The sequence below is a fragment of the Diaphorina citri genome, unplaced genomic scaffold, assembly GCF_000475195.1.
Source record: "Diaphorina citri unplaced genomic scaffold, Diaci psyllid genome assembly version 1.1 scaffold634, whole genome shotgun sequence".
Classification (NCBI taxonomy): Eukaryota; Metazoa; Arthropoda; class Insecta; order Hemiptera; family Psyllidae; genus Diaphorina; species Diaphorina citri.
The window spans coordinates 85,884-155,891 of record NW_007378067.1 but is presented as its reverse complement, the minus strand read 5'-3'; the positions used below and the strand labels follow the sequence as shown (position 1 = coordinate 155,891).

The following is a 70,008-nucleotide window of genomic DNA, read 5'->3' as shown; positions in this document are numbered from 1 at the left end:
AACACGCGTCCCGTCTTGCCTACCAGTTCAGCAAATACACACGACATGAATCCTGAACCAGACCCGATATCCAGGACTTTGGCTCCTTCCTGTATCTTCGGCTCTAGGAGCTCAATTATCCTTGCTTGCTGCATAGGAAAGAAAAAAAGAGAATTAAAACACGGGGACGGGACGTTAAATTTACCTAGTGTTGTTCAACTTTGAAAAGTTGCCGAAGTGAATAGTAAATAGTACAAAAAACTTGCTTGGATTGATAAAAAGCTGATGTTGATTCATATTGAGCGACGGTCGTCGATCGACGTGAATTTATTGTTAATCGACGTCGATCGACGGCCGGTCGACTATGTGTGGACACACCTTAACTTTTTTTCCTCCAGTTTCTCCGCATGGTAAAGCCAGGCGGACGTCTGATCATCAGTATCAAGAATTTAGATGTGGACGTCTTGGATAATCTGTACTGTGTGGACAGAAATATGGACAACACTACCAAAGTTAAGTTCCTCAAACAGCATGATGAGGATCATGCCTATATTTGGGACTTCGACTTACACAAGCTGCTTATTGAGGACTTGTAAGTAGCTCTTTAAATTAATCAAAACTCCGAGAAAGCCAGCCGTTCCGAGAACTTGTTGTTGTTGTTAACGTCTGCGACAGCGCTCACTCTTCCTCAAGACCAAGGAACTTTGCCACCTCAGCAGGATGCGTCCAGAGTAAATATTTCAGTAGAGCCACAAAAAAGTGGAGAAATAAAATTTAAAGCCAACTGAGCCTTAAGCTGTGTCCACACATAGTCTACCGGCCATTGATCGACGAGGTGAATCTTTGTTGTCGAGGCAGGGCCCGTTCCGAGAACGAATATTATCCCATCGGGAAAAATCCGCCCCGGGCGGAAATCGAACCCGCGGGCTAGCGCTTACAAGGCAGACGCACTACCAACCAAGCTAACTAGGTTGGCGATAAAACTAATTACCTAATTAAACCATGATGCATTCTTTGTGGTAAAGCAGAGAGCTTCTTGGCCAGCCTAGTTAACCAGAGAAGGTTCGATCTCAGAACGGCGGGCTTTTTTTCTATCCTGTCTTCCTTCTCTGTTCTACAGTTTCCTCTATCAAACCTTTTGAAAACGACGGTCGTCGATCGACGTGAATTTATTGTTAATCGACGTCGATCGACGGCCGGTCGACTATGTGTGGACACACCTTAACTTTTTTTCCTCCAGTTTCTCCGCATGGTAAAGCCAGGCGGACGTCTGATCATCAGTATCAAGAATTTAGATGTGGACGTCTTGGATAATCTGTACTGTGTGGACAGAAATATGGACAACACTACCAAAGTTAAGTTTCTCAAACAGCATGATGAGGATCATGCCTATATTTGGGACTTTGACTTACACAAGCTGCTTATTGAGGACTTGTAAGTAGCTCTTTAAATTAATCAATACGAGAAAGCCAGCCAGTTTCAGTCGACGTCGATCAATGGCGTCGACTATGTTTGGACAGACCTTCAGAGAGTAAAAATGAAACCCTGATGATTTTTACAAGCTCACCAGATGAGGTTTCTCCATGTAAATTCCACGGCCCAGTTTGCGAGCCATAAAGCCGTAAGGTTCATCCTCCAAGTGATGCACAAAGTGTCCGCGGTCTACTTTGCTGAAGGCTTCAATTACACGCGGAGTTTTCAGAGCACCATCACCTGCAAATAGGAAGTAATGTAGCTCAGAAGTAATAGAAAGTCGTGTAGCTCCTGTTTTTACTACACGATTGATATAGTGCCTCCTTTATATCAGTAGTACAGTGCTTCTTTCATCTGAGTAGTAATGAAGTAGAGTTTTTGTAGTAGCAGTCTCCTCTACTTCCTCACATCATCCCGGTAATGAAGTAGAGGATCAGGAGCAGTGGCAATGTGATCATTGGTGTAGTTTCCAACGGGGCTTTTCTGTTTCAGCCGTTCACATTCTATCTTCACAATATGCGTATTGAAATAATTAAGTAAGTTGATGTGCAAGGTCGGTCGGTGCACGTGGCAATAATGAAATAGGTACGTCACACTAGTCAAAAGCATGGCAAATTTCCAAGAATGACATAAGGTATTCAATTATATGGGAGCAAGGACTTAACGAGTAGGTACACGAGCAATTGCGAGAGCTGCTGAAACTTACTGATGACTGCATCCAGCAGCTGTTGGTAAGTTCTCCTATTGATCTTGATCGTTTTCTCGGTGGTGGTAATGCTATAGTAGTAGGGAGGTAGGGTGAACGTGTCATTCTGTGCGACATACGTGGTCCTGCGAGGAAAGGTAGATCTTTCTTGGTATCTCCCTTGGTTTAGGGGGTCTCGGGGCTGATGGTGTTCCCTGGCTCCCTCGTCCTGGTGATGGGCATCATACTGTGGGGGAGCCTCATTCTCATAGTAAGCATTTCCCGCAGCCCCATGGTCCTCTGCTGGGGGTTCGTCATATTGGGCGTTTGCAAGCCCTAGGACACCCACGCTCACCAGTAGACCAAAGAAACACGTCCTCATCCCAGCAACAGAACTTGACTGACTTCCAAAAGAACAATGTTATCAGGGTCCACAGGCCAGTTATCAGGATATGTGATCAAGTTGACTAAACTCACATCAAAGTCGTGTTCAAACAATGATGGTCAGCATGGTCATTGTATTACAATTCTAATTATAGTAGGTACCTAGTAGTCATAGGTATACATGTGTACCTATACCGGTGGTATACGAAACATATAGGTATGCAACGTGTGATTTCCAAAAGAAAAAAAAAATCGTGTTGGATTTCGAGATTTACTCAGACTCAAGCCAGCATGTTGAATGTACCAGTTTTCCGAATGGATCACTGAAGTTAAGCAACGTTGCTCGTAGTTAGTGTCCTAATGGGTAATTATTGTGAGTAGGTGGGTAGCTTGTCACCGAATGGTGAGTAAAACCAACCGTCACTAAAGATCTTAGCAGTTATACTACAGTGTCGTAAAAAAAAAAAAAAAAAAAAAAAAAAATGGGGTTTTTTTTTTGGACCCGGGGGTTTTGTTTCCCGGGGGGACAAGTTGGAGTAGGCGGGGAGCTTGTCACCGAATGGTGAGTAAAACTACAACCATCACTAGAGATCTTAGCAGTTATACTACAGTGACGTAAAAAAAAAAAAAAAAAAAAAAAAAAAAAATGTGATGTTTCTTTTAGACACGAGGGATTTGATTCCCAGGGTGACAAGTTTGACATTACAATCCATTTTGAGACTGAATGTGCTACGGGAGAGAAGTGAATTCACACAATATGATATACGTATGTGTAGACCAACAATGTTCCTGTAAGCGCTAAACTATTGGCATAGTAATAATATAAGATACAACATTAAAGTTTTATTTATTAGTTTATTTTATTTAAAATACCTACTTAGTCACATGTAAGTGTAAATCTACGAAATGGGAAGGTAGAAAAACATAGTGTTGGCCATTGCAGATTTAAATATGTGTAGACCAACAATGTTCCTGTAAGCGCTAAACTATTGGCATAGTAATAATATAAGGTACAACATTAAAGTTTTATTTATTAGTTTATTTTATTTAAAATAGTCACATGTAAGTGTAAATCTACGAAATGGGAAGGTAGAAAAACACAGTGTTGGCCATTGCAGATTTAAGACGCGGATTGTAATGATTTTCAGGATTTTACTCCGCCAATAGGTACTCATCAAACCCAGTCATGGAAGAGGAGACACAACAGTGACATCCACGCCCTATCCAAACAACCAAATGTAGTAGCCACCATGAACGCTAACAGACTATGGTGGCTTGGTCACCTGATGAGAATAGACAAGAACAGAGCCGTGTGGAAGATCTTCACCAACACACCATATCAAGGCAAACGTTTTACCAGCTTGGTCACCTGATGAGAATAGACAAGAACAGAGCCGTGTGGAAGATCTTCACCAACACACCACATCAAGGCAAACGTTTTACCAGGGAGACCACGTAGCTGCTGGATCAACGAGTTAAAGAGACTATGCAATAGATGGGGGCTGAACGACTGGGAGGAGTTGACACAACATAGAGTTCTTTGGAGGCAAGCAGTCTGGTCGGCACGGGATTCACATATCCCTAATACGCCATCGGAGTGGGGGCTGAACGACTGGGAGGAGTTGACACAACATAGAGTTCTTTGGAGGCAAGCAGTCTGGTCGGCACGGGATTCACATCTCCCTAAAACGCCATCGGAGTGAGTGAGTGTGTGTGTAATAGGTACTCATAATAAAATATGCGTGGTGACACTCGGTTCCAACCAAATCACAATGCGAGAGTTATTTGTAGGCCACCATCAGAATTTCCGACTTCTACCATCATATTACAGGAAAAACTCTCGATTCTGTTCCAAATACCGCTGCCATTTTTCTGTAAATTAACAAACAGAAAATAAAGAAACAATGAGATTACAGGTAATTGCTTAAAGCTGCTGAATGTACATGATACATAGGCAGACACTATCCAAGGACTTTTTTCCTAAAATTCCTCGTACAGGTAATTGCTTAAAGCTGCTGAATGTACATGATACATAGGCAGACACTATCCAAGGACTTTTTTCCTAAAATTCCTCGTACGCGCTACCAACCAAGCTGACAAGTTTACCTTCCCTCAAGTTATACGAGCTTTACGTACAAGTTCCTTTACGTTACACAATTTCCTTTACCTTCTTTCTCAAAGATTCATCACTGAGTACTTTCAAAGTCACCGTGAATACCGGCTTTAGAATCATGTTCATATCCATGAAGTACCATGATACCACTCCTTCAGGACGTGATTTCTGCAACATTAATAAGAAAACAATAAATGCACCACCAAAAACTACTTGTCTTAAGAGGTGTGTCCAAAAACATGGTCGACATCGAACGATGGCCGGTCGACTATGAGTGGATACCCTTTAGGCTAAAAACAGAGTGCAGAGGAGAACGAAGAACATAGCTTTCTGTCCTGTTTTATGCGGTTTGAAGTCGCCACTTCCCTCTACCTGCTCGATGCTCTATGTGGTATACTCTCCGCTCCAATCTGTTTTCAGCCTGAGGGCCCTAAGGCATCCACTTGATGCTGCTAAAACTAGTTGTCGTTAAAGCCATCTTATTGTTTCACGGAATTCAATAATAATTGATTTGTTTCCTGTTCAAAAGCAGTTTAGTCGCTGCGTGGAGTAGTCTCCAGATTATCACTTACCGCAATGATTTCAAATAAGCTTTTGACCAAGCTAACCGTCCAATGGGATGCATGCCAAAGTCCCACTGATTTCCCTGACAGAATATACACATAGCCTCGACAGCAATGGTCTTTGCTCAGCAGCAGATCCATCTGGGCAAAGATTCTCTTGTAGCTGTCCACTATGTTGTATGCTTTCGAACCTGGGTCCGCTATCTGTGAGTAGACTATCCTGTACCCGTCCTTGGTAGGTCGGGGGAGAATACACATGTTCCTGAAAATATGAAAATGCCGTTTCTTTATGTTATTATATCACAACTTTGGTGCTCGCTGTAGTATTGTAGGATTTTACTCGCCTTGCACGCGGAAGACCCGACAGCAAGGCGAGCGCTGTGACCACTACGTCATGGGAGCTGATCTGTTTCTGACATGCGCGGAAGACCCGACAGCAAGGCGAGCGCTGTGACCACTACGTCATGGGAGCTGATCTGTTTCTGACATTAAGGGAGTAAAGATTGGCGAGTTAAAGGCTGAAACGGCCCTTCATATGTTTGTATTCTAGCAGTCAAAGTTTCCAAGCAGATATCTGTGAGTAGACTATCCTGTACCCGTCCTTGGTAGGTCGGGGGAGAATACACATGTTCCTGAAAATATGAAAATGCCGTTTCTTTGTATTATTATATCACAACTTTGGTGTTCCTGTAGTATTGTAGGATTTTACTCGCCTTACACGCGGAAGACCCGACAGCAAGGCGAGCGCTGTGACCACTACGTCATGGGAGCTGATCTGTTTCTGACATTAAGGGAGTAAAGATTGGCAAGTTAAAGGCTGAAACGGCCCTTCATATGTTTGTCTTCTAGCAGTCAAAGTTTCCAAGCAGATCTCCTAAGAGCGAATGAGAAAGCGATCTACGTCTCCAACTTTTGGAGGAGAAAGATTTGATGATCCAAGCAGATCTCCTAAGAGCGAATGAGAAAGCGATCTACTTCTCCAACTTCTGGAGGAGAAAGATCTGATGCGAGAGAAGAGGACATGGAAAGTAAGGAAGTTCCACACAATTCCGAAAGAGTCCTAGATATACCGCAACAGGGGTACCACAGCATTTCTATGTCAGATTGTCAGAGAATTTACTCTTCAAGTATTCTCAACAACTCCAAGCAGATCTCCTAAGAGCGAATGAGAAAGCGATCTACTTCTCCAACTTCTGGAGGAGAAAGATCTGATGCGAGAGAAGAGGACACGGAAAGTAAGGAAGTTCCACACAATTCCGAAAGAGTCCTAGATTACCTAGATATACCGCAACAGGGGTACCACAGCATTTCTATGTCAGATTGTCAGAGAATTTACTTTTCAAGTATTCTCAACAACTACTAGAAACAATTCTTATAGTTACAGGCGATAATCTGTTAAAGATATAGGCGATATTTTGTTAAAGATATAGGCGATTGTACGTATAATATATGTGTTCTACAGTATATATCCGATTGCGGATTCTCAACAACTACTAGAAACAATTCTTATAGATACAGGCGATAATCTGTTAAAGATATAGGCGATACTTTGTTAAAGATATAGGCGATACTTTGTTAAAGATATAGGCGATTGTACGTATAATATATGTGTTCTACAGTATATATCCGATTGCGGACGTCTGTAAAGAAAAAGTACACTTTTTTTAGCACCCTTCTAGGTATAACGAGACAGACCAACTTCTTCTTCTAATGTTCTAAAATAAAGCAGACATTCGATTGAGAATATTTTGCCATCATGAATTCCTTGGTATTTGTCTATTTCTAGATTCAAGTTTCTCACCAACCTCATTCGAAAACATTCATTAGGAACTTCTAGGAGTCTAGGAATGTATGAGCCCAACATGACTGAATTTTCAACATTCAGCATACTTTAAAAAATGGAATCCAAGCCTCTTAGATGCATTCGAAAACATTCATTAGGAACTTCTAGGAGTCTAGGAATGTATGAGCCCAACATGACTGAATTTTCAACATTCAGCACACTTTAAAAAATGGAATCCAAGCCTCTTAGATGCCTCACACATACAACATTACAACTACTTAGTTTACAAACCGTGACGGATTTTTACCTACTCTTGACCGCTCTGATGTCTTGCTCGTGTTGGGAGTGTCCTAGTCCTGAAGACGGGGTCCACATGACTAGAAGCACCATGCCAAGGAGGCAGCAACGTTCTATCATACTCATCACACAGGCTCACTCATTGGGAATTCTATAGAGAACCAAATCACGGACACGCGTGACAATCATAGTCGCAACGAAAGCAAAGATGGTATGCTGGAAAACATGTTGCACGAAATATGGCCTGATTTGGCCAAACCGATGAAAATCGAGTGACTGGACTAGACCTTCTAATAACTGAGCGTATGACATTCTAAATCAAGTCTAGGAGGCGGGGTTTTCAACCTCTAACCCAGTGGTTGCCAAGTTATGGTCTGTTGAGGCCTTAATTAATTCATTAGTGGATCTAGAGTCTCTCTTGTTCATGATAAAAGATGAAGAGCATATGATACCGCCAAGTCCCGGGAGCGCGCAGCGCGTATACGCAACCCCACGTAGCGAACATGCGAAGCCCTCAGGTGGGTGAAGGGGGGCGCAGTCCGCCTACCGAGCATGAAGTGCGAGTTTCTATAATATACCCCAAGTATCTAAGCCGTATGAGATCATTTCTAAAAAATGTGTGAAATATTGAAACATTCTCATTTTCTCCTTCACCGTTTTCAAGTGAAATCTGTTTCCCACCAGGAATGTGTAGATCAGGTTGTCGTCTAAAACGACAAGCAATATATTAGGTAACTGAAACGTTTTCTGTTGCATCCTTGTCACATTTGTGAACTACATACCAAATTTCAAGTCTCTATAGCTCATACCGTTCCCGAGATATTGTTGAACTAGACCGAAAACCGCCAAAAAGCGGTAAAATGCCACCAACCAATGCACCGATCTTAACCATAAGTTTTGTGTCGCATCCTTGTCACATTTGACAGCTACATCCCAAATTTCAAGTCGCTAGCTCTTACCGTTCTCGAGATATTTTGTTTACAGACGGACAACAGACAGACACACAGATACACACACGGACCAATGGCTGAAACTTTGGATTTAGGCTCTAGGGACCTCAAAAAGTGTTTTGGCACACATTCTCATAAGAGTAAAACCAAATCTGTGAGAGCCCTGTGCAAAGTACCTACTCGTATACCTGGGTTATTAAATTTCAGATTTTGGGACATTCTCATAAGAGTAAAAACAAATCTGTGAGAGCCCTGTGCAAAGTACCTACTCGTATACCTGGGTTATTAAATTTCAGATTTTGGAAACCACTAGGAAGACCTCGTCAGATGTGGTGTTCGTGTTGATGTCATGGACCAGGTACACGTCTAGTCGTAATAATATGCGGACAAGGCCGTATTTAAGGGGGAAACTGGCGAGGGGACGCCCCAGCTCATCGGGCTTCATTTTTGCTCTTTTACTGTCGGGCAGCCTCTGGAAATTTGGAGCATATACCCCTGTAAAACGAATCTACTTAATGAGTACGTAAATAGTGCATCAATCAACTCTTCCCTACCACTAAGCAGCATTACCTAGGTCAGCCACTCACTTTCAGGTAGACCTGACAGGCGGACTTTTTCAGCCGTATCTGTCAGGTCTACCTGGTAGCTGGTATTGTGTGTGCTCATCAGGTATCAGGTAGATCTGACAGGCGGACCTGATAGTGAGGGGCTGACCCTACATTACTGGTCGAAACCGTCTTCTGACCGGGTAACAAGTGATCCACTGAAAACTAGTGTAGTCAACGTCATAACGGTAAAAATGCTGACCCACTAAGCAGCATTACCTAGGTCAGCCACTCACTGTCAGGTAGACCTGACAGGCGGACCTTTTCAGCCGTACCTGTCAGGTCTACCTGGTAGCTGGTATTGTGTGTGCTCATCAGGTATCAGGTAGATCTGACAGGCGGATCTGATAGTGAGGGGCTGGCCCTACATTACTGGTCGAAACCGTCTTCTGACCGGGTAACAAGTGATCCACTGGAAACTAGTGTAGTCAACGTCATAACGGTAAAATTGCTGACCCAAGCGGTCCCCAATTACGGCTGGTCAAAATTTTCAACCCACATATATCTTTAGGAACATTGTTTGTTCCTGGATAGATGGACAGTGTGTGCCGTTCTTGTATTAATGGGAAACAATGACTCCACCTTTCGCCAGCGCGCCACATGGTAAGCTAGGCTTGACAGGAACCCTGCATGGAAACGATCAAGCATGTATGTAGCACTGAAATGCTTGATTTCTCTTTATAAATATTTTGTCATTGAGCTAAAGAGTCTAGTCACAAGTCTTACCTATTCGATTTGAATATTTCGTCTCCGTTAAAAGCCAGGTACGGATTTGCTGACAATATTGTATGATTGTATCGTCAGCAGGAGCTTCCATGTCCTTCAGCATTTTGCTGATCTGCTGATGGGTGAAAGGAACAAAAGGGAGTCTGGGGTCTTCCATTGTGCTGGGCGAAACTTTGAACTTTTGCAAGTAAATATCTACTTTACGAGTAGGTGAAAACCTATTTATTATTGATTATAAATTATAACAAATTGGATGCCTCTAATTTTTGGAAAAAGACTTGAAAAACTGAGAAAGAAAACTTCTGAATAATGGACACAAGAGTAGATACTATTGCTGTTCCAGCAGTTTACGAACTAAATAGATAAATCTATGAGTAATTATGAAAAGCAGGAGCTTCCATGTCCTTCAGCATTTTGCTGATCTGCTGATGGGTGAAAGGAACAAAAGGGAGTCTGGGGTCTTCCATTGTGCTGAGCGAAACTTTGAACTTTTGCAAGTAAATATCTACTTTAAGAGTAGGTGAAAACCTATTTATTATTGATTATAAATTATAACAAATTGGATGCCTCTAATTTTTGGAAAAAGACTTGTAGAACTGACAAAGAAAACTTCAAAACTTCTGAATAATGGACACAAGAGTAGATACTATTGCTCTTCCAACAGTTTACGAACTAAATAGATAAATCTATGAGTAATTATGAAGATTCATGGTGCTCAAGAATATATTACAAGGAAAACCGAAGGATCTGAAGAAGATGAAATGCTAACAGGTTCTATACTGGATTGGCCTTATCTTGAAGAGGAAGTTGTTACTCAAAATGATCAGATCGGAAGAAATTCACCTCGAGACTTGAAGTGTAAACTGCCATGGAGTAAAATATTTGACTTTGAGAGGGAAAGTAATGATAGTGATAGTGCAGATAGTCAGCAGAGAAGTCTAGAGCTAGGACCCGTGGAAATTAAACTGCAGCTCAACTCGTTTCAAACAAGCTGTCTCAAAGTGAAGCGACTGATTCTACAAAAAGCTCATAGTGAAAGCTCGGATCGAGATAACTTTGAATACATTAGGGTGAACCAGCCGAGTATAGTCATGAGAAGTGAAGACTTGATAGAGGAGATGATAAAAAACCAAGTGTTTTGTATCAAGCTGGGAGATATAGTAGGCTGTGACTTCTGTGGAAAACAACTTTTATCGAAGGTAAGATTTTTTTTGTGATTGATTATAAAATTTTTCTTTTCTTTGGTAAAGTATTAATAATCTCTACCTATTGGGTTAAAAAAAAGAAGAATTCCTCCCTATTATTAGAACTGTTGTTAAAAAAACCAAGTGTTTTGTATCAAGCTGGGAGATATAGTAGGCTGTGACTTCTGTGGAAAACAACTTTTGTCGAAGGTAAGATTTTTTTTTGTGATTGATTATAAAATTTCTTTTCTTTGGTAAAGTATTAATAATCTCTACCTATTGGGTTAAAAAAAAGAAGAATTCCTCCCTATTATTAGAACTGTTGTTAAACTAAAAGACAGCTTGGGAAAAGCACAAAGAAACACCATACTGAATGGAATATTTAGCTTTTTGTATCTATTTATTTATTTTAAATCCTATATATTCACAAGTTGATATGTTGTCGCGTTTAAACATACTAATGAGTTAATTTTCTGATTGCAGTGAGAAAAATAGTCCCAACTCAAAATTATCTAGGTACAAAGATTTTATAGCTGATCGGAAACAAAGTCGTAAATGCCCGAAAAAAGGTATTTCAAAAGCGGATGCCGAAATAATATCTAGTCTAAAAGATTGTAGCTATGGTCTCAGGGATAGAAGAGTAAAAACAATTCCTTATGAAAACAATCGGCGTTCTTCTTTGAGAATCAATTCAAATTTAAAGAGAAAACAAATCGAAGATTTGCCTGGTGGTAATGAAAAGAAGAGTAAGTCTACCTCTTGCAAAGTAATCAATCATCAAGCAAAAGATGAATGTCTTCCTCAGAAAGGGGATCTTGTTCGAAGTGACTCATCTAACGAATCATCTCAAGAAATGGTGGAGGAAAATCAAAGGCCAAATTCAGAAGTAAAACATTCAATTGGTAACTCAAATTTATGTACGGTCATAACTAATGGAGATACAATTTTCATTCAGTTAAAATCGCAAAATGAAAACATCGCCATCGTAGATTCAGGCAGGGATTGTACCTCGCTGGAACCTCTCTCAGTGCAGGAGGTATCCCATCTGAAGTGGCATCCTAGTGATTCAGGTGATGATGCTATCCACTATTATCATCCAACACCTTTGCATCAAGTGTTACAGGTAAGAATGTCATATATTTTTACTTTCTATTGCCATAAGTATAGCGAAGCTATGAAAAAGTAGTACTGTATTGAGAAAGTATTGCAATCGGTCCAAATTTTCAAAATCGGGAACTGAGTGGAAATATGTTTTAGGTTCCCTGATTCCAAAAAGTGGTTTTTAGCCGATGGTCTGTACGTATGTAGGGATCTTTCTTCAGGAGGTACGCCTCCACCATTGGAGGAGTAATCTTACAATACGACGGGACTTACAACTTATGTCAATCAAATCAACACTGTGATTTTACTCTTCGTAATACTATATCATTTTCTTCACATTTCATATTTTCCAGGAAAATGAAAGAGGAGTAATCTTACAATACGACGGGACTTACAACTTATGTCAATCAAATCAACACTGTGATTTTACTCTTCGTAATACTATATCATTCTCTTCACATTTCATATTTTCCAGGAAAATGAAGAACACAGCAGTTCAACCTCTCCTTGCTCTTGTGGGGATGCTGGTTGCTCTGGTAATTGTCAGCCATGCTGATTGTTGGTAGATGACGAAGGATCTTATTAGAACGGCGCTGGTTGCTCTGGTAATTGTCAGCCATGCTGATTGTTGGTAGATGACGAAGGATCTTATTAGAACGGCGTGTTTCAGAATTCGATATGTACAAAACCAAAGAATTGCGAGATCTAATGATCAAAGTAGACCGGAAAGATTTTTGTCCTCCAAACCGGAATCCCTACCACGACTACTCTGTAATGCTTGAGAATTGTAGCTATCTAAACTCTCCGTCTTTCGTAAGTATTATAAGGTCACACATTGGGATTTTTACCTTTTTTCGCTTGTATTTTAACAAGGCCCTCACAAAATTGTTTTAGTTTTTAAACCCTTTAGTGTGTTTCAGAATTCGATATGTACAAAACCAAAGAATTGCGAGATCTAATGATCAAAGTAGACCGGAAAGATTTTTGTCCTCCAAACCGAAATCCCTACCACGACTACTCTGTAATGCTTGAGAACTGTAGCTATCTAAACTCTCCGTCTTTCGTAAGTATTATAAGGTCACACATTGGGATTTTCACCTTTTTTCGCTTGTATTTTAACAAGGCCCTCACAAAATTGTTTTATTTATTTATTTACTCGTATTTAATCAACCCTTTAGTTTTTTTTTTTTTAACCATAAATCCTATAAAGGGTTAACATCTTAGCTATCTAAACTCTCCGTCTTTCGTAAGTATTATAAGGTCACACATTGGGATTTTTACCTTTTTTCGCTTGTATTTTAACAAGGCCATCACAAAATTGTTTATTTATTTATTTACTTGTATTTAATCAACCCTTTAGTTTTTTTTGTACCATAAATCCTTTAAAGGGTTAACATCAGTGCTAAATCGGGAACTGGTGTATTCAACATACAATCGCCGCTGGTGCTGCTTCTAACAAAGACTTTCTTGTTTCTAGATAGCAAGTTCCCTGGAGCCAGCCTTGTTAAAGTTGAAGCCTGGAGATACAGTACTAGATGTCGGTACGGGTTCAGGATATACGGCTGCTTGTCTAGGATACATGGTTCGACCTCATGGAAAAGTCTACTCCTTAGATCACATGGAGTACTTGGTGAATTTCAGTAAAGAAAATATTAGGAAGAATCATGCTCATTTGTTGGACGAAGGCGTAGTCAATATAATGCGTAAGTGAAACAGATCATGGCCTGCCTAGTTAGCTTAAGAGGGTAGCTTGCCTGTCTGTGATGATGGTCAATGCTGCTCGTGACTTTTTTGGGTCGTTCGAACGCTTTCATCTTTGAATATTGAACGTGAGAATTTTTCTTCCAAACAACGTCGTTGTATAAGTTATTTTCACTGCTTAAGTTATCTGTACATACCTATAGGTGAAAAACGCCGACCCCGTCTGAACACGGAAAAAGGCCCTTTCCTCCCGCAGTCTAATGACGTCATAGTAGTGTGGCTGTCTTGAACGAGATTACCTACAATATTATAGGAAAACTTTGACCCACATCTTTCTAGTTTTACTTACTTATTTAATTCGTCCCCATCCATCCCACCATGAGTGCCCTTGGCAGAGAGCTCGCCACTTGGGTCTATTAGCATATTACCTTAATGCCAAGGAACTTTGCCACCTCAGCAGGATGCGTCCAGAGTAAATATTTCAGTAGAGCCACAAAAAAGTGGAGAAATAAAATTTAAAGCCGACTGAGCCTTAAGCTGTGTCCACACAGTCTACCGGCCATTGATCGACGAGGTGAATCTTTGTTGTCGAGGCAGGGTACGGTTTCAGTCAGAATAACGAAAGGGTGTCTACTAAATAATGATCCTGATTGGTTCAATGGTTTTCGTAGGGACCGCCTTTAGTCTTTAGTTTTTCTTTGAGAATAACGAAAGGGTGTCTACTAAATAATGATCCTGATTGGTTCAATGGTTTTCGTAGGGACCGCCTTTAGTCTTTAGTTTTTCTTTGGGATAAGACATACTTTAGGTACTCACATCGAAGATGAAGACGACCATCATTCAGCAGATCTGGTCTGATTCTCATGACGGTCTCCCAAGCATCTTCACACTGTTCCCGCATGTGTTCAACCCCAAACACGCGTCCCGTCTTGCCTACCAGTTCAGCAAATACACACGACATGAATCCTGAACCAGACCCGATATCCAGGACTTTGGCTCCTTCCTGTATCTTCGGCTCTAGGAGCTCAATTATCCTTGCTTGCTGCATAGGAAAGAAAAAAAAGAGAATTAAAACACGGGGACGGGACGTTAAATTTACCTAGTGTTGTTGTTCAACTTTGAAAATTTGCCGAAGTGAATAGTAAATAATACAAAAAAACTTGCTTCGATTGATAAAAAGCTGATGTTGATTCATATTGAAAAACGAATCTACTTAATGAGTACGTAAATAGTGCATCAATCAACTCTTCCCTACCACTAAGCAGCATTACCTAGGTCAGCCACTCACTGTCAGGTAGACCTGACAGGCGGACCTTTTCAGCCGTACCTGTCAGGTCTACCTGCTAGCTGGTATTGTGTGTGCTCATCAGGTATCAGGTAGATCTGACAGGCGGACCTGATAGTGAGGGGCTGGCCCTACATTACTGGTCGAAACCGTCTTCTGACCGGATAACAAGCGATCCACTGGAAACTAGTGTAGTCAACGTCATAACGGTAAATTGCTGACCGAAGCGGTTCCCAATTACGGCTGGTCAAAATTTTCAACCCACATATCTTTAGGAACATTGTTTGTTCCTGGATAGATGGGCAGTGTGTGCCGTTCTTGTATTAATGGGAAACAATGACTCCACCTTTCGCCAGCGCGCCTCATGGTAAGCTAGGCTTGACAGGAATATAATTAAAAATAACGTGTAGAAACCTCAAGGCGTGAATCCTTAAGAAAAACGGTTAGATTTTAGCAAAAATCGATTAATTTTTTTTTTAGGAAGGAACTTTGATTTTTCTAATTTTTGTTTTTATGACTACAATTTTGGAATAGCATTCTATTCCAAAATTGTCTGTCTTCCTTCTCTCTTCGATTTCGGGACGATAAGACCATAGCAGTTACAGTTCCCTCTGTCAAACCTCTTAAAAAAAAAAAACCTTTTGAAAAAAACTGTGTAAATTTGTATGAACGCCGTGTAATTATTTAGCTATGCAATGTGCAAGTAATATTGTTCCTATGATTTCAGCAATCAGAATGTGAAGCCGATGTGGGATAAGACCACGTTTATCCCCTATCTACCGCCCATAGGTACTCACATACCTCTGGCTATTCAGAGTGCCCTAAACGAGCGTAGAGAACATGAAAACAAGATGAGATATAGTCACAAACATGGACACAAAACGTATAGTTGGACTCCGATTGACTTTACCTTTCTGGACACCAACAAGTGGTCATTCTTCAGGACAGGATCTTTTGATGATGACGTTTATCCGTATCCACCTTCCAAGGTGTTCCAACTGTAAGAGGGTAGCCATAATTATTCCAATTGTACGGGGGTGGCCATATTTCCAACTGTAGGGCGGCGGTCATATTTCCAACTATAGGGGGAGGCCTAGCCATACTTTAGTTACAAACAGGATTTTATCAAAAATTCTTTAGTTTGTAGTTAGTTGCATGTTTTATTTAATTTGATTTTACAGCCTAACTGATGTCCAGAGTGAGAGAGAGAGAGAGAGAGAGAGAGAGAGAGACTCAAAGGACATTCTCATGGGTTTAGGCCAATATAAAATGTTTGAATAAATATTGAACCTGCGCTAATTACTAGATGCTCATTAATTTGATTTTTTTTCCCTCGTAATTGCCAGCCTAGTTAGCTTGTTTGGTAGCGCGTTTGCCTTGTAAGGGCTAGGCCGCGGGTTCGATTCCCTGAGTAAGAGGAACCCTTTTGAATACAGTCGAACCTGGATAAACGAGAACCCAAGGGACTAGGTCATTTTTCTCGTTTAAAGAGGTTTCTCGTTTAAGGAGTTTCTCGTTTAAAGAGGTTTCATATAACTTTTTCTCGTTTATAGAGGTTATTAGTAGAGTCGAATAGTGAAGTAGACACGTTCATGAAATGTACCGACAGATTTAAACAAGTTAGAACAATTTCTCGTTTAGAGAGGTTCGAAAATTCAAAATTCTCCTTTATATGAGAGATGGGGGCTGAACGACTGGGAGGAGTTGACACAACATAGAGTTCTTTGGAGGCAAGCAGTCTGGTCGGCACGGGATTCACATCTCCCTAAAACGCCATCGGAGTGAGTGAGTGTGTGTGTAATAGGTACTCATAATAAAATATGCGTGGTGACACTCGGTTCCAACCAAATCACAATGCGAGAGTTATTTGTAGGCCACCTTCAGAAATTCCGACTTCTACCATCATATTACAGGAAAAACTCTCGATTCTGTTCCAAATACCGCTGCCATTTTTCTGTAAATTAACAAACAGAAAATAAAGAAACAATGAGATTACAGGTAATTGCTTAAAGCTGCTGAATGTACATGATACATAGGCAGACACTATCCAAGGACTTTTTTCCTAAAATTCCTCGTAAAAAAATAAAAATAAAATAAAATGAGCCAAATCCCACAGTACATAGCTTCCTGTGAGGTTTTTGCTCTAAGTTTGCTGCATCTGGTAAGTCTCGACTCAAAGAAAATAAATAGGTAACTCACCATTGAGTTGGTTGAAATCATAGTCAGCATGTCCACCATATTGTTTGGGTAGGACGTCTTTGGACAAGATGGCCTCCAAGTTTTTCTTGTCATTGAAATGAACCTGAAAGATGGATCACAAATGTCAAAATTGAAGAAGTTAGAAGTTAGATAGAGATAACGGCCAAGGTCTTATCGTCCCGAAATCGAAGAGAGAAGGAAGACAGGATAGGAGAAAGCCAGCCGTTCCGAGAAGTCGAGAACGAACATTATCCGTTCAGGATAAAATCCGACCCGGGCGGAAATCGAATCCGCGGCCTAGCGCTTACAAGGTAGACGCGCTACCAACCAAGCTGACAAGTTTACCTTCCCTCAAGTTATACGAGCTTTACGTACAAGTTCCTTTACGTTACACAATTTCCTTTACCTTCTTTCTCAAAGATTCATCACTGAGTACTTTCAAAGTCACCGTGAATACCGGCTTTAGAATCATGTTCATATCCATGAAGTACCATGATACCACTCCTTCAGGACGTGATTTCTGCAACATTAATAAGAAAACAATAAATGCACCACCAAAAACTACTTGTCTTAAGAGGTGTGTCCAAAAACATGGTCGACATCGAACGATGGCTTTGAGCTTCCTAGCCAAATGGATTCCCGCGAATCCTTGATTTTTCGCCTCAATGATTCTCCTCCTGAAATGAAAAGGATTCAGTCACATGTGCATTGTAAAGATCCTATTCTGCCAGCCTAGTTAGTCTGGATGGTAGCGCGCCTGCCTTGTAAGTGCTACGTCGCGGATTCGATTTCTGTAATGAGCGGATTTTATCCTAAACAGATAAGTTTCGTTCAAGGAACTGCTGGCTTTCTCCTATCCTGTCTTCCTTCCTCTTCGCTTTTGGTACGATAAGACCTTAGCCGTTTGCAGCGGGTAGCTTGTCACAGAATAGAGGGAGTCATGTTTGACTGAATTGAATTTCACATAACCGAATACAACTGATCTGGCGACAATGTAAATGGGTATTGAAATGTTATACAATGCAAATGGAAATTTACGTGATAGGTTTAGACACGTGTGCAGATGCAATATATGTACCTACGTACCTGGTTGATGTGCTGGTGCAATATATGTACCTACAAACTTACCTACGTACCTGGTTGAATTCCTCGTCGGAAACAAGACCGGAACAGTATATCACATCAAATGGACATTTGGTCTTATAACCACGCTTTCCATTCCACCCTGAAAGTCAAAATCAATCAAGGTGACAATGTTGTTGTAGACGTTTTATAATTTATATCATCATTTATCAATCAGTATGTTAGTGCAGCTGGACTAGGATATCATTTCATTTTTACAACCTTCTTTTCAGGAAGGCAAAATATACTTGGGGTTTTCTTGCTCTGATAGTGACTAATCATCAAAACGTCAATCTAAATTGTGAACGACAGGGTCTAGTATGAAACATTGAAACTGACACTCGTATTTATGAACAAGAATGATCGTTCTTAGATCAGTCTCAAGTCAAAATTGACCAATCAAATGCCTTGAGACTATGCTTAGCACGAACTTAAGAGCCAGCATTTTGTTCATAAATATGGGTGTAAAATATGTAATTTGGTAGAGCTTAACGCTAGCTTTCCAGTGTTACGTACTTACAACACCTTGTCTTTAGTTGTCTATGTTTCTGTCAGAGACTTACACAAGAAGCTGACTCGCTCTCTCTTCAATTTCTTTCCCATATCCTTGTAGTAGCTTTCAACTTTTTTGATGGTTCGATTCAGCAACTTCATGTTGATCTCTAGAGAGCAGATCGAGCTTTTCTCGTGAAGTAATTCATTCATGCAAACCGTGAGGTATCCTGAACCAGTACCAATCTCGAGAATAAGACTACCAGGGGTTTTTAGATAGGGTTCTGTGAGGGAAAGGATGTGTGATGCCTGCGAGAAGAACAAAGTTATTGTTAGAAAAATTTCTGCTCCGGTTGAGAACTTGCGTGTACAAAAGGATTGATATCGGTTTTAACTTCAATCTTTTATCAAGTTTGATGCTTTGATGACTTTCTCATAAAATGAAAATGCAATCATATACTCACGATGTGTGGGCATTCACAACTATAGCCATAGCCTACATTAACAGCTAGCGCGCTGGAGTTCTCACTCATATATTCCTGGTCGAGGAAGTAGGATCTGTTGACAGCTCTCAACACACGCCACACATCTGGGCTTTGTAGGGATTCCGGTTTGGAGGACAAAAATCTTTCCGGTCTACTTTGATCATTAGATCTCGCAATTCTTTGGTTTTGTACATATCGAATTCTGAAACACAAAGTTAGACGGTTAGATGAGTTTGGAACTGTGATAATGATAACGGAGGTCCCGTCCGAAATCGAAGAGAGGATGACAAGATAGGAGAAAGCCAGCCGTTCCGAGAACGAACTCGGCCTGTTCTAGGATGGCAGCCGGTTGTATTTAACAATGTTGTTCCAGCCTAGTTAGCCCTCCCGGGACGGATTTTATACTAAACAAATAAGGTTCGTTCTCGGAACGGCTGGCTTTCTTCTATCCTGTCTTCCTTTTCACGTGAAAGGATAAGATGGCTTTAACGACAACTAGTTTTAGCAGCATCAAGTGGATGCCTTAGGGCCCTCAGGCTGAAAACAGATTGGAGTGAAGGAAGACAGGATAGGAGAAAGCCAGCAGTTCCTTGAACGAAACTTATCTGTTTAGGATAAAATCCGCTCAATACAGCGCTTACAAGCCTTGTAATACAAGGCAGGCGCGCTACCATCCAGGTTAACTAGGCTGGCAGAATAGGATCTTTACAATGCACATGGTGACTGAATCCTTTTCATTTCAGGAGGAGAATCATTGAGGCGAAAAATCAAGGATTCGCGGGAATCCATTTGGCTAGGAAGCTCAAACTGTACACCAGAAGACAGGCTGACTTCAAAAAACTTGAAGATGACTCGTTCAAATTCATCGAAATTTAGGATCGCCTGGAGCTGCAATCCACTTAAAAAAGGTACCTATGATTTGGGTCTTTGAATAAATGACTTGGATCTTGGGTCTTTCCTCGTTTAAGTCTTAATGAGGATGACAAGATAGGAGAAAGCCAGCCGTTCCGAGAACGAACTCGGCCTGTTCTAGGATGGCAGCCGGTTGTATTTAACAATGTTGCTCCAGCCTAATTAGCTTTTAGGGTAGCGCGTCCTTGTTAGGTTGCGGGTTCAATTTCCTCCCGGGACAGATTTTATACTAAACAGATAAGGTTCGTTCTCGGAACGGCTGGCTTTCTTCTATCCTGTCTTCCTTTTCACTTCGATTTCTGGACGATAAGACCTTAGCAGTTACAGTTCTCTCTATCAAATCTCTAAAAATAATAATAATAATATTATACCTAGGTAATAATATTGTATAATTTGGTCATGATCAAGACTAACCTATGCGCTGATGTACTTACGTTTCAGGGCATCCATCAACGTGCTTGAGTTATCGTGAATATCATCAGGATCATATTGAATGTGAGGAACTGTCTTCAGGTTGGCCCAGTATCGCTTTTCTTCCGATGTAAAGATGGCGGTTACGTGATTTAGCCATGCCGATGCCAGCAAGCACGAAGAAAGTAGACCCATCATTACAGGGAAACTGAGGAAAAAGTTTTACGATTTATTGGTATATATCTATATTCCTATATACACATTGTATTACCTATTTGCATATTACTTTCTATGGAAAAAGTTTTACGATTTATTGGTATATATCTATATTCCTATATACACATTGTATTACCTATTTGCATATTACTTTCTATTTTTTTTCTCCCAGACATTACACAGGATTACTTTATGCTGGAGTCGTGTATTGAGAACATTGACAGATCCTTTTACACTCTTGATGACCCCTATCATATGAAACCATCAGACATTGGCTTCAACGCACATATGGACGCTCCTGACGTGGTAAGTTATAGGTGACATCTTCCAGTATTTGGCAGACTGTGCTAAAGCATTCATTTTCGATATCCCTAGTCTAGTAATCTAGTACAAAACGAAATATGGACTTCAGCTGAGGTAAAATTTATACTAAACAGATAAAGTTGGGAAACTGAACGCTGTGTAGGAATCTACTACCTACTTGAAATTGAGTAGGTAAGGCGTCGGCAGAGGTAGGTAAAAAGGGGGTGGCGACAGAGAAGCAAAAGTAACCAACACCGTTCAAGTCATAATTATCTATCTTAATAATCTCGGGAAACTGAACGCTGTGTAGGAATCTACTACCTACTTGAAATTGAGTAGGTAAGGCGTCGGCAGAGGTAGGTAAAAAGGGGGTGGCGGCAGAGATGCAAAAGTAACCAACACCGTTCAAGTCATAATTATCTATCTTAATAATCTTAAGACTAAAGGAATAATTGAGAGGCTGATCGGAAAAAGGGCGAAAGTCGAAGATTTGAGTTTTGAGAAAATCGCATTTGAAGTTTGAAAAGATAATTCCTTAGCACATGAGTTGAAACTCGTGTAACTCCGTGAAAAAAGGACCTATGAATATGATTCTTTTTAATTCGACGCAGAAGAATATTGTGGATCGAAAAATGCAATAATCGGAAAAAAGGCGAAAGTCTACCTTCCCCCGTTTTTCGATCAACCTCTCAATGTTTGAAGTTTGAAAAGATAATTCCTTAGCACATGAGTTGAAACTCGTGTAACTCCGTGAAAAAAGGACCTATGAATATGATTCTTTTTGTGTTCGACGCAGAAGAATATTGTGGATCAAAAAATGCAATAATCGGAAAAAAGGCGAAAGTCTACCTTCCCCCGTTTTTCGATCAACCTCTCAATTAAGCTACCTCATCAAAACTGTATTGATAACACTATGGTTGCGCACTCTTGAAACAAACTCATGGATTGAAAACTCTCCTAATTATTAAGACAGGGTGCATGAAATTGATTGACCATTCAACTGAGAGAATTCATTACCTATGTACGTATTAGACCTCTCAATTAAGCTACCTCATCAAAACTGTATTGATAACACTATGGTTGCGCACTCTTGAAACAAACTCATGGATTGAAAACTCTCATAATTATTAAGACAGGGTGCATGAAATTGATTGACCATTCAACTGAGAGAATTCATTACCTATGTACGTATTAAGTACATAAATTATTGTGATTAGCTATGTATTTATTAGTGACATTTGTAACACTCTACAGTCTACATAATATGAAGGTCTGGTGTGACATTAGGTCTGTAATGAAACCATCAATGTGGTGCAAAACAGGCATGCATTTTCTGGTATTTATGAGATGTAGACTTCAATTTATATTGGTTGTCTCGTGTAAACAACATAGTTTCCTACCTACCTATACTGTGCTTCCTCTAATTGCGGAATCTAGTTTTCCTCACAAAGATGAAATTGCGTGGAAATTGTTAAGAAATATGTAGATAGGTAATTAAAAACACGACAGAAGCTAATGAAGCCAGCCTACTTGGCTTGGAGGGTAGTGCGTCTGCCGCCCGGGGGCGAAAACAGATAAGGTTTGTTCTTGGAACGGCTAGATTTTTTCTATCCGATCCTAATCAAAGAGAGGCGAGTCTATTCGATTTCGGGACGATAAGACCTCCAAGCCAGCCTACTTGGCTTGGAGGGTAGTGCGTCTGCCGCCCGGGGGCGAAAACAGATAAGGTTTGTTCTTGGAACGGCCAGATTTTTCTATCCGATCCTAATCAAAGAGAGACGAGTCTATTCAATTTCGGGACGATAAGACCTCCGTTATATTCAAAAGGGTTCCTCTTACTCAGGGAATCTCGGAACGTTTAGCTTTCTCCTATCCTATCTTCCTTCCCTCTTCTATTTCGGGACGATAAGACCTCCTTTTTTCAAGTTCCCACTATACCTCGGAACGTTTAGCTTTCTCCTATCCTATCTTCCTTCCCTCTTCTATTTCGGGACGATAAGACCTCCTTTTTTCAAGTTCCCACTATATCGAAATCGCAACCTGGCTCTTTACTAGGCCGGGGCGCTACTCTCCAAGCGAACTCGTACATTTTTGGGGGCGATTTTTCTACCTTTATTTTCCAAGAGGGTGGAAATGTTTGTGATATTCTATTAGTAATTCAAAGATGACTGGTCTGATAACCCCTTTGAAAAATGTCAAACATTTTGAAAACATGGGAAGGCGGGAACTGTCTGTTATTATTGACATTGTTGACAACAAATAGGGTAAGTGTACCATTTGTTCGCCCACCTAAAAAACGTACAATTTATTGGCCCACCTGAGGGTCTACACCACGGGAAGGCGGGAACTGTCTGTTATTATTGACATTGTTGACAACAAATAGGGTAAGTGTACCATTTGTTCGCCCACCTAAAAAACGTACCATTTATTGGCCCACCTGAGGGTCTACACCACATATACCTAAGTCTGAACTGGACGAACTTTTTCAAGATCCAATTTTATCAAAAGAAAGGGCTTAAAGAATGCTATCGAAAACAATTTTGGAATAGAATGCTATTCCAAAATTGTAGTCATAAAAACAAAAATTAGAAAAATCAAAGTTCCTTCCTAAAAAAAAATTAATCGATTTTTGCTAAAATCTAACCGTTTTTCTTAAGGATTCACGCCTTGAGGTTTCTACACGTTATTTTTAATTATTATTTAATCTTGAGATATTTATGATAAAGTAGACAATATTCCACGTCTTTTGGTTAAAGTATCAAATTTGTATCTTTTATACAGACTTTGTATCTTTTAAGGCATGGGCCAAAAAATGGATCAAAAGTTTAGCCATGTCCCTAATGTTCGCCCCGTAGCCGAACAATTGGAACTCCCTAAAAAATTATGGTTCCAATTTTGTTGATTTCAAGTTTCTCAAGATTTTCTTTAAAACATTTTGATGTAATGCCTTCACTTGATATGACAATCGGAATGATGGTGATGTTGGTCAGTTTCCATGTTCTTTTCATGTCTTCTTTCAGCTCTTCATATTTCCTGATTTTTTCAACTTCCGTTTTCTGTATATTATGCGTTAAGGGTACCGCAACATCAATCATAATACCTTTGTTCTCCTTTTTATTGATGAAGACTATATCAGACTTGTTGTGGTCCACAGTTCTGTCCGTCAATATTGTTCTGTTCCAATATAGCAAATGATCCCTGGATTCCAGTACGGGCTCTGGGGTGTACTTATAAAAAGGGAAGAGGATCTTGTATATCAATTCGTAATTCTTTGCCAATTCGATATGGATAGGCTTGCCAAACGTCCCGAATTGGCCGGGACAGTTATTCCCACTATAACGTTTAAGTCACCCATCCATTTATTGGCCTTCCTCGGCGTAGCTTAACATAGGTGACGCTAAAACCGGTCTTAATAATGATCGACTGAAGTGTTATCTAAAACTTTCTCGCTTTGAGTTCATAGGTAGTCGCAACAAATTTCGAAATCAGAGCTCATTTGTGTGAGAAAATGTGAAAAAAATCCCCCCAAACCAGTGTTTTGGTTTTTTGGCTTTATGGTTTTTTGGATAAAATTTGCACCACCATTTTCGTGTTCCTGGTAAAAAGACCTTTAATTTGATATATAGGTCGACCAGGTTTGGATATGTCCTTCTATGGGGACAGACAGACTGACGACACCGAAGCGAATACAATAGCCCGTCCACTATACCTTTTTTCATTACTATCGTAATAACAAAGGAAGGACGGGCTAAAAATCTACATAATATTCCTTCGTTTCAAGTGTTGAAAACTCAATTTCAGGTTTCGGGGGATGCACATTTATTTTTAGGGTTTTGTTTTCTAAGGAGAGAAAACTTTGCTGCACTGAGAAAATTTTTCTCGGTGTAGGTACATGCAAAAACCAGTTCCCAATGGATCACTATTATAGTTAAGTAGCAACGTTGCTCGTGGTTGGTATTCGGATCTGTGACCATCTGAGCAATCCCCCTTCACTAATCAGCAGTTACGTATACTGGTACACGTAGGTACAGTGAGATTTCAGGCTGGTATCCACCCAGTTTAGAGTCTCCCAGCCAGACATGACTTTTTTTCAAGAGGTTTGACAGAGGGAACTGTAACGGCTAAGGTCTTATCGTCCCGACATCGAAGAGAGAAGGAAGACAGGATAGGAGAAAGCCAGCCATTGTCCGTAGAACTCACCACTTACCTATGAACCTTATTCGTTTGGATTCAAGGAAATGGTAGTGTTCATAGTCCACTGCCATATTTGCCAGTTTGACTAGTTCTGGTACATGCTCAATGCCAATGACCTCCCCCGAATGCCCAACCAGATGACCAAATATCGTGGACACATATCCTGTCCCTGAACCAATGTCCAAAACCTTCAGGTTCTGATAACTGCAAGGGTACTCTGTCTTGGACGTGTTAGGGTACATTAAATGGTCCATACAGAGCACAAATAAATGTGCTACCTGAAAGATAATCAAAAATACCTGGATATTTACTTAACTGCTTGGAAATCTAACTGTTCTAGGGGGACAGGATAGGAAAAAGGCAGATGTTCCAAGAACGAACCTCATCTGCCAGCCTAGTTAGATTGGTTGGTAAGCGTTTGCCTTGTAAGCGCTAGGCCTCGGGTTTAATCCCCGCCCTGAACCTGAACGGATATTGTTCGTTCTCGGAACGGCTGGCTTTCTCCTATCCTGTCTTCCTTCCTTCTCTCTTCGATTTCGGGACGATAAAACTTTGGCAGTTACAGTTCCCTTTATCAAACCTGTTTTTTTTTTTTAACTTTATCTGTTTAGTATAAAGTCGGAACTTCACAAATCAACGAAATAACAATAAAGTAACCTATGTGTTCAAATCTAATGCCGGTGACGAAACAATCGATCATTATTAAGACCGGTTTTAGCGTCACCTATGTTAAGCTACGCCGAGGAAGGCCAATAAATGGATGGGTGACTTAAACGTTATAGTGGGAATAAAGGGAGAACGGGCTCTAGTCTTGATTTTAAATCATTACATGAAAGTAAAATCAAAAAATCAAAATAATAAGAAACTGAATATTAAACAAAATAGGTAGGTACATACAGTGGGAATAAAGGGAGAACGGGCTCTAGTCTTGATTTTAAATCATTACATGAAAGTAAAATCAAAATAATAATAAACTGAATATTAAGAGTGGGAATAAAGGGAGAACGGGCTCTAGTCTTGATTTTAAATCATTACATGAAAGTAAAATCAAAATAATAATAAACTGAATATTAAACAAAATAGGTAGGTACATAAGTACTGATTTTCTCTGATCACGATCGAATAAACTACGGGCTAAAAAATTCCCGGAGGGACGGGCCCAGCTTGTTTAGGTAGGTACATAGGTACTGATTTTCTCTAATCACGATCGAATAAACTACGGGCTAAAAAATTCCCGGTGGGACGGGCCCAGCTTGTCTCCTTATTTTTAGTAATCTGGATAATCTTACAGAAAGTCCTTCAAAAATGTTTCAGTAAAGGATGGATCAAAGGGACATGCAGAAGAAGGACCCTATGATATCATTCATCTAGGGGCTGCGTGTATCGAGGTCCCAAAGGAGGTAAGAGAAAATTTTCTACATTAATTTATTTCAAAAGACAGGAAATGATTGCTAGACAGCATTTAATCAGCAGGAAAGAGGAGTGTACCTACGATTTAACTTTCTCAGGCCTTGTCTTCTCTTCGATTTCGGGACTGAATAGCCAGAGGTTTGTGAGTAGGTACCTATAGGACCTATAGGTAGGGAATAAACATGGTCTTACACCACATCGGCTTCACATTCTCATTGCTGAAATCATAAGGTAGAAGATACAATTTTATTTGCACATTGCATAGCTAAAACGAATTACACGGCGTTCATACAAATTTACATCTTTTTTTTTTTTAAAAAAATTTAAGAGAATCATAAGGTAGAAGATACAATTTTATTTGCACATTGCATAGCTAAAAATAATTACACGGCGTTCATACAAATTTACATCTTTTTCTCAAGAGGTTTGATAGAGGGAACTGGTTGGATTCTCGTTTATCCAGGTTCGACTGTATTTTGTTTATCTGTTTTTAATAATAGGTATTTTACCTATCACCTATCGTACCTATGTACATATATAAAATCCGCCCCGGGCGGGAATCGAACCCGCGGCCTAGCGCTTACGAGGCAGACGCACTACCAACTAAGCTAACTAGGCTGGCAAAATTTACATCTTTTTCTCAAGAGGTTTGATAGAGGGAACTGTAACTGCTAGGGTCTAATCGTCCCGGAAGCGAAGAGAGAAGAAAGACAGGATAGGAGAATGCCAGTCGTTCCGAGAATGAACCTTATCCGTTCGGGATAAAATCCGCACCGGGAATCGAACCCGCGACCTAGCGCTTACAAGGCAGACGCACCACCTTTCAAGCTAACTAGGCTCGTTATTTTTTATTTGCAGATTCTGGCCCAATTGAAGCCAGGAGGTCGCCTGGTTTTTCACAAAGGTTTACACAACGGACATTATCAGAGCTTGGCATATATCGATAGGTTACCCAACGGCACGTACCTGAGGGAGAAGTCTGGATACCCAATAGACAAACCTCTAGGGGGTCTCATATCCTTGAAAGAGCAGATGGATGAGTACAAAGTGCAACTTCAGGGAAAATACACAAAGTAAGTGCAAAGCTATATTATCTTAATCACTTGGACATAACAGAAATAATAATTTTATTGACACATCTTGGTGTTTTTTCATTTACCTAAATAAATTATTTCTTGAACTAGGTACCATCAGATCCCTATAGGTATGTACAGATAACTTAAGCAGTGAAAATAACTTATACAACGACGTTGATGAGGGAGAAGTCTGGATACCCAATAGACAAACCTCTAGGGGGTCTCATATCCTTGAAAGAGCAGATGGATGAGTACAAAGTGCAACTACAGGGAAAATACACAAAGTAAGTGCAAAGCTATTATCTTAATCACTTGGATATATTGGGCGGACAAAGAACAGATATATATGCTAAAGGTTGTGCTGAAAGAGCAGATGGATGAGTACAAAGTGCAACTACAGGGAAAATACACAAAGTAAGTGCAAAGCTATTATCTTAATCACTTGGATATGGTTGAGGATAAAGTCCCCAGTACCCTCGGGTGGCAATCAAACGACCCAGCGCTACTTTCCATTCTAACTGGGCTGGTGGGTGTCTTGAATGTCGTGTTTTTAAAAGGTTGTGTAATAACTAGAGCCCAAGGTATAGCGAAGTTCCATTTCGTGATGTTTTTGTTCTTTCTCTAATAGAGGTAGAATAAAAATTAAGACTTATGGTAGGTACCTATCGACGACCATAGTGATCTATGATACCATAGAAAGAGGGTTCTAAGTGGGTTAGGGGGGGGGACATTTATTCGGTTTCTACTGACTTAGAATCCGGGTTCAGGATCGGATTATCCGATCCTAACCTTTTTTCTACCCGGATTCTAAGTGGGTTCTAACTTCTACCCGGACAGAATCCTATTTTGGTTACTTGGGCAGTTACTGAAGAGCCACGGATCGAAGAGACGTTCAATATTCAAAGATGAAAGCGTTCGAACGACCCAAAAAAGTCACGAGCAGCATTGACCATCATCACCTCTCTAAAATTTCAATCATTCAATGAGTGCTCATTAGAAAGATTTTTTGACAATAGAGTTGAAGTTGTTGGAAATACATGATTTCTGAACGCATAGAAGCAATTTGTGTATAGCATCCCGGCAAACTGGTACCTTGGAATAATTCTGCCCAAGAAAACAACACTTTAGCAGAAACCCTTACGAAGGTATCACACAGGATCTTTCATTCAAGACCTTTGCACCCACACGGGAAGTTCAATACAACATGTACCAGCTTTTTCCCCTGTTATGTCTACTACAGACAAAGTTCCTGGTTCGGGCCCAGGATATGTACCACAGTTACCACACATATGACTTCTATTCCCAGTCGGACGAAAATGATTTTTCCCACAGTACCACGGAGAAACCAATAGAGTTTTATGATTTCCTTGAAGAAGCCAAAAACGGAACTGAGCTCCTTTACAAACTTAAACGTAAGTAGAGATTTATTTACTGAGATATTGAAATGTCGAAAAACCTTGAAACTCCATTAGATATTTAATTATTTCTTGTTAATAATAAATACGTGTTTTAACTGAGGGAACTGTATAACAACGGAAGTTTTATCGTCCCGAAATCAAGGCAGAAGGAGGACCCTTAGATATCTATTAAGATAAAATTTGTCCCGGGCGGGAATCAATCCCCTAACCTAGGCGTTTAAAGACAGGCTTATGAATCCCTTGTAGTCCTAGCGAACCCCTCACAGGGAAAAAGTTACTGAGGGAACTGTATAACAACGGAAGTTTTATCGTCCCGAAATCAAGGCAGAAGGAGGACCCTTAGATATCTATTAAGATAAAATTTATCAAGTAGACGTAGTATTAATAGGCGTTCACAACGGAAAACTGACCATCGACCCTCGCCTAGTACTGACCCAAGAGAAAATAAACAAACCATGCGAATGAATAGAAGTGTCCTCAACGGAGCCTTGACCATAGTACCGACCCCCGCAAAAAATCAAGAGTGGTTCTTTTCTTTTTCTCTAAAGCTTACAAATTAGTTATCGATACTAAATTACCGACCTGTTTAACTTCTGTCTCCTGGACTTTGCCTCCGACGTAGACAACATCATAAGTTGTCTGTTTTGGATATCCTTTCCTTGCATCCCCCTCTGAGGAAAGTTGCACAGAGAAGGTTAACGATGGATTAAGGTAATATGCTAATAGACCCAAGTGGCGAGCTCTCTGCCAAGGGCACTCATGGTGGGATGGATGGGGACGAATTAAATAAGTAAGTAAAGCTAGAAACACACTACCATTACGTCACGTCACGTGAGCTCATGGGGAGTTAGAAAGATCTGGGTCAAAGTTTTCCTATAATATTGTAGGTAATCTCGTTCAAGACAGCCACACGACTATGACGTCACGGGATGGGGACGAATTAAATAAGTAAGTAAAGCTAGAAACACACTACCATTACGTCACGTCACGTGAGCTCATGGGGAGTTAGAAAGATGTGGGTCAAAGTTTTCCTATAATATTGTAGGTAATCTCGTTCAAGACAGCCACACGACTATGACGTCACATGACGTAACGAGAAGAGATGAAAGAAGGAAGACAGGATAGGAGAAATCCAGCCGTCATGGGGAGCTAGAAAGATGTGGGTCAAAGTTTTCCTATAATATTGTAGGTAATCTCGTTCAAGACAGCCACACTACTATGACGTCACGTGACGTAACGAGAAGAGATGAAAGAAGGAAGACAGGATAGGAGAAATCCAGCCAATGGTGGGATGGATGGGGACGAATTAAATAAGTAAGTAAAGCTAGAAACACACTACCATTACGTCACGTCACGTGAGCTCATGGGGAGTTGCGATTATGTTCGCGGATTTGGCAATTATGTTCGCGGATTCGCGTCCCGAATCGACATTTTGGATATTTGGCAAGCCTAGATATGGATGATCTTCGCCACTTGATTGTGTCTTCCCAGATAAACATTGTCGGCTAAAGCAGAGCATCCGTTCTATTCTATAGTTTCATTATTTTGCTTACATTTCCTGCATCTGTCTACGACACCATCTAGTTTCAATGTGTGTTTTTCGTAATTCTTTGTCCGAATAACTCTATCTCGGATCGCTGTTAAGAAACCTTCTGTTTCGGCAAAAGAATGTACCAATAAATGGTACATTTACCCTATTTTCGTTCTAAAGTCTAAACTGTAAACAAGTGACTAAAGTGGACGTTTGATTGGTTCATAACAGAAGATCGAAGAGCAGAAGTATTGTTTGAAGATTCCAGTGACTGATATGACCACTATGTCCGTACCCTTCTAACAAGTTCCCTTTTCTTTTCCCCAGACGTTATCGTATTGACAAACCTCAAGATGTGCCATAGAAGAGCGGTGTAAGGGGGGGTGGGGGGGGGGGGACATTTATCCGGTTTCTACTGACTTAGAATGCGGGTTCAGGATCGGATTATCCAATCCTAACCTTTATTCTACCCGGATTCTAAGTGGGTTCTAACTTCTACCCGGATAGAATCCTATTTTGGTTACTTGGGCAGTTACTGAAGAGCCACGGATCGAAGAGCAGAAGTATTATTTGAAGATTCCAGTGACTGATATGACCACTATGTCCGTACCCTTCTAACAAGTTCCCTTTTCTTTTTCCCAGACGTTATCGTATTGACAAACCTGAAGATAACATCTGGCACGCCTTAGGACTGAACCGAAAAGCTGAAACCATTGATGCGTTCAGCATATCACCTGTGATGCCTCCTAACTACACGGGATATACTCACAAACTCCGAGACAAATTCGATAGTGCATTTCTCAGAGAGGGATATGAGCGATCAGATTTCATTCCACATCCAAAATAAACAAATATGTGTGATTACAAAGAATACATTATTTGTGGATATAATGATGATTCTCGGACGACTATTATTTTATTTGTTTATTTATTTATATTTTTATTTATTTATTTATTTTTATTTTATTTATTTTTTCAATAAGCGATGAGAGTCAGCCATGGTTGTTGTTTACTATCTACTACTTACACAAATTAGTCATTTTAGCAATACAAGGTGATTTTATCCCCCTAGGCATTATACTTACTGAAAACTCTGAAAGTGGCAAAGTGCAGTCCAGTTTAGAGAAGAAGAAAACGTTTTAAAAACAATAGAAGGGGGAACAACGCACTTTATTTTAAATATTCAACCTCAAACAATATAAATATTAGTGTCAAAATGAAAATTACCATTTGCACTAATCTTATTCTATTGATAAACTTAAATATGTACCTATCAACCTGTACCCTGCATTTGGAATAAAATGTTGCCTCTGATATAATCATGTAGGTATTATTGTTTCGGGATCCATTTCTCGGATATGATGACTTTGGTGCGAGCAGTAATGAAATAATGAAAGAGAAATAATAAGTAATGGGTAAATAATCATCTAAAAATTCTGATAAAATATTTCGGACCTCGTAATTATTGCAACTAACACATTTTGTGTACCTATTTGAATGAAAATGATAGATTATACGAAAAAGTTGAAGATGTGATTTGTAACCCGGAATAAAGTCCAATCCAACTCTCTGTGAGAGAATAAGGCACTATGAATAATATAACAATTTAGAGATCTGTTAAACTGTGATAGAACAGGAACAACTTTTACTTAAAACTAAAAGGAATGGACTAACATTATCTAATATTACACTAAGGGGAGAAACAATAGTAAATAATAACATTAACTAGAAAAAATGTTAACTAGCATGGAGTTCAAAATTCTACATAACTACTAACTACCCTGGTGGTGAAAAAAGAAAACACGTTTATAAGTTTCAAATTCATTGTTTTTACGTCATATGGTATCGGTCAAAAAATAAAGAACATAGAGGTTAGAAGTTTGGGCATTTGTCATGTTAAAAATATACAGACGAATGATATAAATGATTCTCAAATTAAATTTAAAAAAGTCTTATTTCAGCCCACACTGCGTTCTTTGCTAAGAACACAAAAAAATGTTTCGTAATTTCTCCACTAGATGTCATCATGTTTGTTGAATTTCCACATTTTACCCCCACTCCTGACGCAGAGTGAACGCCGCATCGATGCGGCGTTGGAATGAAAAACAGACCTTAGCATGGAGTTCGAAATTCTACATAACTACTAACTACCCTGGTGGTGAAAAAAGAAAACACGTTTATAAGTTTCAAATTCATTGTTTTTACGTCATATGGTATCGGTCCAGTGGCGTAGCGTGGTCTAAAGTCAAGTGTAAGGCGTGTAGGGCACTAATTTCCATCACCATGCACATTACTACATAAGTCTACTACATCTACTACATAAGTCTACTACAGTCTACTACATAAGCACATACTACATGCACATACTTCTTCATAAATATTTAAAGTCAAGGGTATTTGAGTAAATTTTGAGTGTATGGCCGCCATACACGCCCTACATGGACGCTACGCCATTTTTTGACCGATAATCGGTCAAAAAATAAAGAACATAGAGGTTAGAAGTTTGGGCATTTGTCATGTTAAAAATATACAGACGAATGATATAAATGATTCTCAAATTAAATTGAAAAAAGTCTTATTTCAGCCCACACTGCGTTCTTTGCTAAGAACATCCTCTACAAGTCTACATCCTTATCCTCTATGTCTAGTTTTTATTAAGAGTCCACGGAAATTAAATCTAAAATATTTTATTTGCACAACTGAATTCCCAGCTAAGAGCAAAAAATAAATTTACATTGTAACAACAAAAAGATCAATTTTTGATAAGTGATTTTAACATCAATATATCTATACAAATAATGTATAACTAATTTCATTATAATGTCTTACATACATATAAAACATGCCTACTTTAAATATGTTTTATGCAGTGTGAACACATTAGACTTTAATTTAAATATATAAAAAAATATGTATATTTATATTTAACTATTTTATTTACTTTTACAAAAGAAAATAGTGCCTTTGTAATAGTGATTAATCTATTTTAGGTATTAACAAAAAATATATATGTACCCGATTTCAAAATTAATCCACAAAGCACGGGAAATAAGTAGTCCATTTGATTTAATTTGTCTTAAGTGATGACGTAGGATTGGACACAAATATTGCGAGATTGCCTAATTAATTCATTAACGGCTTTCAGTTTGAATTCTATTTCAGTGGCCTTCCAATGTTCGTATCCAAAAATGTAACGCCACACACACGGTATAATATTAGAGACAATAATATTATTTAGTCGTACCTAAATGGTATTTTTAAAAAAATGTTAGGAACTTTTACTTTCTATTATTTTGGTAAGATTTCATAAAATGGTCAAAAATAAAATTAATGGTGTGCAAGATGAAAATTTTCAATACACAGAGAAATAAAAATAATGTGGATTTTTGTCATTGTCATTATTATAGGATATAGAATAAAATAGCCAAAGAGCTCCATTCTTAATGGATCATTAAAGTGGAATGTTTTAAATTCAAAATTTTCAAGAAAGATCAAGTAGGTACTTAATAAACAAGTATTTATATACAAATTTGAACAATAAGAAATTCAATCGGTGGTTATCATGATATTATGCATAGAGCAGGTAACTAAAGACAATTAGCCAGGATTTTGATAAAATTCAACATTGTGGAAAAATATCCTATGGATAAATATGTATGTTACATACAAACAAAAAGGTAACAGAAAATTTTGGGAACAAGCTTTTTTTACATTTATAACTATGCTTAAAAGTACATTCAAAATTAAACCAAATTATATGCATAGAGCAGGTAACTAAAGACAATTAGCCAGGATTTTGATAAAATTCAACATTGTGGAAAAATATCCTATGGATAAATATGTAGGTATGTTACATACAAACAAAAAGGTAACAGAAAATTTTGGGAACAAGCTTTTTTACATCTATAACTATGCTTAAAAGTACATTCAAAATTAAACCAAATTGAAAATTTCCATAACCATTATGAATAATACATAACAAAAAATATTACAATTAAAATCTGTACAAAATAATTCCTCTCTTTTAAAGAAAAAGGCACGAAGATGATTTTTGTACAAATTGCAAGGCAACAGCATATCTAATCTTATCTTACCTAATAAAATTATCTCATCGAGAATACATTCTCAAAATAAAACTCAATAAATAATAAAAATAAATAACATTATGACTTGGGAATTTTTTCAAAGGATAAGTATAAATAAAACTTGACGTGGAAAAAAAAATATAAATTAAAATAAAACTAAATACTTCTAAGAGATAAGGTTAAAAAGAAAAGATGACTCAATAAATAATAAAAATAAATAACATTATGACTTGGGAATTTTTTCAAAGGATAAGTATAAATAAAACTTGACGTGGAAAAAAAATATAAATTAAAATAAAACTAAATACTTCTGAGAGATAAGGTTAAAAAGAAAAGATAGAAAAATCCAATATTAAAATAGAAAATATCCAAACCAATCAAGATTATAAATTCGAAATTTCACCAGTAGGTAATACTGCAATTTTTTACCAATGTATGTAGATATTAAAATAGAAAATATCCAAACCAATCAAGATTATAAATTCGAAATTTCACCAGTAGGTAATACTGCAATTTTTTACCAATGTATTCACTGAAAATATGTATCATATCAATATTGAAATAAATTAAAAACAGGATTATCGTTAACTTTGGTATATAAAATAAATAACAAAACATGACTAATGTACATTACATACCTACTATCTACTATGGTAAAAATAATCATAGCAGCTGTCCATTAAATTTTTGGTATTTGCCAATAGGAAAATTTTCTCGGTGTACTCCTACATTGCATATTAAGAGAAAAAAACGAAGAACCTGTTAGCATTTCATCTTCTTCAGATCCTTCGGTTTTCCTTGTAATATATTCTTGAGTACCATGAATACATGTTGCCATAGAAATCTCTAATGGCCTATCGACAATATCACCTTCTTCTTCAACACATGTTTCTGTGTATTCTACAATTGCTACCTGTTCATCTGATTCCACGTCCAGGCCATTGTTATTTATATGGGTTGGTAATGACTCTGTCAAAATATCATGACTCACTTTAGGAGACAAATTTACTTGCGGTTCGTTTAAATGAAGAGTATTTAATCTCTCTGTTAATTCACAATTTGAGGCCTCCATTGTGTTTTCAGATGGAACATCATCGAAATCCTGATCACTCAATGTCTGTCCAGAGTTTGAAATATTTTCACCACTATTTGAAGTGCGACTTTCATATTGACTTTCCATCACATTTTCCATGTCTGTACTGCCATTATTTTCACATAACATGGTTACACTATTCTCTTCTGAATATTTAGAGAGGTCTTTTTGTTCACCTCCATCGTTGACCTCGTATGTTTCATCTGATGGACTTTTAAGCTCTGGACAAGGCAAGCATTCCTTTACTTTTTCAACTGTCATTTCCATTTTATCCTGACAAATAGAAGTGACATCTTTCTGTAACTGTCCTGAAATCTCAATATCAAATATTGGAATTTTCGAAGGGTTCTCTGTTTCCGAACTGAAACTTTCTTCTCTTGCAGGTGGTTTTGATACTATTTCTGAGAACCCTGGTAACTCTATCGAACCCATATCTTTATTAGAGTCTACTGTTCCTATTGTGTCATCTAATATTTGATTCATAGTCTCTCGAATGGTAGAGTCCTTACCAACCCATTTCTCTGGACACTGCAATTTCCAGCTTGACAAATAATCAGCTTCAGTAGGAGGTCGTAATCCTGATGATAGTTCATCAAGTCCAAGTGTTCTTTTACAAGAGAAAGGAGAACGCTTCTCCTGTCTACCTTGAGCAATTTTGGACAATGGGCATTTGAACGTTTCAGTATCGCCCAACATAGTTGGTGATGGAGTAAGTTTAGTTGGAGTTCTATCTCGGATCTCCCATTGGGAATGATCTATTTTTTTACTGAAATCTTTGTCTTGACGAAAAGACACGTTGGATTCTTTCTCCTGTCTACCTTGAGCAATTTTGGACAATGGGCATTTGAACGTTTCAGTATCGCCCAACATAGTTGGTGATGGAGTAAGTTTAGTTAGAGTTCTATCTCGGATCTCCCATTGGGGATGATCTATTTTTTTAGTTAAATCTTTGTCTTGACGAAAAGACACGCTGGATTCTTCATTGTTTGTTTCGATCGATTCATTTTCTGAATCACTCCATGAGTCAATTACTACAAAATCTTGATCATCTTCAAATATTTTTTCTTCGACTTCTGGAAGGTCACTTGAAGGACTTCCAGAGAACTTGGGGTTCACAAATTCACGAGTCTTTTTATTGAGTTCGAAATCTATTGGGTTTAAATTGATTATTGAAGAGGTAGATAATGTCATTTGACTTTTTTCAAGTGTAGCATCTTCATCCTTTGTGGGGAGTTTTGCACTGTCGCAAAGTTCTTTAGAAGAACTTTCACTATAATTTTCAGTAAATTTTTTATTTTGGTTGGCATTATTCTTAGAATCAACCTTCTGTGATTTAAAATGAAGCTCATGTAGATGCCGCAAATGACGAGACAGGAAGTCCTGCAATCAGAAAATTAACTCATTAGTATGTTTAAACGCGACAACATGTCAACTTGTGAATATATAGGATTTAATTATTGGTATCTGCACGATCAGTTTTAGTTTTTAGGTAAGATTTTTTGTCCCTGTGCTTATAATGAGATTTAGTTTTTGGCTCACTTTCGTTTTCTTCAGACCGTTTAGAAATCATTGGTACATCCATGATATTTCTTTCTTCCGTGGACTGCAGAGGATCAGGAGAAATAACTGGTGATTTAGTTGTACTGACTTCTTTCTCTTCGTGACAAATTGATAAAGGGCTTTCATTCAAAGGTTTAACACAAGATACGTGTATATCTTCGGGATTAGAGATATCTTCCTTTGAAGGTGTAATAGACTCGACAGAAGGTTGAAATGAAGACTTCATGTTAGTTTCCATTTCATTATTGCATTCCGAGTTGCTTTTTACTTGCATTTCAGAAATTCTGTGACCTTCTTCAGAGCTTTGGCTGTTTGTTCTGTGATCTTCCAAAGAAACCATTTTTTCCTCTTCAAGGTACGATTCCTCTATGTGATTTATTTTCTTAGAGGGTGATTCTGTTTTATCCTTAGTGACCCTTTCAACTACATTAGGAACAGAATCTAATGTTTGAGACGTATTGTTTGTTTCGATCGATTCATTTTCTGAATCACTCCATGAGTCAATTACTACAAAATCTTGATCATCTTCAAATATTTTTTCTTCGATTTAGTTCTACATGAAGCGATTGATTTGAGAAATGTTCCCTAGTTTTTGATCCATGTTCATCTTCCAATGTCTTCAAAACAGTATCATTCTGAACATATCTCATTTATAGTACTATTTTTAGGAATTGAACACATATCCTTGTCTGTTAACAGTTCTTTCTCTGCTTGTGAGGATTTGATTTGATTTACAATTTCATCTTGTACTTCTACATGTCTTGAATTTTCAATAGTATGATGGACTGATATTTGAGTTTCTGAAGGGAGTAGAACTTTTCATAACGTTTCCAGAAGTTATCTTCTGTTCATTGTAAGGTGATTTATTTCCAGCTTCAATGTTGTTATCTTTCTGTCCTACATCACCATTTGACGTTTCTACTGCAGATCTCTCGTTGGATTCAACAGTATTTTTACTTTTTCCTGTGCTTCTTTCAGTATTTTGAGCATTCTCAGCAGAATCGGGTATTTCACTATCTTGATTGGAACATCATCGAAATCCTGATCACTCAATGTCTGTCCAGAGTTTGAAATATTTTCACCACTATTTGAAGTGCGACTTTCATATTGAATTTCCATCACATTTTCCATGTCTGTACTGCCATTATTTTCATAAAACATGGTTACACTATTCTCTTCTGAATATTTAGAGAGGTCTTTTTGTTCACCATCGTTGACCTCGTATGTTTCATCTGATGGACTTTTAAGCTCTATGTCATTTGACTTTTTTCAAGTGTAGCATCTTCATCCTTTGTGGGGAGTTTTGCACTGTCGCAAAGTTCTTTAGAAGAACTTTCACTAAAATTTTCAGTAAATTCTTTATTTTGGTTGGCATTATTCTTAGAATCAACCTTCTGTGATTTAAAGTTACTGTTACGATCTTGAAATGTATCCATTATATTTGCATTTGTATCACTTGCGCATTTCCGTGAGTCATTTGACGTATCTCTTATTGCAGGCGAGTTTTCATAAGGTTCTAAATTGCACTTTTCACTTGTATCTTTCATACCATTAAAATGTATTTCGTCTTTTTGGTGAGAAATGATATTGGTATATGCACGATCAGTTTTAGTTTTTAGGTAAGATTTTTTGTCCCTGTGCTTATAATGAGATTTTTCAAAGCTTTCTTGTGAAGAACATCTATGCTCATATCGCCAAGATTTTTCAGCTCTGTGATCCTTTACATCTCTATGTTTTTCGTAACATGTTATATCACGCTTAGTGTATTCATTTTTGTATGGATACCTACTTTTCTCTGAAATTTTCTGACTGCTTGTAGGTTTGACGTATCTCTTATTGCAGGCGAGTTTTCATAAGGTTCTAAATTGCACTTTTCACTTGTATCTTTCATACCATTAAAATGTATTTCTTTTTTTTGGTGAGAAATGATATTGGTATCTGCACGATCAGTTTTAGTTTTTAGGTAAGATTTTTTGTCCCTGTGCTTATAATGCAGGGAAATATCTCAACATCTGAACAAACTGATAGTTTAGTATCTAAAGAGTCCCTGATCTTTTTAGACACTGGACTTTCCATGTAAATATTGTCATTGTTTCCATTGTTAGGTGAAATACTTGGTACAAGAGAAACAGTCTCATTTACTAAAGCATAGCTTTCATCACTTATGTCTTTGGATGTATCTTGTTGCCGAGCTGTGATCTCTTCACTCACAGTTTGTTGTAGTAATTTACCATTTTCATGACCATCAGTAGTATTGCCCTTCTCTCTCAGCGTCGAATTATTATTATTTGATTTATTGTCTTTAGAAGATTGATGATTTTTCACTAGCTTCCTCACAACTTTGTTAATACATCGGGTATCAAGAGATTTGAAAGCATTCTCAGAAGAATCGTATTTTTCTTCTTTTTTCTCCACGTCTTTGTGCTTGTAGGTCCATAATTATTCCTGTGATGTCTTGTCCTATCAGTAAGGCTATTTTTGTGTGAAGATTTTTCTTTTATCTCACCATTTTCTTCATAGTTTAGATTGCTTACTGAGTGTTTTTCGACATTTCTTTCTTTCATTTCTAGTTCCGAAATCAATACTTCTGAATTACATGGAATGAAACTTTCAGGAGGCTTGTAGGTCCATAATTATTCCTGTGATGTCTTGTCCTATCAGTAAGGCTATTTTTGTGTGAAGATTTTTCTTTTATCTCACCATTTCCTTCATAGTTTAGATTGCTTACTGAGTGTTTTTCGACATTTCTTTCTTTCATTTCTAGTTCCGGAATCAATACTTCTGAATTACATGGAATGAAACTTTCAGGAATAATTTGGGTTTCTTGAGTTTTTTCTTTGGAATTGAAGCTCTTTTCATCAGGTAAGGTTAAAATTACGTTGAAAGGATCAACTTCACTGATAAACTTATTTCCAATGGTTTCAGAAGCTTTAAGTTTTCTGTTATTGAACAATTTAGGTTTAGGAGCTATTAAGGATTTAGATACAAATTGCCTTTTCAAATTCTCAAATCTGATGATACTTTTCATTTTTAAGAACTGCTTTCTCTTATTTGCATCATTCTTGTTTTGAATAGTTGTCTTATCATTCCCACTTGATGATTTTTCCTTTCAGGAGTAATTTGGGTTTCTTGAGTTTTTTCTTTGGAATTGAAGCTCTTTTCATCAGGTAAGGTTAAAATTACGTTGAAAGGATCGACTTCACTGATAAACTTATTTCCAATGGTTTGAGAAGCTTTAGGTTTTCTGTTATTGACCAATTTAGATTTAGGAGCTATTAAGGATTTAGATACAAATTGTCTTTTCAAATTCTCAAATCTGATGATACTTTTCATTTTTAAGAACTGCTTTCTCTTATTTGCATCATTCTTGTTTTGAATAGTTGTCTTATCATTCCCACTTGATGATTTTTCATTGGGATGGGTCTTCGTGAGCAAAGATAAATCTTGAAAATTAGTTTTTAACAAGTCTGGCTGAGAATCAACTTTAGTTGCTTCAGATGTGTTAGTTTTATGGAGTAAAGTAGAAACGTGATCTAAAGACGGATTTGTTCCTTTAGGGAAATATCTCAACATCTGAACAAACTGATAGTTTAGTATCTAAAGAGTCCCTGATCTTTTTAGACACTGGACTTTCCATGTAAATCTTGTCATTGTTTCCATTGTTAGGTGAAATACTTGGTACAAGAGAAACAGTCTCATTTACTAAAGCATAGCTTTTATCACTTGTGTCTTTGGATGTATCTTGTTGCCGAGCTGTGATCTCTTCACTCACAGTTTGTTGTAGTAATTTACCATTTTCATGACCATCAGTAGTATTGCCCTTCTCTCTCAACGTCAAATTATTATTATTTGATTTATATTCTTTAGAAGATTGATGATTTTTCACTACCTTCCTCACAACTTTGTTAATACATCGGGTATCAAGAGATTTGAAAGCATTCTCAGAAGAATCGTATTTTTCTTCTTCTTCCTCCTCCACGTCTTTGACAGTACATAGAGTATCAAGAGGTTTGAGAGTTGCAGATACCATTTCTTCTAAGAGTTTTTCTTCATCACTTTCTTCTAGTATTGTCTTGTTGACAACAGGAACTTGCTCTTCAACAGTGTTTCCAGTTACTTCATTATTAGTAAAATCATTTTTTTCTTGTAGGAATGATATTTCTGCACTTGAAGTTTTTTCTTCTACTATTTTTGGAAAGCTGGTATTATTTCTGTCTGTCTTTTTTGTAATTCTTTTTATACTTTTTAAATCTTTGTCTTCAGCTTTAAATAAAGAAAAATTGGCATCAAAAGCGTTCAATTTCCTTTTTAGAGACGAAATGCATTTCAAACTTTTTTTATTTGCGCCAATTTTCTCATCACAGCCCACTTTAGATACCGATATCTGAGTATTGATAGCGGATAATTTTTTATGTAAAATTTCCTTTTTAGAGACGAAATGCATTTTAAACTTTTTTTATTTGCGCCAATTTTCTCATCACAGCCCACTTTAGATACCGATATCTGAGAATTGATAGCGGATAATTTTTTATGTAAAACAACTTTGGAATTTGAAACCTTATGTCTGCTTGTTATTTGACCATTTTCGCCAGAAATTTCAGCTGCCTTCGATTTCTCGTGTTCATTTTCCACCTCTTTCTTTCTTGACAGCTTATCTTCATGAGAGTGACAGTTTATCTTTGTGGTTTTGGTTATAGGCAACTTTGATGGTATTTTATTGTGTAAAATAACTTTGGAATTTGAAACCTTATGTCTGCTTGTTATTTGACCATTTTCGCCAGAAATTTCAGCTGCCTTCGATTTCTCGTATTCATTTTCCACCTCTTTCTTTCTTGACAGATTATCTTCATGAGAGTGACAGTTCATCTTTGTGGTTTTGGTTATAGGCAGCTTTGATGGTATTTTATTGTTTTTCATTTGATCGGTATTATTATTTTCATAGTATTTTCTTTTTGCTTTGGTTACTGATTTATTTTCACATTTTTCTGTTACATGTTCCTCTTTATTATTGGTAAACGTTTTACTAATTAAATTAGTTTCAGATATAGTTGTTTCTTCGATCTTCATAATTTTGTTCATGTTTTCGTCTTCATCAAAAGATTTTAGAAGCTTCCTTTTATTTTTTATTCTTTTCAAACATTTTCTTACATTGTTAGTGCAAGCTTCTATTTTTTCCAATGTTTCATGATTGTGTGTGTCATTACTCTTCTTCATAGAGGAGCTAGTATCGGATATTGATTCAGCTGAATGTGTTGGGGTTATGAGCATATTTTCTTTACAATCGCTGTACATAATACCATCATTACTTTCAAGTTCGTTTTCTCTATTTTTTTGTTGGTTAGGGTCAAAAGAATTGGTTTTCGGAAATGATCTCTTTCTTAAACCCGATTTTATGCCTGGTATAGTATGTGAGGGTATTTTATTGTTTTTCATTTGATCGGTATTATTATTTTCATAGTATTTTCTTTTTGCTTTGGTTACTGATTTATTTTCACATTTTTCTGTTACATGTTCCTCTTTATTATTGGTAAACGTTTTACTAATTAAATTAGTTTCAGATATAGTTGTTTCTTCGATCTTCATAATTTTGTTCATGTTTTCGTCTTCATCAAAAGATTTTAGAAGCTTCCTTTTATTTTTTATTCTTTTCAAACATTTTCTTACATTGTTAGTGCAAGCTTCTATTTTTTCCAATGTTTCATGATTGTGTGTGTCATTACTCTTCTTCATAGAGGAGCTAGTATCGGATATTGATTCAGCTGAATGTGTTGGGGTTATGAGCATATTTTCTTTACAATCGCTGTACATAATACCATCATTACTTTCAAGTTCGTTTTCTCTATTTTTTTGTTGGTTAGGGTCCAAAGAATTGGTTTTCGGAAATGATCTCTTTCTTAAACCCGATTTTATGCCTGGTATGGTATGTGAGGCGTCCCTTCCTTCGTTATTTACACATGAGTTATTCATATGGATTCCGTCTCCTTCAGTTGACGAACAACTCTTTTCTTCTGACGCATTGTTCACCTTTGATTGGATTGAAGTATTAGGTTTTGAAGAACGTTTCTTGACCAGTTTCGAGGATTTCAATATTTCGCTTGGCAAAATTTCAGTAGCCTCTTCTTTATGCAATACACATTTCTTCATTTGTGTAATTTCAACTGTTTTTTCTTCGGCACTTCTCTTCTTTTTTAAAGAGCTTTCACAGTTCAATATTGCATTGTTCATGTGTTTATTTTCTTCTAATTCTGATTTTTGCTCAGGTTTCAAAACAGGGATTGATTTGACGTTATGTTTGTTATCCTTTACCTCATTCCAAAACGGCAGTAATGTAGGGGGTGGTTCCGTATTATTGGTTGACATTTCTTTTTCCCATGTCACATCGGATCCAGAACAGTTCTTATTTAAAGGTGTGTCACTTTCTATATGGATGTCTTCATTTGAACTATCCACTATGACAAGAGGCGTTTCATTGGCGGCAGTAATGTAGGGGGTGGTTCCGTATTATTGGTTGACATTTCTTTTTCCCATGTCACATCGGATCCAGAACAGTTCTTATTTAAAAGTGTGTCACTTTCAATATGGATGTCTTCATTTGAACTATCCACTATGACAAGAGGCGTTTCATTGATTTGAGATGAATTATATATTTTGCTATTGCTGGGACTGCTCGGTTTCCAAGATTTTTGTTTTATTTCATTGTTAAACAAAGTTCTACTTTGAGGTTTATACTTCATAAGTACATTGTTCTGTTCAAACACCTGATTATACGTATACACTGTGGTGACGTAATTTCTTGCAACAGGCTGGGGTGTAGGACTCTTCGTGTTACATTCGTGAGCATAATTCATGTCATAACCCAATTGTTCTCTTTCTTTATCTAAATTAACACAAATGTAATCGTACACATTGACTGCAGTAGTTATTTTAGAACTACCTGATAACTGACAGAAAGAATGGCTTTCTTGATCAATAACGTCCAAGCAAATCTTACGCTGCGGAATTTTTAATCTGCTTTCCTTTTCAACTTTTTCATTTCTGTAAACATTAAAATCATGTAATCGTACACATTGACTGCAGTAGTTATTTTAGAACTACCTGATAACTGACAGAAAGAATGGCTTTCTTGATCAATAACGTCCAGGCAAATCTTACGCTGCGGAATTTTTAATTTGCTTTCCTTTTCAACTTTTTCATTTCTGTAAACATTAAAAAAATGTTGGTGAAATTTATTGCTTTTGTGTTTATTACAGCCTTCTACAAAGTTATGTTGATCGATCAAGGTATTTTCATTTTTCTCTATGCTGTTCAATAGGTCAGTTTGTACAATCAATTCAGCATTTGACTTTCTTTCAAACCTAATAATAGATTCTGCGCCTTTGTTTGTAGTACCCGCTTGAAAGCCACCGTCAGAACTATATGCCGGCGCATGATGATTTCCCAAAACATTCGATGGGTCATCAATTTCAGATATGTAACCAGTTTCGTTGCTTTTTGAATATAATTCATCTCGTATCATGAGGCGTTTATCTTCCCATACGTTTGAGGAATATGAGTTTTCACAGTCATCATTGGAAATGGGTGTTTGACTTGACTGGGCTTCATTCTCATTGGTACTGTGAACTGAGTTTTGAATATCTGAACATAGGAGTAGAACTTTTCATAACGTTTCCAGAAGTTATCTTCTGTTCATTGTAAGGTGATTTATTTCCAGCTTCAATGTTGTTATCTTTCTTTCCTACATCACCATTTGACGTTTCTACTGCAGATCTCTTATTAACAATTTTGTTTTCAGTAAGCTGATTTGAACCAACATCTTGAATTGATTCACAAGGTTCATTTGAATTGTTAACATCGTCTTCTTGAACAGGTTCAGCATATTTCAGTTTGTGGTTATTACTTTGCCTTGACAACTCTTTTTCATCATTTGCATCTGTTTTTGTGACAACGTGGTCGTCACTTTCTTCTAGTGCCTCAGTATTTTCATTGGCAAAACAATTTTTGCGTTCTTCCTCTATGAAAATACTACACATGTTGGCGTTAGTTTTTGGCTCACTTTCGTTTTCTTCAGACCGTTTAGAAATCATTGGTACATCCATGATATTTCTTTCTTCCGTGGACTGCAAAGTATCAGGAGAAATAACTGGTGATTTAGTTGTACTGACTTCTTTCTCTTCGTGACAAATTGATAAAGGATGTGGTTATCACTTTGCCTTGACAACTCTTTTTCATCATTTGCATCTGTTTTTGTGACAACGTGGTCGTCACTTTCTTCTAGTGCCTCTGTATTTTCATTGGCAAAACAATTTTTGCGTTCTTCCTCTATGAAAATACTACACATGTTGGCACTAGTTTTTGGCTCACTTTCGTTTTCTTCAGACCGTTTAGAAATCATTGGTACAACCATGATATTTCTTTCTTCCGTGGAATGCAAAGTATCAGGAGAAATAACTGGTGATTTAGTTGTACTGACTTCTTTCTCTTCGTGACAAATTGATAAAGGACTTTCATTCAAAGGTTCGGAAGATATCTCTAATCCCGAAGATATACACGTATCTTGTGTTGAACCTTTGAATGAAAGTCCTTTATCAATTTGTCACGAAGAGAAAGAAGTCAGTACAACTAAATCACCAGTTATTTCTCCTGATACTTTGCATTCCACGGAAGAAAGAAATATCATGGTTGTACCAATGATTTCTAAACGGTCTGAAGAAAACGAAAGTGAGCCAAAAACTAGTGCCAACATGTGTAGTATTTTCATAGAGGAAGAACGCAAAAATTGTTTTGCCAATGAAAATACAGAGGCACTAGAAGAAAGTGACGACCACGTTGTCACAAAAACAGATGCAAATGATGAAAAAGAGTTGTCAAGGCAAAGTGATAACCACAAACTGAAATATGCTGAACCTGTTCAAGAAGACGATGTTAACAATTCAAATGAACCTTGTGAATCAATTCAAGATGTTGGTTCAAATCAGCTTACTGAAAACAAAATTGTTAATGAGAGATCTGCAGTAGAAACGTCAAATGGTGATGTAGGACAGAAAGATAACAACATTGAAGCTGGAAATAAATCACCTTACAATGAACAGAAGATAACTTCTGGAAACGTTATGAAAAGTTCTACTCCGATTATTTTGCATGATGTTTGTGATGAACAGGCTCAACCTGATACTGTTTTGAAGACATTGGAAGATGAACATGGATCAAAAACTAGGGAACATTTCTCAAATCAATCGCTTCATGTAGAAGTAAATACACGCGAGGAAATTCCCAATATTTCTAGTAACATTTCGGAAGACTCTACACTTACCATTGACAAATCATCAGTTTCTACATCAATAAAATCTTGTGACAGTCAAGATAGTGAAATACCCGATTCTGCTGAGAATGCTCAAAATACTGAAAGAAGCACAGGAAAAAGTAAAAATACTGTTGAATCCAACAACACTGCGAGAAGGTTGAATAAAGTATCAGAAGAAGAGAAAAATAGTCCCAACTCAAAATTATCTAGGTACAAAGATTTTATAGCTGATCGGAAAGAAAGTCGTAAATGCCCGAAAAAAGGTATTTCAAAAGCGGATGCCGAAATAATATCCAGTCTAAAAGATTGTAGCTATGGTCTCAGGGATAGAAGAGTAAAAACAATTCCTTACACTGCGAGAAGGTTGAATAAAGTATCAGAAGAAGAGAAAAATAGTCCCAACTCAAAATTATCTAGGTACAAAGATTTTATAGCTGATAGGAAACAAAGTCGTAAATGCCCGAAAAAAGGTATTTCAAAAGCGGATGCCGAAATAATATCTAGTCTAAAAGATTGTAGCTATGGTCTCAGGGATAGAAGAGTAAAAACAATTCCTAATGAAAACAATCGGCGTTCTTCTTTGAGAATCAATTCAAATTTAAAAAGAAAACAAATCGAAGATTTGCCTGGTGGTAATGAAAAGAAGAGTAAGTCTACCTCTTGCAAAGTAATCAATCATCAAAGAGAAGGTTGAATAAAGTATCAGAAGAAGAGAAAAATAGTCCCAACTCAAAATTATCTAGGTACAAAGATTTTATAGCTGATCTTGGGATGGGTCTTCGTGAGCAAAGATAAATCTTGAAAATTAGTTTTTAACAAGTCTGGCTGAGAATCAACTTTAGTTGCTTCAGATGAGTTAGTTTTATGAAGTGAAGTAGAAACGTGATCTTCATGATTTATCATCTCATGTGGGTACTTCGAATGTTCATCAGGATCAAAAGTGACTTGCGAGGTAGATTTTTCAGATGCGTCTTGTGAATCATTAAAACATGTAATCCCAGAGACAGTGACTTTCCCTTTCTCTAATTGAGATACTGATAAAATTCCTTCTCTGTCACACAGATCATTTGTATCACTGCTCTTTACAACTTCGCACGAACTTGCTTTAGTCATAGGTAATGTATCTTTATTTTCTTTTAGTTCAGGAGAAAGAGAATTTAAATTTAATATTTCGATTCCATTTCTTTTTCTTCTCCTTCCGTGTTGCGTATTTCAGGTGTCAACTTTACATTTATAGTTTCTAGATAAATTTCAGAGGATTTATGTTGTATTGCTTCTTGGCAGTTGACATCATTACCAATCAGATTTTTTTCTGAGCTTGTGTCTTCTGTAATAGGTTCGAGCAATGGAAATTCAGTAGCTCTGATTTTATTGTAATGAGTTACAATATTATGGTCGGTCAATTTACTATTGCGTTTTTCTACCAAATTTATGAGGTTTTTCACTGCAGTCTCCACAACATCAGTACACTTTTCCATTGATGGTTTCAATACTTCATTATCTTCCATAGAATTTGAAGAATCATTTTCTTCAGGAATTATTGCAGAATTCGGAGATGAAACATGGTGATCTAGGATTTCAAAGTTTTGATTAAAAGAAGGGGATTCTTCATTATTAGAATCAACATCCTTCATCATAATGCTACCTTCAGAAATGTTTGATTCGGGGACATTGTCTTGACTAACATCCAATTCGTTGTATGTGCACTTGTCAGTGTGTACTACTGGTGTAGTATTTATGTTCTCATTTTGTTTCTCTACATCGAATTCAAGTTCTTTGTTTTTCTTAATAAGAGTGTTTGTTTCGTTTGAAGTTTTCGTTGAAATTGAATCATTTTCCTCCAAATCATTTTCAAGAACAATTATTTTTTCTTTGCCCATATTACCGCCATTAGAATTTTCTTCTTTAGTAGATTTTTCACTGGCATCTAAATTACTGCTTTCAAATGTATTACTTGAATTTTGTTCTTCCAAACTTTGTTTTATTTGATTTCTTTCGTTTTGATTATTCTCACTTGCATTTTCTTTCTTCTTTAGTAGATTTTTCACTGGCATCTAAATTACTGCTTTCAAATGTGTTACTTGAATTTTGTTCTTCCAAACTTTGTTTTATGTGATTTCTTTCGTTTTGATTATTCTCACTTGCATTTTTCACAACGCCATCGTTCTCTTCACTGTTTGAATCAACCTTCGAATATTTCTTTTTTTCGAGACTTCGATTATTTTGGACTAATGTTGGGGCTGAATTATTAGTTGAAAATTTCCGTACAACAGTAACTTTTTCGTTTTCTTTATCATCCAAAGCTTCGAAATTTCCTTCACATTTTTGTATTGTGTTTTGGTCGTAGACAATTGTTTTTCCAGAGTTTGAAGCATCAGATATTTGAGTAGTCTGAATTGGAGATGAGAAGTTTGCTTCTGGGATAGATGATTGATCATTTGCTATGACTTCAATATTCACTAGGTCTCTCTTAGTCTTGTTCAGAGTTCTAAGAGTGGCGTTTGTTTCAACACTATTTTCTGTCAAATCCACTTTGTGTTCGTTTTTTTCTAGGGGCATTACTTTAGGCGTTATACTTTCTTGCTTTAAATGACGATGATTGATCATTTGCTATGACTTCAATATTCACTAGGTCTCTCTTAGTCTTGTTCAGAGTTCTAAGAGTGGCGTTTGTTTCAACACCATTTTCTGTCAAAACCACTTTGTGTTCGTTTTTTTCTAGGGGCATTACTTTAGGCGTCATACTTTCTTGCTTTAAATGAACATTTCCTTTTTGAGACATCATTGGAAGTGTCTTCTCCTCGATCTTACTTGATTTATTTACCCTCATTTTTAATGTTTTATCAACTACCTGATCAGTGGATTCATTTTTTCCCTTTTCTGCAGCGTGTTTGATGCTATCGGATATATTTGAATTGTGTTCGTTTTCATCTGAATTACTCCTAGTTTCATGTGTTCTATGAAATATGGGGGATTTAAAATTATATATTTTGCTATTGCTGGGACTGCTCGGTTTCCAAGATTTTTGTTTTATTTCATTGTTAAACAAAGTTCTACTCTGAGGTTTATGCTTCATAAGTACATTGTTCTTTACCACCAGGCAAATCTTCGATTTGTTTTCTCTTTAAATTTGAATTGATTCTCAAAGAAGAACGCCTATTGTTTTCATAAGGAATTGTTTTTACTCTTCTATCCCTGAGACCATAGCTACAATCTTTTAGACTAGATATTATTTCGGCATCCGCTTTTGAAATACCTTTTTTCGGGCATTTACGACTTTGTTTCCGATCAGCTATAAAATCTTTGTACCTAGATAATTTTGAGTTGGGACTATTTTTCTCTTCTTCTGATACTTTATTCAACCTTCTCGCAGTGTTGTTGGATTCAACAGTATTTTTACTTTTTCCTGTGCTTCTTTCAGTATTTTGAGCATTCTCAGCAGAATCGGGTATTTCACTATCTTGACTGTCACAAGAGTTTATTGATGTAGAAACTGATGATTTGTCAATGGTAAGTGTAGAGTCTTCCGAAATGTTACTAGAAATATTGGGAATTTCCTCGCGTGTATTTACTTCTACATGAAACGATTGATTTGAGAAATGTTCCCTAGTTTTTGATCCATGTTCATCTTCCAATGTCTTCAAAACAGTATCAGACATGATTGTCTGCAAATAGTTCTTTCTCTACTTGTGGGGACTCACTTTGATTTACAATTTCATCTTGTACTTCTTCAAGTCTTGGAACAAGGAATTGAACACATATCCTTGTCTGTTAACAGTTCTTTCTCTGCTTGTGAGGATTCGATTTGATTTACAATTTCATCTTGTACTTCTACATGTCTTGAATTTTCAATAGTATGATGGACTGATATTTGAGTTTCTGAAGACCTCTCATTTATTGCACTCTTTTCAGAGGTTTCACAGACATGATTGTCTGCAAATAGTTCTTTCTCTACTTGTGGGGACTCACTTTGATTTACAATTTCATCTTGTACTTCTTCAAGTCTTGGAATTTCAATAATATGATGGACTGATTTTAGAGTTTCTGAAGATCTCTCATTTATTGTACTCTTTTCAGAAGTTTTACAGACATGATTGTCTGCAAATAGTTCTTTATCTACTTCTGGGGACTCGTTTTGAGTTACAATTTCATCTTGTACTTCTTCAAGTCTTGGAATTTCAATAGTATGATGGACTGATTTTAGAGTTTCTGAAGATCTCTCATTTATTGCACTCTTTTCAGAAGTTTTACAGACATGATTGTCTGCAAATAGTTCTTCTGAGGACTCGTTTTGAGTTACAATTTCATCTGGTACTTCTTCATGTCTTGGATTTTCATCAATATGAGGGACTGATTTTTGAGTTTCTAAACATATCTCATTCGTTACACTGTTTTCAGAACTTTCAAACGCAAGTTTGTCTGTTAACAGTTCCTTATCTTCTTGTGGGGATTCGCTTTGAGTTACAATTTTATCTTGTACTTCTTCATGCCTTGGATTTTTAACAGTATGATGAACAGATTTTTGATTTTCTGAAGATCTCTCATTTACTGCACTTTTTTTAGAAGTGTCAAAAGCATGTTTGTCTGATAACAGTTCCTTCTCTTCTTGTGGGGATTCGCATTGAGTTACAATTTTATCTGGTACTTCTTCATGTCTTTGATTTTCATGAATATGAGGGACTATTTTTTGAGTTTTTAAACATACCTCATTCGTTGCACTGTTTTCAGAAGTTTCAAAAGCATGTTGGTCTGATAACAGTTCCTTTTCTTCTTGTGAGGACTCATTTTTAGTTACAATTTCATCTTGTGCTTCATGTTTTGAATTTTCACCAACATGAGGGACTGATTTTTCAGTTTCTAAACATATCTCATTCGTTACACTGTTTTCAGAAGTTTCAAAAGCATGTTTGTTAGTTAGCAGATCCTTCTCTTCTTGTGGGGACTCGTTTTGAGTACCAACATGAGGGACTGATTTTTCAGTTTCTAAACATATCTCATTCGTTACACTGTTTTCAGAAGTTTCAAAAGCATGTTTGTTAGTTAACAGATCCTTCTCTTCTTGTGGGGACTCGTTTTGAGTTACAATTTCACCTTGTACTTCTTCAGGCCTTGGATTTTCAATAGTATGATGGACTGATTTTTGAGTTTCTGAAGGTCTCTCATCTATTCCGAGGCTGACTGTAGTTGTGCTGACATCTTTGGTTGCAATCTTTTCAGAAGATTCAAACGCACGTTTGTCTGCTAACAGTTCCTTCTCTTCTTGTGTGGATTCCCTTTGAGTTACAATTTTATCTTGTACTTCTTCATGTCTTGGATTTTCAATAGTATGATGGACTGATTTTTGAGTTTCGGAAGATGTATGATTTTTTGCATCGGATTCAGAAGTTTCACAAACAAGTTTGTCTGCAATCAGTTTTTTCTCTATTTGTGAGGACTCGATTTGAATATCAATTTTGGCATCTTGTACTTCTATATGGCTTGTATCTTCTTTACTATCAATAATTGTTTTGGGTAGTTCAATATCTGATAGTGATTCAGTTGGCAGATGAACTACTACATCATTTAATGGTTCTTTAGAAACTCGGTACTTGAAATGGACATCGAAAGTATCTGATTCCGACGTACAGGATAAACTGATTGCACTATTCGATGTAATTTTTAGAAAGTTTTTGACTTTCATAATAGTTGAGTTTTGATTTTTGGTTCGGTTCGGCAGGATTTTCAAAAGGGCGAGGTGTATTGAATTTTTCTTGTCTCGGTCCATCAAGAGCTAATAAAGATAACGTACTGGGAACTGTTCCGCAATATTTGGTGTCTTCTTCATTCATGTTGGTTATATTCTGTATTTTTAACTTGAATATTGTCAGTCTTGGTTGTATTTATTCTTTCATTAGTAAATTTCGTCTCACTGAAGATTTGTAAAAATTCTTTTTTGTTACCGCGAATATTGTCAGTCTTGGTTGTATTTATTCTTTCATTAGTAAATTTCGTCTCACTGAAGGTTTGTAAAAATTCTTTTTTGTTACCGTCTGTAAATTTCGTCTCACTGAAGGTTTGTAAAAATTCTTTTTTGTTACCGTCAACCTCAAAACAGCTTTCTGATTCGAAAGAACATACTTCATCTAATTTTTGTACAACATTATACTCAGTCGTGGAAGATTTTTCAAAGCTGTCAAACGATTCGAAAGAACATACTTTATCTAATTTTTGTACAACATTATACTCAGTCGTGGAAGATTTTTCAAAGCTGTCAAACATTTTATTCGAAGAATTACTAAGTGGGGAATCGGTTTTAATACCTTGGGGAATATTATCAGACATTATCAAATGTGTATTCAAATCTTGTAATTTGGCAATATCTTCTGAATAACTTGGACTATTTGTTATTTGATCGCTATTTTTATCAAGAGTTAAATTCAATGTATCTTCAGTTATAATGTCTTCTTTATCTGTAGTCGATATCGTGGTGGCATCTGAACTGGTCTTTTCCATTATGGATTCCGACTTGTCAATTTTTTGCGATTTAAAACATTCTTCATTTTTTGTCATATTACTGTCTGATGCAATTGATTTCTCACAGGCACCTTTGTGTGATTCATGATTTATCATCTCATGTGGGTACTTCAAATGTTCATCAGGATCAAAAGTGACTTGCGAGGTAGATTTTTCAGATGCGTCTTGTGTATCATTAAAACATGTAATCCCAGAGAGAGTGACTTTCCCTTTCTCTAATTGAGATCCTGATAAAATTCCTTCTCTGTCACACAGATCATTTGTATCACTGCTCTTTACAACTTCGCACGAACTTGCTTTAGGTAATGTATCTTTATTTTCTTTTAGTTCAGGAGAAAGAGAATTTAAATTTAATATTTCGATTCCATTCTCAGGGCTAGATTCTTTTTCAGTTGAACTACATCTATCTGAAAAAGAGGTCACTGATTCCGTATTGGAACTAGAGGGAAGATCCGAGCCAACAGTATCACTCAATTTAGAAATACTTGGATTATCCAAATTAGTAATTTCAAATCGTGGTTCTAATGCACAGCTTTCTTTGTAATTTATTATGACATTAGAATCAACTACGTCATCAGTAACGGACTTTGTTTTGTCATTTGAATTTTCATGACCGTAACAGTTGAACTACATCTATCTGAAAAAGAGGTCACTGATTCCGTATTGGAACTAGAGGGAAGATCCGAGCCAACAGTATCACTCAATTTGGAAATACTTGGATTATCCAAATTAGTAATTTCAAATCGTGGTTCTAATGCACAGCTTTCTTTATAATTTATTATGACATTAGAATCAACTACGTCATCAGTAACGGACTTTGATTTGTCATTTGAGTTATTTTCAAGTTTGCTTTGTAAACTTGAACTTTCTTTAGTTAGAGGGGAACTATGGGATTTTGTATGTTCAAACAATTCATTGCCACTTTCAGATATGTTTTCAGGTGTGTTTGATTGTGATTCTTCCTGAGGACCACTAGTTTCGTTTCCATTTCCATCACACATCTTTTTATCTTCTGAAATTTCTATCAAATCCAAATTTCCTCGACATTTCATTACGTTCTCAGAATTGCCTTGTGTACGTAGATTATTTTCATCTTGAGCTTCAAACTTGTTGGTTTCGATAAAGTTGAATTTATCATTGGCACATTTGATAGAACATGTTATTTCGCACATCTTTTTTTCTTCAACAGAAAGTTCTTCATCATTTTCTGTTTTTGAGGTTATACAGGATACAGTTAGAGATTTGTCTTCTGTGCTCAAGCAATCAGAAACAAAGTAATCTAAATAGTGTTCACTAGGCTTATCATTGCCATCGAAATTTTCGAAACAAGCCTCATTCTTTGGATTGATAAGGTAATTACAGACAGTATTGTCAAGCGACTGGGTTCCATTGAGATCATTTTGTACACTGTCAATTTTCAAGGAATTTTCTTCGCTAAAGGTTTTGGTAATTACAGACAGTATTGTCAAGCGACTGGGTTCCATTGAGATCATTTTGTACACTGTCAATTTTCAAGGAATTTTCTTCGCTAAAAGTTTTTATTTGACTTATTTTTTCGGTATCAGGTAATGTTTTATCAACTACCTGATCAGTGGATTCATTTTTTCCCTTTTCTGCAGCGTGTTTGATGCTATCGGATATATTTGAATTGTGTACGTTTTCATCTGAATTACTCCTAGTTTCATGTGTTTTATGAAATATGGGGGATTTAATATTATTTTGAGATGCGGTATCAGGTGATGTTTTATGAGTGATTTCTTTGGGTTCATTCAATATGAGACCTGGCTCTCGTAACTGCAAATATTCTCTCTTCATTTGTAATATTTTTGACTGAAGATTCACACACTTATTTACAGTTTGAGATATTGAGATTTCTTTCGAGCTTGCCGCTTTGTCTACATCAAAACATTTTACTTCCATAACACATTCATCCTTAGAGCTGTATTTACAAACTACCTGTTTTTCGGGTGCAGTAGAAACACCCTGAGATCCACTGATTTCTTGTACTTGAGTTTTATTGAGATCAGACTTGACGTCACCATGTAAATCCATTTGATTTGGGTATTGCATGTCACTAAATGATGCTCTGATTCCAATCGGACTGTCGACTTTATGCAAATTATTGTAATAAATCATATTGGAATCAGCTTTCAAAAAAGGATTTTGATCTAAGGTATTCCAAATATAGGTCGACTTTATGCAAATTATTGTAATAAATCATATTGGAATCAGCTTTCAAAAAAGGATTTTGATCTAAGGTATTCCAAATATAGCCACCATATTCATTATCTCTTCGGTCATTAGGCAAAATTTCTTGAATTGTCTGAGGAACATCATTATATTTCTGTGTATAGTCTGAATGGAGCCCATTTGTTGTTTCCTGAGGTTTGTGGTTCGTAATCAATTCACGGGGATTTACTTTTACTGATAAAGAATCACTTTGGATCTTATCTGGAGTTCTATGAAAATTGTCACTGTTGTGTAGGATATTTTGCTCAAAATAAGAATTGCTGAACATACAGTTTGGATTAGTTCCTTCAAATACTTTCTTGAAGTCGATCGCCAATCACCTGGAAAAGAAATAAGAATACAGAAATAAGTACTTTAGTTTACAATATTTTCTAATTGTAAATACGAGTATGTACCTACATATGTACATACATAGTAGGTGTACTTCTGAACAGAGTGCAAATCTTTTTATTAGTACCTACTTATTAGAGGTATACAATAGTAACATGTTGAAGAATGGTTCTTGAAGTCGCGATTATTTTGATCAGGAAGAACGGATGATTCATTTGGTTCTTGATGTTGGTGTACAGGCTTTGATGAATTATTACAAAACAAAGTGTTAACATTTCGAAAGTCGGTGCGCTCAAAATTTGACTTACCAGACGTCCAAGTATCCATTTTATTCGATATATAAGTCGAATTTTGAGAACTGCTTTCACCATGAAGTCTTCTTAAATTTTCTTCAACTAGTTGAAAATTTTTAGAAAGTTTTTGACTTTCATAATAGTTGAGTTTTGATTTTTGGTTCGGTTCGGCAGGATTTTCAAAAGGGCGAGGTGTATTAAATTTTTGTCTCGGTCCGTCAAGAGCTAATAAAGAAAACGTACTGGGAACTGTTCCGCAATATTTGGTGTCTTCTTCATTGTCTTCTAATGGCTTTTCATTTGTAAAAAATGTGTTTGAGCGAGAGTCATCAGATGAGATTGAAGGACAGACGGAAGAAGAAACGGATACGATTTCTGACTTTATAGAAATCAGATGTTCAGCGGAACTTGCAAGCTTAGAGGAATCACATATTTCATCTAGCTCTATATTGAGCATTTGAGATGGTGTCCTCTCCTGAGCGCTGTTTTTGGTCAACTTATTGGGTGCTGTTGTAGTCTCTTTCAAAGATTTTTCTGTGATCTTGTTGAGGACAATTTGCTTTCTATCATCATCACTTTCTGTGAAGTCATACACTTTGGAACTAGTTGGCTTCTGTATACTTGGAATTTCTGTAACGCACTGTTTCATCAGTTTGAATTTACACTTTCTCAACTTTTCACAAGTTGTTTCTTCTCGGACAGGTGGTTGTTTCTTTTTCAATAGTTTTGCTTTTTTCTCGAATTTTCCGGATTCTTTATTGACGACAGATGCATTGTTGTCGTTTCTTTTTTTAGATGCACTTATAATTACCTTTTTGGTATCTTTTAAGTCATTTTCACCGTTTTCTTTACAAGCCTTGAGTTTGAACTGGGTTTTGTATTTGATTTGATTTTCCTTGGATTTAATCCTAATTTTAGTTTTCTGAACTGTAATTTTTATAGGCTTTCTGATTTCAACTTCTTTAACTTCGGGTTTCACTTCTTTGAGGTCGGTTGTAATTTTCTTCTTTCTAAAATCTCTCATTTTACTAATGCTTTCTTTCTTTTCTTGACTAATTTTTTTGATCTCCTTTGATTTCTTACTTTTTTCGGGTGAGCTAGAATTCACAGGATTTATAGGTAAAACATCCAGAGGCTGTACTGATGGTTTATTAGGCAAAATGTCATGGGGATCTTTCAAGTCATTCATTGCATCTCCATCAAACGAGCTTTCACAAAAGAAAGATAAATTGTCATCATCTTTTCCAATTTCATCAGAAATATAGTCACCGGGACTCTCATCCGTTTCACAAGTCTCTAGTGCACTCTTCTTTTCAAGTTCATCTGTATTGTAACTACTTCTCCTTGCACTGGATAACAATGGATCAAAACTGTTTTTGTTTTCATCTCTTATTTTCTCTACTTTGGTCACTGGGTTTCGACAAATATTGTAATCACTATCACATATTGTAGTCCTCTTGTCTTCACTGACCAAGTTGTTATCTTCAACCGGCGCATTCTTGAGAATTCCATTCTCTACAATTTGTGTGTAACTCACACTGCTGCTCATCAAAGGATTTCCTTTAATGGGACTGATTTGAACATTTTGTGTAAGAACTTTATCATGTTCCACAAGATATTCTTTCGTAAAAGTTTTAAGATTATCTTCGTCCTGTGGATAAGTAGTTTTGTGTGGTGAGAAATCATTTCCGGCTAAGTTAAGATCAGAAGACTTGGAATGAGGGGCTTTGACGTCTGACGAAGTGCTTTCCCACAGGCATGGTACAGGAGGACATGAGGACTCGAACCTCTTGTCAAAGAAATAATTAGGCTCCGTGTACTGAACGCTACTGGGAACAGGGGTCTCTTGATTGTCATTGCAATAGCTATGATACCATTTTCTTTTCTTGAAGTACTGTGATGTGTCTACTTCATGACTGGGAGGCTTGTTACAATAATCCTGAGCATCTACAACTTTTCTACAAAACTCGGGTGTATCTACTGCTACTCGTTTATTTAAAAACTCTGGTGTAATCGCCTTGTTACAATAACCTGATGTCAACACAGGCTTGCTACAAAACTCTGGAGCAGTAACAGGTTTATTACAAAACTCTGGAGTATTAACAGGTTTATTACAAAATTCTGGTGCAGACACAGGTTTATTACAAAACTCTGGAGTAGTAACAGGTTTACTACAAAATTCTGGTGCAGTAACAGGTTTACTACAAAACTCTTGGGCAGTAATAGGTTTATTACAAAATCCTGGTGATGTTGAAGTCTTGCTACAAAACTCTGGAGTAATAACAGACTTATCCGGAAAATCTGTAGAAGGAACCGGCGGCTTGTTGCAGTAATCCGATGTTACCATGGGTTTACTACTAAATTCTGGAGTAGTAACAGGTGTATTACAAAACTCTTGAGTGGTATCAGGTTTTCTAGAAAACTCTGGGGTGGTAACAGATTTGCTACAAAACTCTTGGACATTCACAGGCTTGTTGCAATTATCTGACACTGCCCTGGGCTTATTGCAAAACTCTTCTGAGTCTACTGGAACACTTGTAGCTTTGTTATAGTCTGATTTATTAATAATGGTAGGCATGATATACTGTTCCGGATCTTCCATCAAGTTCATGGCAGGTTTCTCAGGCTTCTCCGTTAGTTTATCATGGGGCAAATCTTTGGCAGGATTACATATCTTATCAGTTGCATGAACAAAACGTTCTGTAATTTCTACAAGGTCATAATTACATTCTACATCCTTCTTTTCATCTCCGTAGTATGATACCAATGCTTCAAATTCTTTCTTGGGTGGCTCTTTCACTGGATTCTCACTCATTGATTTAGTAAAGTCAAGGGGTTGATGAGATTTGATTGAATCTTGATTAGGAGTGATGTCTGAATTTTGAACTTGTACTATAGTTGCACTACCTATACCTATATCATAGGGGATTTTATCACCAAGATTAGAGGGAACAACTTGAACACTTCTACCTTTTAACTTTTCTCGTACTTGAGCCAATCCATCCTCTGCTAATGAGGTACAGTCAAGAACTACAATGGGTTCAGTTTCAGGAGGTTTTAGATTACTAGTTTCATCATCTGAATCATCCCAGGTTGCTAGATATTCTCTTACATCAATATCGAGTTTCTTATCAGGAGGTTTCTTGGTTTGTACATTGCTTTCTGTTCCTGTTGTTACAGGAGCTGCTGATACAGACACAAGTGGTGCTGCTACTGGCGGTTTGGTATAGGTGCAGTCGTACCTGGGCATGGGATAATTAGCTCCATTCAATACAGGAGGTGGCTGCAACGCATAAGAAGGCGAGTATTGAGGGTACAAATGAGTGGGATTATACTGACTAATAGGGGGAATGTTATTACTAGTGGGATAAGGCACTTGACGTGAATATTCATTGTAGCTGCAGGGTTCCCACTTGGACCTCCTAGCATCCGGAGTGTTTCTAAGAGACATACTGTTACTATAGAGTGGGTTGTACATATTGCTCTTGGCCACTTCTTGAGGTGACATATAATAGGGAGGCGGTGGTCTGATCCTAGCAGATTCTCTACTTGAGTAAGTGGGATATTGCGAGGCTATTTTCAGTGCGGACTTGGGACTTGTGCTGCTCATGTAAACTTGCTGATGATGGTGATGTTGCTGTTGTTGGGATATTGCGAGGCTATTTTCAGTGCGGACTTGGGACTTGTGCTGCTCATGTAAACTTGCTGATGATGGTGATGTTGCGATATTGCGAGGCTATTTTCAGTGCGGACTTGGGACTTGTGCTGCTCATGTAAACTTGCTGATGATGGTGATGTTGCTGTTGTTGTTGTTGTTGCTGCTGCTGATTTAAATTAATACCTGGGGGTGATAGTTTTGGAATGAAATTTTCAAACGGTACTTCTTTCTTACTGAAAGGAGAGTCAAGATAGCTGGTGGGGATATTCAAGGGGTATTGAGCTCTTGATGGGAACCGGAATGAGGAAGAGCTGGGTGGGGGTGGATTGAGTGAATATCTCTGAGTTTCTACATATTGCTGACAACAAATATCCCTACACCTTCCTCCACCACCCCCTCCTGTCTTGGCCACCATCTCACGGCGTTGCTGTTGTTGCTGATGGTTGTGGAAATCTTCATAATATCGGTACAGCTCCTCTCCTCCATGCCACATACCCCCTCCACCTCCTCCTGCTCCAGTAGGATACATGTGTTGTTTGGGTAGGGAAGAGTGCTGAGAATGTTTGTAGCTGCCATCAGGAGGAGTGTTATTATCACCAAAGCTGTTCAACATGATCGCCAATCACCTGGAAAAGAAATAAGAATACAGAAATAAGTACTTTAGTTTACAATATTTTCTAATTGTAAATACGAGAAAAAAAAAAAAAAAAAAAAAACTTTGGACATGGCTCTCAAGTGAATTTTGATTTTTGGTAGGTACATGTTCTGAAGTTATGTCAATGGAAAATTGCTACAAAAAGGAGCTATCACAAACAGATACCTATGAAAAATTAAAATAAAGTGGCCCACAAGAGGGCTTACAAAACAGATAAAGACGACAAAAAGTCCAAGAATTGTCTTCCGAGTGAGATTTCTGTTAAGATTATTATTTGTTGCTTCTAATATTTCTGACATTATTGAAGTTACGGAAAGCTGATACTTATAGGGTTTATTGTTAGGTAAAGGTACCTATTGTACCAAGAACAAAATAACAAATACGTACGAATATACAGTGCATTCATAAAGTCCTCCCCCACCTTAATTTTTGAACCGATGTATTTAGAAATCTGAAATTTTGTATTCGAGACTATATTAAATTTACCTCTAGTTTCTTGAAGGCTATGTAAAAATTCAGGGACTTTTTCAGGGTCGGCCCCAGGGGGGGCAACTTTAAAATCTTAAATGAGAACCCCTGTTGGTGATACATAATATCAAAGGTCTTAAAGAAAGTAATACTTTGGTACAGGTTTGAGTTCGATCCGACAACCAGGGCCGGAGTTATGGCCTATTCAAATTTTCATTTTTTCATGTTCTCCTGCCAATAGGAGAAGCACCAAAAATGGGAAATTCATATCGATTGATGATTTGTGCTTCAAATAGGTCCCACTAATGGTTCATATTGAAAATCAGACCCAAAAATTAAATTTAGACTTCCGGCCCTGATGGCCTCCGGGGGCGAAAATGAATGTTTCAAAATTTAATTTTTGGGACTGAATTTCAATGTGAATCATTAGTGGGACCTATTTGAAGCACAAATCACCGATCGATATGAATTTCCCATTTTTGGTGCTTCCCCTATTGGCGTTTCAATGTGAATCATTAGTGGGACCTATTTGAAGCACAAATCACCAATCGATATGAATTTCCCATTTTTGGTGCTTCCCCTATTGGCAGGAAAACATGAAAAAATGAAAATTTGAATAGGCCATAACTCCGGCCCTGGTTGTCGGATCGAACTCAAACTTGTACCTAAGTATTGCGTTCTTTAAGACCTTTGATATGATGTATCACAAACAGGGGGTTCTCATTTAAGATTTTAAAGTTGCCCCCCCTGGGGCCGACCCTGAAAAAGTCCCTGAATTTTTACATAGCCTGTAAGAAACTAGAGGTGAATTTAATATAGCCTCGTATACAAAATTTCAGATTTCTAAATACATCGGTTCAAAAATTAAGGTGGTAAGAAACTAGAGGTAAATTTAATATAGCCTCGTATACAAAATTTCAGATTTCTAAATACATCGGTTCAAAAATTAAGGTTCGAGACTTCGATTATTTTGGACTAATGTTGGGGCTGAATTATTAGTTGAAAATTTCCGTACAACAGTAACTTTTTCGTTTTCTTTATTATCCAAAGCTTCGAAATTTCCTTCACATTTTTGTATTGTGTTTTGGTCGTAAACAATGCTATTATACTTACTCTACAGCCATAGGACTTGCTCAGGTTTCACAGGGAAATGAATTTAAATCCATCCTCAGACTGAACACTTGAACATTTGGAATATTTGTGAATACAGCCATTATCACATGAAACCTTGTGGAAATAAGATTACTACATTCTACATCCTTCTTTTCATCTCCGTAGTATGATACCAATGCTTCAAATTCTTTCTTGGGTGGCTCTTTCACTGGATTCTCACTCATTGATTTAGTAAAGTCAAGGGGTTGATGAGATTTGATTGAATCTTGATTAGGAGTGATGTCTGAATTTTGAACTTGTACTATAGTTGCACTACCTATACCTATATCATAGGGGATTTTATCACGCCCTTGTAGATGAAAATGGAGAATTTCCATTAGTGACTTTGACACATGGTGACTACCTTGACCATGTAGGTACATAGGTAGCATAGGCACAGCTATACCTATGTTGTTCTGAAGATGATTTTAGCAGATGTGTAAGACATGAAACAGGAGGGAAATGAAGAAATTCAATTTGGAGATTACCAGGATTTTTTCATTCAGTTACAAGGAACCCAATCTTGAAAATGCTGCTCACTTATAAACTACTCACAATGTAGAATAGAAAAAATAGAATACACCTTGTTTAACCTCCTGGAATAGGAATGGAAAGTCCTTTTACCCCCACAGTCTAACCCAAGGTCTCATATGTTTTTAAAGTTTAGGTACTTATGGTTAGGTATACAGTTCACAATCATGTAGGTAAGTAAGTACCTATGTATCAACCTTCATTAAAAAAAAAGAAAAAAAAATGAAGGTGCTACCCTCATATGTACTTATCTATTTGACCCAATCCTAAGATTAGGTTTGAGTTAAGTACCTACCTAGGTAAATCACCCTCAGCTGAAGATTAAACACTCATCTGCTTTCAAGATTATCAAGACATCTATGAGTATTGAGTATAAGCAGATAAGGACCCTGATTATTCTGCCACCCTGGCTTGGAACTGTTATTGAAAATATAGTTCATAACCGCATCGTCCTAGCTCATCTAGAAGTGGGTTAGAATTAGTATGAGTGAGTCAGTTACACAAGGGGCTGTATATATTTAGGATACGGCATTGGTCAGTAAGCTCTTAGAACACCTGTTGATATTTATCCTAGAATTATAATAATTATGCTGATGGTATGAAAATATTAAGTGTGGAAGTTTGATCAATAAATATACCTTATTCAAAGCATATTAACTACATCATGTATTGGGACAGCCAGATAGAGTGGGTTTCAATCTTCATTTTTAACCTGACCAGTTTGCTATGAACTTGCTTACACATACTTTTTTATAGATCAAAATGAAATATCTCACTAGGTAGGTACTTATTATTATCATTACCTTTATCCATCCTCAGACTGAACACTTGAACATTTGGAATATTTGTGAATACAGCCATTATCACATGAAACCTTGTGGAAATAAGATTACTGTGTTACCAAGGTATTTTATAAGAAATCACTTGTGAAAATAAATTGAAATACTTAAGTTCTAATTTAAAAGAGTTTGAATGTTGAATACTGAAAAGTCATGATATTGATAAGTTCACGATTGCACAAAACTTAAAAATAGGTATGACAAAAACTGAAATGAATGAATTTGTAAGGTGAGAAATTAATTAAAGTTCGTAGGTAGTAGCTAATGAAAATAAATTGAAATACTTAAGTTCTAATTTAAAAGAGTTTGAATGTTGAATACTGAAAAGTCATGATATTGATAAGTTCACAATTGCACAAAACTTAAAAATAGGTAGGACAAAAACTGAAATGAATGAATTTGTAAGGTGAGAAATTAATTAAAGTTCGTAGGTAGTAACTAAAGCATTTTCTCTACTCTACGTTGGAAACAAACTCTTAACTCTAGCCGTGGTGTTGTGTACTTGCGTTGCTGAATTTTGTTGATAGTTTTGATAGGAAGGATGTTTAGGCCACAATCATCTTCTGATAATGGAAACGTCAAATCCTTGAGTAATCAGCTGACTTCAAGGACATCCACTTGTTTGTGATATGCAGTACAATGTTTCGCCGCTATGCAGCAGCACTCATCATGGATGATGGATTTTCCTCAACAGTGGCGCGAATTTGAAAACACGTGTCTCCAATTTTTTATTGATTTGAATAAATTCTTATTAAATTGAATTGATTTGAATAAATTGTGATAGGTAGGTATTAAATAAATATATACCTTTTTTGTGTTATATCACAATTTTGGTGCTCACTTTTCCTTACGAGGCTGAGTAGGCCCCGAAACAGCCAGTCACACAATCAATCATTTGCATTACATTCTACATCCTTCTTTTCATCTCCGTAGTATGATACCAATGCTTCAAATTCTTTCTTGGGTGGCTCTTTCACTGGATTCTCACTTATTGATTTAGTAAAGTCAAGGGGTTGATGAGATTTGATTGAATCTTGATTAGGAGTGATGTCTGAATTTTGAATTTGTACTATAGTTGCACTACCTATACCTATATCATAGGGGATTTTATCAGTGTGTTATATCACAATTTTGGTGCTCACTTTTCCTTACGAGGCTGAGTAGGCCCCGAAACAGCCAGTCACACAATCAATCATTTGCATGATACACATTTTTCGACCCCGCCGGAAGTCGAACCCGGGTCTCTCGCGTGCAAGGCGAGCGCAGTGACCACTACATCATGGGAGCTGACTCTTTAGTTTAGTAAGGCTGGCTTCTACCACTTCATGTTACAAGTTGGTGTTAGCTCTGAACATACTTGGAGGGCTAATCTCCGAGAACGCTCATAAGTCCGTGACCTAGCCATTACAAGGCAGACGTGCTACCATCCGAGCTAAAGTGTGACATGAGCCCAGTGGTAACGCTTGCCGTGCAGAAGGTCCCTAGTTCGAATCCCACCACTGACAAAAAATTGCACTCGCTTTTTCGATTCCAAAAATATGTCAACGAGTTACTTTCTGCTGTTCTCGTGTTGACCCAGCACCTAAATGGATTAAGGTGGGGGGGGGGACTTTATGAATGCACTGTATGTACCTACGAGGATAATATCAGTACCTACAATAATTATGTGGATCATTTTCTAATCTACTCAGTAGCTATTTTTATCTACTTATTCGTAGTTACGTACACAGTTAGTGTTAAAAATGGAGGTCTTGTCGTCCCGAAACTGAAGAGAGAAAGAGGACAAGATAGGAGAGTGGCAGCCGTTCGGAGAACTTTTTATTTTACCTTCTTTTTAGGATAACGTTCGCACTGGGCGGAAATCGAACCCGCGACCAAGCACCTATAAGGCAGGGGCGCTACCTCCTAAGCTGTTACCAGAATAATTAACACACCTAGGTTTAACTTTTTTTTTTCAATTCAATAAATTGTTTATTAGATGGATGGGCTCATTTTGGATATTTTCTTCTTTCTCTCGGGTATGGAACAGAGCTAGATGAAATGATTTTTATTTGGGATGATCTATATTTATGTTTCTTTGTCTTTGTTTGTTTGTATGTAGCCTAACAATTCTATTTGTAACATTGTAGTTCATTCCATGTTTTTCAACCATCAAAAAGCCAAGCACCTGATAAGCATCTCACTAATGTCTTGTTCTATTTCTTATCGCGACAATAACTCATTCAAACAAGGAGGAAAATTAATATCAAGAGATGACATCAAACCATAACATGCTACATTCAGCTCAGGTAACCTATGATGCTTGACAGCAAGAAACTAGGTACATGGAGGAAAACGGAGAAATGAGAAAGAACAGAAATTTCGCACGAGACATATGAACCACCTGAGGGAAAACGATTCAAAAGATTTTATTTCAAAAACCAGAATGCTCTTGTGTAAAGCTTGCTCCCTCCTTTATTGGTCGATTCTTTCTCATCTTCAAAGACAATAAAACATCCGACATCCGATCTCATGGTTTCTTCCAAAGATGAGAAACTACTAGAAATCAGCTCCTCCGAATTACTCAGTAAGAAGGGACAACCTACAAAATATCTCTCCTGAAGAAACTTGTAAAATGCCTCAATCCCAAAGTCAAATGGCTGCAGTAAATCTTAACTGTCAAGTTTGACGGTCATTGGCATATGAATGATATTGATCTTGTAAGGTCCCTTCAAGCATTGAAATATGAATCGGTACAGGAACATTTTCATTTCTGTGATGCCCAAAGGGAGTTTGGTAAAACTCAATCTTACAAATGGTCTCCCATCTTCTGACTCGATTATTTGATGTCGCTAGTGGGGTTCAAACCAGAGTTCCCTTGGTTATGGAATCCCTCTGCACCAGTGGGCCTATACATGTATTGTGATGGCTTGTCTTGTGATAAACGTGGGAATTTCAACAAAAGAGACAATGTCGAGTAAAGTTCGTGGTGTGGTGACATATTGGACACGTTTGAGTGTCAATACTCATTCATTATGAATAGCTCAGAGACATATCATTAGCACTTCTATTTGCTGGCGTATACACAAGGCTAGAAATAGAAACAACAGGACCCCTTTCAAAGTTTACATCCAAATATTCTGGAAAAAAGAAAGAGTATGATTATTACAAAATGATACCTAACATAGCTAGAAATAGAAACAACAGGACCCCTTTCAAAGTTTACATCCAAATATTCTGGAAAAAAGAAAGAGTATGATTATTACAAAATGATAGATAATAGCTCAGAGACATATCATTAGCACTTCTATTTGCTGGCGTATACACAAGGCTAGAAATAGAAACAACAGGACCCCTTTCAAAGTTCACATCCAAATATTCTGGAAAAAAGAAAGAGTATGATTATTACAAAATGATAGATGATGTACCCATTGTAATATTCATGACTTTAAGGGAAGCCTTTGTTAGCCTAATGTGAAGTTTGACAAATATCTGTAAAGTTGGTTGAAACCCCAACGAAAAAGCAAGGTTTTTATGCTTAGCAGTGAAAGATCTCCTTTTTTTTCGAGTTTCCGCGGTTTTTTGACGTTTTATTTATTTATTTTTATTTTTTTTTTTTTCAATTTTAGCAACAACCTGTAAATGGCCTGAAATTAACTAACTTTTTTTTTCAATATGTACTCTATGGTGTTTCGTTACCAAAATAACTACCAATAATGCCACCACTGGATTCCTCAGAAATTAATAATTACATGGAGCTTGTCTAGTGAAGACAATGATGAACTAGCTTTGATAATGAAGTAGGGATTAGGTAGTAATGTTTCGAGTTTCCGCGGTTTTTTGACGTTTTATTTATTTATTTTATTTTATTTTTTTATTTTTTTTTTTTAAATTTTAGCAACAACCTGTATATGGCCTGAAATTAACTAACTTTTTTTTTCAATATGTACTCTATGGTGTTTCGTTACCAAAATAACTACCAAAAATGCCACCACTGGATTCCTCAGAAATTAATAATTACATGGAGCTTGTCTAGTAAAGACAATGATGAACTAGCTTTGATAATGAAGTAGGGATTAGGTAGTAACGTAGGTAGAGCATGGGCAATATAACTACCAAGGTTCAAGGGTATTGGGCCCTTGTAAGAAGTTTGACAAATATCTGTAAAGTTGGTTGAAACCCCAACGAAAAAGCAAGGTTTTTATGCTTAGCAGTGAAAGATCTCCTTTTTTTCGAGTTTCCGCGGTTTTTTGACGTTTTATTTTTTTATTTATTTTTTTTTTCAATTTTAGAAACAACCTGTATATGGCCTGAAATTAACTAACTTTTTTTTCAATATGTACTCTATGGTGTTTCGTTACCACTTACCAAAGTAACTACCAATAATGCCACCACTGGATTCCTCAGAAATTAATAATTACATAGAGCTTGTCTGGTAAAGACAATGATGAACTAGCTTTGATAATGAAGTAGGGATTAGGTAGTAACATAGGTAGAGCATGGGCAATATAACTACCAAGGTTCAAGGGTATTGGGCCCTTGTAGACCTAAATGGGAAGTATTGCGTCTCTTCTCGCCCATCTGATGAAAGGCATACTACGGGATGGGCATACTACGACACAGACCACCTTAGGTGTAGCAGTTATTTCATTGCTACGAAATAAAAATGGCGGTGAAACACTCATCTTTTCTTTTATCTCTCACCTAAATGGGAAGTATTGCGTCTCTTCTCGCCCATCTGATGAAAGGCATACTACGGGATGGGCATACTACGACACAGACCACCTTAGATGTAGCAGTTATTTCATTGCTACGAAATAAAAATGGCGGTGAAACACTCATCTTTTCTTTTATCTCTCTTTTTTTAAGCCCAACCTCCAGGCTTCCTGCTCTTATTGAGCCTTGGCCTGAATCTCAAGACATTTGTTATTTGACCAAATATGATGTTTCACGACTTTTTTGCAAGATTCGCCGAAAACGAGTCACACTGACGAATTTAGAATCCACTAACAGCGCAAACAACTCATTTTGGAACTAGTTCAAATTTTGTAGGAGACCACCTTAGATGTAGCAGTTATTTCATTGCTACGAAATAAAAATGGCGGTGAAACACTCATCTTTTCTTTTATCTCTCTTTTTTTTTTAAGCCCAACCTCCAGGCTTCCTACTCTTATTGAGCCTTGGCCTGAATCTCAAGACATTTGTTATTTGACCAAATATGATGTTTCACGACTTTTTTGCAAGATTCGCCGAAAACGAGTCACACTGACGAATTTAGAATCCACTAACAGCGCAAACAACTCATTTTGGAACTAGTTCAAATTTTGTAGGAAAAAAAAAGAAAAAATCTAATTTGAAGTGCAACAAAATATTCCATAGGTATAGGTATGCGTATACGTTTTCTCGGGCGTATCTCATTAATAAGTTGTTTTTTTTTTACGTAGATCTGTTTACTTAAAGCGATACTGCATCACACCATCACAAGTCAATGATGCTGCATCTTCTTTTCGCCAGCGCAAAATTTGAAGTGCAACAAAATATTCCATAGGTATAGGTATGCGTATACGTTTTCTCGGGCGTATCTCATTAATAAGTTGTTTTTTTTTTTACGTAGGTACCTACTTAGATCTGTTTACTTAAAGCGCGATACTGCATCACACCATCACAAGTCAATGATGCTGCATCTTCTTTTCACCAGCGCAGCGGTGATTCTCTTGGCATTTGGCATTCAACACATTTCAGTCATTTCATCAGCTACCCACACAGATAAGTTAAATGCATCGAGTTTGTCAACTGCAACTCAATGATGTGTGGTATTGTAGATATCATCAGATTCATCAGCCATGCACTTAGAATGAACTAGAATCCAAGATGGGTTGTAAAAAAAAACTCACTGACTGAAAGCGCACACTGCCTCGACAACAGATATTCATAAGCTGTGTCCACATTACTTAGATCTGTTTACTTAAAGCGCGATACTGCATCACACCATCACAAGTCAATGATGCTGCATCTTCTTTTCACCAGCGCAGCGGTAATTCTCTTGGCATTTGGCATTCAACACATTTCATTCATTTCATCAGCTACCCACACAGATAAGTTGAATGCATCGAGTTTGTCAACTGCAACCCAATGATGTGTGGTACTGTAGATATCATCAGATTCATCAGCCATGCACTTAGAATGAACTAGAATCCAAGATGGGTTGTAAAAAAACTCACTGACTGAAAGCGCACACTGCCTCGACAACAGATATTCATAAGCTGTGTCCACATAATAGTTGACGCCGTCGATCGACGAGGTGAATCTATAGTTGTGTCCACACATAGTTGACGCCGTAAATCGACGTCGACTGAAAGCGTACACTGCCTCGACAGCTTAGATTCATAAGCTGTGTTCCCTGTTCACACATGGTAGACACCGTCGATCGACGAGGGGAAAAGTAGTTGTCGAGGCAGTGTACGCTATCAGTCGGGACACATATTTACAGCTTACAGTGTTAGTGAACGTTATGTCAATCCGTTCACTCTATGCGCCTCGTTGATTATTAGATTCATAAGCTGTGTTCCCTGTTCACACATGGTAGACACCGTCGATCGACGAGGGGAAAAGTAGTTGTCGAGGCAGTGTACGCTTTCAGTCGGGACACATATTTACAGCTTACAGTGTTAGTGAACGTTATGTCAATCCGTTCACTCTATGC

General features: G+C 37.2%; 9 protein-coding genes and 1 long non-coding RNA gene across 10 annotated transcripts in view; 3 read left to right on the top strand and 7 right to left on the bottom strand.

Annotated features, from left to right (window-relative positions):
* LOC103510692 (protein-L-isoaspartate(D-aspartate) O-methyltransferase-like) overlaps positions 1-2,564 on the bottom strand; it is a 3,644-nt gene extending 1,080 nt beyond the window's left edge. Inside the window, exons 1-3 of the mRNA XM_008475377.3 lie at positions 2,159-2,564; positions 1,547-1,692; positions 1-128 (exon numbers count right to left, since the gene is read on the bottom strand). The exon at positions 1-128 is cut by the window's left edge and continues 98 nt beyond it. Of these exons, the coding sequence (XP_008473599.1) occupies positions 1-128; positions 1,547-1,692; positions 2,159-2,519 (635 nt within the window). The 5' untranslated portion in view covers positions 2,520-2,564. The remainder of the gene's footprint in view (positions 129-1,546; positions 1,693-2,158) is intronic.
* The window catches only part of LOC113468058, a gene marked incomplete at its 3' end in the record, with an annotated part of 9,449 nt that extends 3,878 nt beyond the window's left edge, over positions 1-5,571 (bottom strand). The window contains exon 1 of the mRNA XM_026824698.1: positions 5,207-5,571. Coding sequence (XP_026680499.1) covers positions 5,207-5,455 — 249 coding nt within the window. The remainder of the gene's footprint in view (positions 1-5,206) is intronic.
* A 6,168-nt stretch (positions 5,572-11,739) lies between these two features.
* LOC113468054 lies at positions 11,740-12,416 on the top strand. Its single transcript, XR_003391924.1, has 2 exons — positions 11,740-11,865; positions 12,319-12,416. It is a non-coding gene; the product is annotated as an uncharacterized LOC113468054 (long non-coding RNA).
* A 105-nt stretch (positions 12,417-12,521) lies between these two features.
* Positions 12,522-13,554, top strand: LOC113468057 (protein-L-isoaspartate O-methyltransferase-like). The gene is made up of 3 exons (XM_026824697.1): positions 12,522-12,660; positions 12,764-12,906; positions 13,321-13,554. Exons 1-3 carry the CDS (start codon positions 12,522-12,524, stop codon positions 13,552-13,554), a joined length of 516 nt encoding a protein of 171 aa, XP_026680498.1.
* Positions 13,555-18,126: 4,572 nt separating this feature from the next.
* Positions 18,127-19,235, bottom strand: LOC103510709 (protein-L-isoaspartate O-methyltransferase-like). The gene is made up of 3 exons (XM_017444690.2): positions 19,107-19,235; positions 18,714-18,951; positions 18,127-18,253 (listed from the first exon to the last, which is right to left on the bottom strand). The coding sequence occupies exons 1-3, from the start codon at positions 19,173-19,175 to the stop codon at positions 18,153-18,155; spliced, it is 408 nt and encodes a 135-aa protein (XP_017300179.1). The 5' UTR covers positions 19,176-19,235; the 3' UTR covers positions 18,127-18,152.
* A 230-nt stretch (positions 19,236-19,465) lies between these two features.
* LOC103510691 lies at positions 19,466-31,884 on the top strand. The gene is made up of 7 exons (XM_017444689.2): positions 19,466-19,475; positions 19,538-19,548; positions 22,456-22,459; positions 26,478-26,563; positions 27,432-27,605; positions 28,023-28,063; positions 31,241-31,884. The coding sequence occupies exons 1-7, from the start codon at positions 19,466-19,468 to the stop codon at positions 31,443-31,445; spliced, it is 531 nt and encodes a 176-aa protein (XP_017300178.2). The 3' UTR covers positions 31,446-31,884.
* A 3,478-nt stretch (positions 31,885-35,362) lies between these two features.
* On the bottom strand, positions 35,363-38,497 carry LOC103510707. The gene is made up of 3 exons (XM_017444693.1): positions 38,294-38,497; positions 36,595-37,156; positions 35,363-36,420 (listed from the first exon to the last, which is right to left on the bottom strand). Exons 1-3 carry the CDS (start codon positions 38,495-38,497, stop codon positions 35,363-35,365), a joined length of 1,824 nt encoding a protein of 607 aa, XP_017300182.1.
* A 2,392-nt stretch (positions 38,498-40,889) lies between these two features.
* Positions 40,890-45,740, bottom strand: LOC113468056. The gene is made up of 7 exons (XM_026824696.1): positions 45,495-45,740; positions 45,081-45,453; positions 44,552-44,989; positions 43,820-44,390; positions 43,249-43,664; positions 42,063-42,732; positions 40,890-41,754 (listed from the first exon to the last, which is right to left on the bottom strand). Exons 1-7 carry the CDS (start codon positions 45,738-45,740, stop codon positions 40,890-40,892), a joined length of 3,579 nt encoding a protein of 1,192 aa, XP_026680497.1.
* A 9,553-nt stretch (positions 45,741-55,293) lies between these two features.
* On the bottom strand, positions 55,294-59,633 carry LOC113468055. The gene is made up of 2 exons (XM_026824695.1): positions 55,908-59,633; positions 55,294-55,704 (listed from the first exon to the last, which is right to left on the bottom strand). Exons 1-2 carry the CDS (start codon positions 59,631-59,633, stop codon positions 55,294-55,296), a joined length of 4,137 nt encoding a protein of 1,378 aa, XP_026680496.1.
* Positions 59,634-59,715: 82 nt separating this feature from the next.
* LOC103510704 lies at positions 59,716-63,590 on the bottom strand. Its single transcript, XM_008475388.3, has 3 exons — positions 63,362-63,590; positions 61,918-62,031; positions 59,716-60,307 (listed from the first exon to the last, which is right to left on the bottom strand). Exon 3 carries the CDS (start codon positions 60,292-60,294, stop codon positions 59,716-59,718), a length of 579 nt encoding a protein of 192 aa, XP_008473610.1. The 5' UTR covers positions 60,295-60,307; positions 61,918-62,031; positions 63,362-63,590.
* Positions 63,591-70,008: the final 6,418 nt, after the last annotated feature.

Excerpts from the sequence above, each read along its gene's own strand:
- LOC113468057 (XM_026824697.1), top strand. The coding sequence starts at position 12,522 with ATGTACAAAACCAAAGAATTGCGAGATCTAATGATCAAAGTAGACCGG. Across the intron at positions 12,661-12,763 it reads AAACTCTCCGTCTTTCGTAA|AATTCGATATGTACAAAACC; the intron begins GTATTATAAGGT and ends AGTGTGTTTCAG. Across the intron at positions 12,907-13,320 it reads ATCTAAACTCTCCGTCTTTC|ATAGCAAGTTCCCTGGAGCC; the intron begins GTAAGTATTATA and ends TCTTGTTTCTAG.
- LOC103510709 (XM_017444690.2), bottom strand. The coding sequence starts at position 19,175 with ATGAGTGAGAACTCCAGCGCGCTAGCTGTTAATGTAGGCTATGGCTAT. Across the intron at positions 18,952-19,106 it reads GTTGTGAATGCCCACACATC|GCATCACACATCCTTTCCCT; the intron begins GTGAGTATATGA and ends TTCTTCTCGCAG. Across the intron at positions 18,254-18,713 it reads AGAGCGAGTCAGCTTCTTGT|GGTGGAATGGAAAGCGTGGT; the intron begins GTAAGTCTCTGA and ends TTTGACTTTCAG.
- LOC103510691 (XM_017444689.2), top strand. Across the intron at positions 26,564-27,431 it reads GTATCGAGGTCCCAAAGGAG|ATTCTGGCCCAATTGAAGCC; the intron begins GTAAGAGAAAAT and ends TTTTATTTGCAG. Across the intron at positions 27,606-28,022 it reads TCATATCCTTGAAAGAGCAG|ATGGATGAGTACAAAGTGCA; the intron begins ATGGATGAGTAC and ends CTGAAAGAGCAG.
- LOC103510707 (XM_017444693.1), bottom strand. The coding sequence starts at position 38,497 with ATGTTTTATGAAAATAATGGCAGTACAGACATGGAAAATGTGATGGAA. Across the intron at positions 37,157-38,293 it reads TGAAAGAAGCACAGGAAAAA|GACTTCCTGTCTCGTCATTT; the intron begins GTAAAAATACTG and ends TTCTGATTGCAG. Across the intron at positions 36,421-36,594 it reads ATTGTCCAAAATTGCTCAAG|GTAGACAGGAGAAGCGTTCT; the intron begins GTAGACAGGAGA and ends AAATTGCTCAAG.
- LOC113468056 (XM_026824696.1), bottom strand. The coding sequence starts at position 45,740 with ATGGTTGTACCAATGATTTCTAAACGGTCTGAAGAAAACGAAAGTGAG. Across the intron at positions 44,990-45,080 it reads TGCAGTAGAAACGTCAAATG|TTCTACTCCTATGTTCAGAT; the intron begins GTGATGTAGGAA and ends CGTTATGAAAAG. Across the intron at positions 42,733-43,248 it reads CGCCTCACATACCATACCAG|GCATAAAATCGGGTTTAAGA; the intron begins GCATAAAATCGG and ends ATACTATACCAG.
- LOC113468055 (XM_026824695.1), bottom strand. The coding sequence starts at position 59,633 with ATGAGCAGCACAAGTCCCAAGTCCGCACTGAAAATAGCCTCGCAATAT. Across the intron at positions 55,705-55,907 it reads CTGATCAAAATAATCGCGAC|TTCAAGAAAGTATTTGAAGG; the intron begins TTCAAGAACCAT and ends TTGGCGATCGAC.
- LOC103510704 (XM_008475388.3), bottom strand. The coding sequence starts at position 60,294 with ATGTTGAACAGCTTTGGTGATAATAACACTCCTCCTGATGGCAGCTAC.